General features: G+C 37.3%; 3 protein-coding genes across 5 annotated transcripts; 1 reads left to right on the top strand and 2 right to left on the bottom strand.

Annotated features, from left to right (window-relative positions):
• Positions 1 to 10,552: 10,552 nt before the first annotated feature.
• On the bottom strand, positions 10,553 to 11,395 carry LOC128264901 (proteasome inhibitor PI31 subunit). The gene has a single exon (XM_053000614.1). It carries the CDS (start codon positions 11,316 to 11,318, stop codon positions 10,608 to 10,610), a length of 711 nt encoding a protein of 236 aa, XP_052856574.1. The 5' UTR covers positions 11,319 to 11,395; the 3' UTR covers positions 10,553 to 10,607.
• Positions 11,396 to 17,248: 5,853 nt separating this feature from the next.
• Positions 17,249 to 45,356, bottom strand: LOC128264885 (mucin-5AC). Of its 3 annotated transcripts, none has more exons than XM_053000590.1 (7): positions 45,224 to 45,356; positions 44,674 to 44,829; positions 25,025 to 25,154; positions 23,028 to 23,142; positions 21,917 to 22,077; positions 21,703 to 21,842; positions 17,249 to 21,152 (listed from the first exon to the last, which is right to left on the bottom strand). In XM_053000590.1, the coding sequence occupies exons 2-7, from the start codon at positions 44,752 to 44,754 to the stop codon at positions 19,155 to 19,157; spliced, it is 2,625 nt and encodes an 874-aa protein (XP_052856550.1). In that variant the 5' UTR covers positions 44,755 to 44,829; positions 45,224 to 45,356; the 3' UTR covers positions 17,249 to 19,154. The 3 variants fall into 3 exon arrangements, with proteins under 3 accessions (XP_052856550.1, XP_052856551.1, XP_052856552.1); XM_053000591.1 differs by having other exon boundaries at positions 45,143 to 45,235; XM_053000592.1 differs by having other exon boundaries at positions 45,183 to 45,227.
• Positions 45,357 to 48,108: 2,752 nt separating this feature from the next.
• On the top strand, positions 48,109 to 49,165 carry LOC128264902 (arylalkylamine N-acetyltransferase-like 2). Its single transcript, XM_053000615.1, has one exon. It carries the CDS (start codon positions 48,191 to 48,193, stop codon positions 48,863 to 48,865), a length of 675 nt encoding a protein of 224 aa, XP_052856575.1. The 5' UTR covers positions 48,109 to 48,190; the 3' UTR covers positions 48,866 to 49,165.
• Positions 49,166 to 60,948: the final 11,783 nt, after the last annotated feature.

Below are 60,948 nucleotides of genomic sequence, written 5' to 3'. Positions count from 1 at the left end.
CTTTTTAACAATTTAATTCATAATTGTGATTATTAAAAATAATAAATACAAGGAAGTGCATTAAGCAAAAATCCAATAATGGTAAAACTTCGATATTTCCGAAAAAAAAAATTAAATTAAATTAATGTTATTTAAAATATGACTATTTTACCACAAATACTTTTAGAAATATTATAATACCTAATTAATATTTAGCCCAAAAACACCATTCCATTATAACATTTTCAGCCATAACCCTTTTTATTTATTTGCGAAACAAACGGCCGCAATGGTATATGGAGAATGTATAAATAAATATATTTCGATGGGTGCCAGAACCCTCGACTCTGGAGGCAATCTGCCGCAAATCGTGGGCGCATCCACGCCCCCCTGTGGCCTGGGAATTCTCCGTTCCATTCGCAGGCATTAGGCGGACAATAAATTGCGGCTTTGCCGGCGACATGAAGATGCTTTCTCGAGTGGCAAAAACAATCAGCGTGAGGGTGGGGCGAAGGTACTCACTTGAGTACAAGAAAACCGGTACAATCTGCCGCTGCTAGCTCACAATTTATTGTTCATTTATTCGCATTTAGAATGCATACTTACTTACAATATTGAACGACTCAGCAAGCACAAGGCCCCCATTTCCCCATTCCCCACATTTCCACTGATTGCTATAAATTTCAAATAGATTTTTGCATGGCGCTGATTGCATTGGCTTGTCCTGCTCCTGCTCCTGCTCCTGGTTCTGTTTTTTGTCCTGTTTCTGGTCCTTGTCCTCGCAGTCCTGGCCAGTCATTCGTAATTTCCCGAAACCGAATGGAAAATGAAATGGCGGCTCCCTCATTTCCCACTACTTGCCCTCCAACAATCATCATCCAAAACAATGTGTACTTAATTTCCTTTTCAAAGTTGCTCCCCGCACACTGTGAGAAAATTAGGCTAAAGATTTGTGAAGCCCTTGAAACTCTTTGAAACAAATGCATCTGATCTATACGATTTAAAAAACTGCAAATAAACTTAGCTTAAAATGCAAACTTATTTCTAACTTTAAATAATATTTGAAAATATTTATTTGAGTATTTATTATATTAAAACTCAAATTTAAATTGTAATAAAATGTAAAGATGAATATTACCAAAGCAATGTATAATATCCAAAAATATCAACACTGACTACCTACTTTAAACGGGAGGAAATTAAAAAGGTTGAGAAAGTAATTCCTAGCAGATTAAACTTCGTGCAGCCCATTTATATTAATATTGAAGCAATCTTTTTTGTAATGTATCCTTTATTATTCTCATTTCATTTTGTTTCGTTCCATTTCATTTGAACCTCTTAATGCTTCAGCAGAAACTCGGCGCGTGTTGAATATGAATCATGCTCTTCAAGTGCTTTCCATATTGATTGGACTACCCACACCCACACCCACTTTCACCCATTTTTCACCTGTCCATCGTGGCGCTTATTTTCCCCTTTTTGGCCATTGACTATTTTTGCCCTCCTATTGGAATGCAGCCGGGAGCAGCAGCCTGGAGCCACCGGGAGCATCAAATATTTTCCAATTTGGATTTCGCCCCATAATCCCCATTTCCATTTCCCATTCCCATTCCCATCCATCCATCCTCGTCCTTTTGCGAACGGAGTTGGGTTCTGAAGTACATTAATTTTCCGGCGAGGGGATGGCGGAATTTTTGAGAGGCATGCTCGTTTAATTAACATTTGCATGCAGCTGGGCCATTGGGGCATGCAACAAGTGGAGCCAATGGGGCCCAACCTTTGACCCCAGTCCCTGGGGGCTGCTTAGAACCGACTTTTTTAGCCCCCTCACTCAAAATCCTTTCTTGGCGCGACCAATTTTTGGGTTAGCCAAAAATATGGATACCATTGCAGTTCAGTTGTGTTGGATACACACTATTTCCAACTTATTATAATTTCAATTTTTTTAATGGCTTTCTGAACAAAAATTATTACTGAATTGTTTTTTTATTTCAAAAGGTATCAATATTCTAGCTTTCGTAACAAAAAAAATTACTGAAGTATAATATTTTCTTATTTTAAGTGGTATAAATTGTAAATGTTTGTTGAAATAATAATAACATATACAAAATACTCGCTTTCTTAACATAACAAATTACTAAATTCTTTCCTTATCTTAAGGGCCATTTTTTACGTGCTTTCTTAACAAAAAATGTTACTGAATTAGTTTTTTTTTTAAGGGGTATCATTTAGTTCTGTGTATTTCGCTTTAATTTCGGTATGTGCCAGGCATTCTAATTACATACAACATAAGGGCCAGATTTGCCATTTTTACGCGGCACGCACATTGGAGCTCGTCCTGCCCAAGACCCCTCCCCCAAACCTGCCTCTTTTTCCACCAACCCCCTTTTCCATATCTTCGCATTCATTAAATTTGTGATTTTTCCATATTTCCCCGTCGTTTCTTAGCTATGCTAAGCCTGAGTAGATTTGAATTTGAAAAAAAAATAAATATGGAGTGTAGCCATTTCATGGGGCACAGTTCATGGTGTGAGGGGCGGGGTCTGGAAATGTGGGCGTGGCAACGCGCAAGCATCTTTTTTTTTTGCGCTTCGCTTTGCCTGTGTTTATGCAAATATTTGTATTCCATTTGCATTTCAATAATTGAAATTTTTATTTCTTCAGCATTCTCGCTCTCGCTGTTCCGCATTTATTATGCGATTTTCTGGGCAAAAAAATAAATGTAATTTTTGTGAACTTGATTAAACATTGCGCCGGGGCACATAATCCACCATTTGTTTGCCAAACTCTTGACACAGATGCGAGGCCATCGAAATTGCCGGATAATCCCCGCCCCGCCCCCTCCCGCACTCATTTTTCACCCACAATTCAATTGCGTTTTCATAACTCAAGGGGAAAACTTTTCGTTTTACAAACGATTTTGCTGTGATCGATAGGTCAAGAGTATTGGGCTGAATAAATAATAATTAAACTGTACTAAAGTGAATTAAAAGTAATGATGTAATAAAAGCATTTTTTTTTGGAATGCCTAAAATGATTATTTTTTAATACATTTTAATATAAATGTTTAATTTACATCAGTTATTATATTTCTGTCAGTTAATATTCCCTAATTTTCTTTATAGCAGAGTTAGGTAGTAAAAGTTTATTTTAATTATTATAATTATCCTTTATAATATGCAATAGATATTTTTGTAATACATTATATACTAAAACCAAATATAATTTTTCTCACCAATTTGTAATAAAGGAAAATAGTTTTATTTACTAAAGTGAATTAAAAGTAATAATGTAACAAAAACATCTTACTTTTTGAATGCCAAAAAAAATTATTTGTTATAATTTTTAACATCACATATGTTAATTTTGTCAGTATTTCCTAATATAGCAACATCAGGTATTAAAAGTTTATTTTAAATATTTGTATTATCCTTGCCAGCCACTTCTTGCTTTTTCATTATTAATAGATATTTTTGTAAAAATCCAATCCAATTTGTAATAATTAAAACAAAAACAAAATAAAATATCCCAAAGTGTGCTTGTCTAAACAGAAAACCCTAGGTAAATTCCACATAAATCAGCAATACTCCTGGCGAACATGATGTGCATAGAAAAACCAAAATCGAGGTCTATGCTTATGTCAATCCAACCAGGAAATCCCATTGATGGGGTGGTAATGTGATCCCTCCGATTCGGGAGGCACTACCCATCCATCCATCCATCCATGCATCCATCCACCCAGGCAACCATCGACCCGACCATCCATTTATCAATCTATCCATCATTATCAGGCCACGCACCTCCAGCGGGAAGCACCTGTCTGTTCGTCCTTGTCTCCGCGGACCTCGTAATTGACAGGCAACGCCGCTTGATTAGTGACAGCCGAAGTGCGGAAAATGTGGGCGGGCGGTAAAATGTGGGTGGGGAAAACGCTATGATGCAGTGGCCATGTCTCGCTGAAAGTTCGCTGCGCTATTCGCTGCCATTTTTGGGCAACCACATGCAAAATGCAACGCTTAATTAAGCCACCATTAAAATGCGTCCCAAAATTCACACAGCTGTAAAAATGAGTAAGTGAGCATAGGGACACTGAAACATTTATCGCAAGATATTTAATTCTAATTTGTAATTTCTATTATATTTGAAGTAAATCTATGTGTGTTTTCAAAAAATATAATATAATTTTAATAACATTATACAAAAAATTTTGTTATCTAACTTTAAAAATAATAAAAAAAATAAATTACGTTTTAAGAATATCACAATATTTTGTTATAGTCGAATATAGCACAGATCTTAAATTTACAATTAAACAATATAACATTTTTTTCGGGTTAAAATTGTTGTTGATTTTATTATAGTTATTTATTTATAGTTTTGATTTTATTTGCGTTTAACCTAGGTTGGTATGTCACAAATCTCCGTGTATCTGTGTGTTGGCTAGATAGTGACAATATTGTTTGACGTCGCATCGGGGGAGTTGGCTTATATTTATATATATATATATATCCATATAGCATATCGGTGGTCGCCCGCGGCACACACAAGCAGTGCATGGTGCAGCCATATATTGATGTGATGCCTCTTGCATAATTCATTTTTAGCCAGCTTATCAAGTGTGGTGCATCATCATTTTGCTAGATGACAGACGTGAAAAAAAGAATGTTAGACACACAAGTAAAAATCCATCTTCCACACAGGGATCAACTGTCAAAATCAAAATCGAAGGCGAAAAAATGTCTTAAATTTTTTTTTGTATGCCCGCTTTAAATCAAAAGTCGGTAAATGCCTGCAGGATATATACTTTTGAGGGCGGGACGCTGTTATTTGAGGAGCTTTTAACGAGATTACATTCAGCTCACAAGAAGAATGATGGGCTAGTGACGTTGCATATTTTTAGAAGTAAATAGAGACTCAAAGGCATTTCGAATCGATGGGGAAGCAAAAAGGTATAGGGTTCCAGTGGGCTTTTGCTTTATAATTTTTCACCTACGCCCCTCGTTTTTTGTGTGGGTGTCAGTCATACAGAAAGACTTTTAAGGGAGTATCTCCACTTTAAAGGGTCAAAGGTGTGTGAAATGCAAATTAAAAGCCAGCAGTGTTATTGTAGATTCATTTTAAAGCTTATAAACCAATCGTTGGATTTTATTTATCATTACATTTATATTTTACTTAGCTTATAGATTTTCCACAAACCTTTGATGTTAAAATTTATTTAATTTGGAGCTCAGGACATCACATATCTATTTACCTACAGCTATTAAATTATGCAAAAACATATCTGGCGCTTATCCGTTCCTATACCGTTTTTTATTAAAAACATAAGCTTTGGGGTACAAAGCGATATGAATTGGTTTCCATGACATCTCATATTTGTATACTATTTTTATTGAATTCTTTGGAAAAATATTCGGCCAATATCCGTACATATATTTTAAAGCTCTATGGTTTAATATCGTTTGCTCTCGCGCATCAAACTAAAAGAAAAATAGAAAATTGAAAATGGTGCATATTTTTGTTTTAATTTTTCCATTTTGCAGCTTTTTGCAAGCGGTCATCCTTTGTTGCTGTTACCGTTGCTTTTGGTAGTTCCCAGTTACCAAAATGGGCAACAACCACCGCCGGCATTTCATAATGCTGCCTGCCGCTTATGTTCCAGCAAATAAATGAGCGCAAAATAGAGGAGCGGTACACAGGGGGAAATTTCGAAGCATGTTTTATTGCTAATTCAATTGACATAAATCCATAATATATATATATATATATATACAAACAGTTGAATGCCAAATTTAAACGGTTTAACTCCCAATTTGAATAATTAATCAAAGCACTTTTAATGAAGAATTTAGAAAACATAAATTGTTCCACAATATAAGAAAATATCTATCTGATAAGATAAATTTGAAATTAGCATCTTTTTTGAAAATATATTTTAGGGTTAAATTTCTCCCTGTGTAGAAGCGAGAGGAATGGGGCGCAGAAGGTGCTTTTCTGCGCGGCGGCTTGTGGTCGGCGCTTTTGAAATTAAGGAGCTGGGGAAAAAGTGGAGGTCCTTCGCCGCCATGGCGAGTTACACAATAAAAAGACCAATTTCTGTGGCGGCGGTGCAGCTGGGCCGTTTTGTCTAAGCCAACATGAAAATTTGCTTGAGCTTTGCCATTAACAAACAGCCGGCGGGAAAAAGCCAAAGTCGAAGCCAAATGCTTGGGACAACATCCTTCCCCAGTTTCTCCCTCTTGTTCAGCAGCCGATAATACAATGTATAATTTTTGCCTTTCTTCAGTTTTCTTTACATATTTTGCCCTTTACTTGGGCAGTATATTGCGTTCCATTGCCGTGTGATAAAAAAAATAAATAAAAAACGAAATTTGAAACCAAAACTAAAGTGAAAAAATATTTATATACTTATTATGAAGAAATATTAAATAAACATTTAAAATATGATATGTATTAAACCATTTTTAATTAAATATTTTATTTAAATATTGGGACTTGAAATTAATTTAGCTAAAATTCTCATTTAGTAAGTAGGAAGGATGAAAAAGTAAACCAATATTTTATAGCAAACTTTTAACTTCTTACTTTTATTTTAAGAAAGCATTATACAAAATTTGGTAACCTTTTAGAATGATTTTTAACATTTATATTAACATGTTTATTTAAAGCACCATGTTCTATTGTTCTATTGTAGCACATTTTTAAGTAAAGGTAATTTATGATTCGATTTTGCATACTTGAAAATGCCCACTGGTTTTTCAGTCTGTTTTTCGTGGTTTTTTTCACGTTTCGCCGTGGGCATTCAATTAAGCGGCTCGTTGGGTCCGTGCCCCATTACCCATTACCCATTACCCGATGCCCTTAACCCTCCACCGCCCCCCGTTGCTGGCCAAATATCGCCCCGAGCGGTCGGCTATTAGTTTGGTACGTTGTACAATGGACTATGGCAAATGCGGATGCGGATGCCTGATGGCCGATTGCTGCCGTACCAAATTAAATGCAGCGCCCAAAACTTTGTAATTGCCTGCACGCAAGATGGCGCCATTGGGGCTTTCATGGGTTAAGAGGCGAGTGGGTAAGAGGTAATGATGTTACATAAAGTAGAAACCCGTGTCATCGCCGCTATCACCTCGGTTTTGCCATCCAGACAATGGACACTGGATTGTGGTCAACCATTTTCCCGGCTGATTGGCGGTGATGGATGGATTGCATTCGGCGGCCAACTTATTGATTAAACGCATGGAACACTTTGCCAGAATGGAAATTGATTGCTGGCCACATGACATTTAAATCCTACTTCATTGATGACCATCATGGATTCAATTAAAAATTAAAATTGCAGCTGTATTTAAAACAATATTTGATTTGTGCGAGCGCTCACAAAAATTCAAACAAAATAGTTTCCAGAAAATGGTTGAGTAATTACAAAGATAAAAAAAACATTTTTGCATTACTATTTATATTTATTTGATTTGATTGCTTACAAAAATAGTTTCAAGCAAATTGTCAATTAAAAACGGATCTCTACTATCTATCATATACTCATTTATTATTCATTTTTCGTTAGACAACACATTACCAAGGTATAAAAACACATTTCTTTATATAAATAATAATTTGTGTACATTTTACTTTGGAAAAGTCTTTTCCTTTTGATTTTTATTAAAGTCCTTGTTTGGTTTGCTTAAATGTGAACTACAGAAGAAAATGCTAATTTTTCTGAGCCTGCGGGTTTTGGTTTGGGTTTTCCGGTCTGCCGCAAATGTCCACTGTGACATGTGGATTTTAGTGTTGCTATATCGCTTTTGTGGCTGGCTTGGTTTATTATCAGCCATGCCACCCATTTCCCTGCCTTGGCCCTTTTTTTTTGTTTGCTGGCAGTCTCGTTCCTGGCATTTGTTAATATCGCTGGCTTAACTAAGTCGGAATGACTTTTATATGATTTTCGGTGCACTCCCCTTTCGCCCATTTAGTCGTGTGTGTGGTTGTACAAGCTTTTCGATTGCCATTACGAAACTGAAATGGTCGTAAAAATACCGCAGCAACTTGTCCTTGTCCTTGTCCTTGTTCTCGTTCTCGTTCGTGTCCTTCCACGTCTATGTGGCCACCACCTCCTTTGATGTTCCTTTGGCAGCCATTCAGCCTCAGCTTCAGCCTCAGCCTCCTTCATCCCCGCCAAGTAATGAAAAGCGCGTTAAACCGCAATGCGTGCTGTTGTCTATTCCACACGCATACATATATTTATATATGGGTACACAGAAGGAACATAATTCATTTTAAATTCAAAACAATAACATGTACAAAATTAATAACCTATACTAAATAATTCGTGTTATATGTAGTAAAATGGAATATCTGACTATTGAATTCAAAATGTTGTGTTTAATATTTATTTATTTATTTATTATCAAATAAGCAATAAAATAATATTTAAAATAAATATTAAAAAAGCATATTAGAATATTTATTTAATATTTTAATTAATGGAAAATAGTCAAATGAAAAATTAAAAAAAATTTTAAATATTTTATTTTAAATTAACTAAAACCGAATGAAAACCAAAGCAATAAACATTTAAATTGAGTCCAAAATATTTGGACTATGCTTTTTTTACCTGTGTACTTAACCACAAATAATTTACAATTTATATTTTCAAGCAAGAACTTTACTAAGCATCTTACCTCAAATCATTGCATTTTCTCTGTGTATAAACACCCATGGAAACCCAGCCACACACATGTGCTTTTCTGTGGGTTAGCTGCCACGCCCTCTTACATCAGCGAAGTAAATTGCTAGCCCAGCTCGGCATTTAATTTGATCTTTTGTTTGATTGTGCGCGTTTCGCTTTAATTGAATTTTATGATGATGCTGCAACACTCACACAGACACACAATAGGATGAACCCATAGAAAGCTATAAATTTTAAAGATAAAATAATTGCAAATGTATTTATTTTTATTAGTGTTTTGTTATAATTAAAGGCTTTATATAATTTGAACAAGGCAAACATGGTAGATTTATTCTAACATAATTCGAAAAAATCAAAATCATTCTAAAGTAAATTTTTATATTAAACATTTAGCGCAGGTTCACCCCAATCAACTAGCTTACATCTGGATTACATTATTGTATTATTGTACAATATAAAAAGCAAAAGTTGAGCTAGCTTATCTTTTAGGTATTCACCACACACTCATTTGCAGCCACTGAAATGTAATATGATATTCATATTCCATTACGCAGTGGTTTTAATTTCACTGGATAATACGGAGGTGGTTTTGTTTTGTTTTCTGCGGTGCCGCTGGTTCCATTCAGCCAAACCAAACCGAATCCAACCAAACCAAACCCAACCAGCCATCAGCATCCACATCAACATCAACTTTGCGGCGACCGCAGCTGCATCAACAACAAAAGTGTCAACATCCAATAATACATCCGCAGATATGCGACAAAAATTGAAACACAGCCAAAAAAAAAGGGAGATCCGAAGCGATTGCTGCACAACTGGACTGCCACAATGACATTGCTGGACATTATGAAATTTTCAACGCGACTGCATTATTAATACAATAAATAATAAATGCAGGACAAAGCGCGCGAGAGGCAACAATAATGACAGCAATCTGTGACTGAACAAGAACGGCGACAAAAACAAAAAACCCAACCGAAAACGACCATCCGCATTTATAAAATGGACCAGAAGATATCGACTGACTAATGTCCTGTCCCACATCGCGTATGAGTTATAAATGTCTTTTACAGTTTGCAATTATTTTCTTAATTAAGCTCTGATTTTAAAGTTTCAACATTTTAAAAACTACATTTTCACTGGCATACAAGTATTAGATCTGCTTCAGATAACAGATAAAATAATGTCTTATATGTTAATAAGTTTTACAAATTAATTTATTTTGTTAAGGTTCTTAGGAAAGATTTGCTCTTTAACTTGTTATGATAAAACTACTTTAAAAGATTGTTTATACGGTTGGTAAAAAATGCAATTAGTGCGAATGTTTAAATTGTTAAAATTATCATTTAATATTCATTTGCCATTTATTTATTAATTTATTATTTTCGGATGAATCTTTAGGCAAAGATGGATGATTCTTGGAATCCTCTAGTCTGTTCGAGTTCTTACAAAATATAAATTGTTATTTTTGGCTAACATTTATTATTTACTATCGATCAGTCTAACATTTTGCTTATTTCTATTTGGTGTATGCTTCTCCGTGCTTCCTTCTGAACTTGGGATGATGTGTTGGGGGTATTCGGATAGATGGATTGTCTCTTGAGTTCCCCTTTCCTAGCTTGTTTGCGTACCATGCTTCTTAGATGTGACAGGAATCTGGGGTCCCACTTGAACCTGTAGCCTACTTTGTGTTGGAAAAAATTAAATTAATTAATTTATAAATAAATTAAATTTAATTTAAATATACATTTTTTCCGGTTCAACATTTGTTTATTTGTATTTTAATGAACTGAGCTTGCTTCTTGGAACACTATAACAAATAAGTCAAAAAAATATATTTCTTAAAATCAATATTATATAATATTTATTAATTTAGAAAATTAATTTTCTCCAATGCGAGATCTATATTCGAATAGGAAAGGACCACTTTTGAGTGGAATTGTCACTGCCCGCGGGTGCATGGGTGTTTTTCGCTGAGGTTGAAGGTCACTCTGGAGGGCTGTGAATTCTGGAGGAGAAGCTTCTTCCTTTTGATCATTTCCTGAGCGAAAAACGGTCCATCGGCCGTTCTTTTCGTGCCCCGAACTACCGGATCCACAAGATCGAATCGCAGACGATTTATCATCTTCTCCGCCTTCGGTATGCACTTCGCCAAATAGGATTTACTTGTGGATTTCACGAGATTCTCGGGCTGCAAACAGGCGATGGACATTCGTTTGCTGGTCGAGTTTTGCAGGCTGATCACCAGATCCTTGCGGCTCAGTTTGGCCAAGAGAACATATTGATTGCCCAGCTCATCGATGTAGTGCATGGCGTATCTGTGGGCATCCCGATTCCAGTTTTTGGGCAGCAATTCACTGGTATTGGTACTGGTACTGGTAATGGTACTCCCCCCGGCACCAAAATCAGAAGCATTCTTGATGCTCCGCAGCCGGTACTCCTTGGTGATTAGAAAGTGGGCTAGGGCCATCAACAGATCGGACCTCTTGCGAATGTTTGGCTGGATCGAGTGGAAAAGCGACTGCCAGTCACATGGCTCGATTTCGGCATCGCTTTCCGTTTTGGTTTCAGTTTTCCCAGCGCCTTCGACCTCCAGAGATTGCAGCGAAATCTGGCTGAGATCTGATGATGAAGTGGTTTCTGGCGTTTCCATAACGATTAAATGGGGCACATCTTTTTCGGGTTTGGCCCTTTTTTCCGACAATTTTGAACTTACTGACAGGCCAAACAAATAACAGATGACTACAGAATAATAGAATGCAAATATTATTAAAACCAATAAGTGTATTCAAAAACTCAAAAAAATGTTATATAATTTATTTATTTAATTAATTGGATAATATTGTGCAATGCCTGAATTAACCACTTGTTGGTTATCTAGTTGCACTCCAAAATATGAACGGTGAAAAGTAAAATGCTCTTTTTTTTATTTCACCTAATGTAAATGATTAAAATTCATAGTTTTAATCCGACGGGTGTGAGTGCACAAAATGTATGCTATTACACATTTGCCATCAACATCATTTAATTGTCGGTGCTCTAAAGCTATACCCCTACCCCATTCATTTTTAAATAAATTTTAGCTATTTAGATTGCTTAACAGTTGATTTGTTATTTTTCGGTTGGTCATTGTGCATAATCGAAAGAGCCGCTTTCGTTTTTAAACGTAAAAAACCTATACATATTGAGCATCAAAAAAGCGATAAGAATACTAGCTAGTTTTCATTTATATAGCGGTCTATATATATAACGTGATTGGGTTTCTACGATTCTGACAACAAATGGATGATTTTAAAATTGTCGTACCATAATTTTGTGTGTGGAGCTGCTCCTGAGGAACTTTAAATCCTATCAGCAAAGCTCACTAAAGGTATTCGTTTCATTGCATTGATTTACATACATATCCGATTTTTGTTTCGACGAATAGCTAAATTTCGGTACATTTTTATACCCGTACCTATTTAATAATATTTAATAACTTAGTTCTAAATTTTATTAACACCTACTTTATGATACATTTGTTATTAAAATGTTGCATTTTTTGTTGCTTGTTTATTTAAATACGAATGACTATCGTTTCACACTATTTTTGTGCGCTTCTCAGTTTTGGCAGTGCATGTTTTAAAAATGTTTTATTTACACGGCCTGGCAAATTGCAATTGGCAGTTGATTTTTGTGGCACAAAAGTCCGTGCCCATGTCCGTGTCGATTTCCTTGCCAGTTGTGTGCTCCCTCTATACTTTTTTTTGTACGCTGCTTGCAGTTTCTTGTTCCCTTGTCACTTTTTTGTTTGTTTTTATTCAAATTTGCATGCTTAACATAATTCATTTCATTTCTGCTTTTCCGCCTTTCCTCTTTTCCAGTTTTCCGTCGCCCCTTTTGTTTGGGATGTCATCGCCGGGCCGTCTGAATTGATGCTGGATTCAATTGGATGCCAGCAGCTTGGCAAGGTCCTTTGTTATGGCACCTCCCCCTCGCTCCAAATTTATATAGATATATATATATAAATATATTTCGATATATATATATAAATGTGTGTGCGGCTTGTGGCATGTGGTAGTTACTGGTAATGTTCTTTGGCGGCAATTTGGGGGATTGCTCTCGGTTTGCTTGCGGCTGGCTCAAACGGCTTAAACGATTGCGGCCAAGTCAAGTCGGTCGCTGATATCGGGCGAAAGCGAGTAATAAATGCGCATCGCATCCACAAGCGGAAATAGACAGTGCTGCGGTTGGCGCCCAGGAAATGGGCACCCTGATGGGGTCTCAAATTTAGTTCAGTACAACCCGCAAATGCGTAAAGTAAGTTATTTATTATTGTCGAAGAAACCATTTTAATTGGACGGGAGCGTTAAGTAAAAATATATTTTTCGGAATTTATTTTGGAAATTGTATACTTTGTTAAATAAAAACAGAAACTTTAAGTGTAAAGAAGAAAAATTTAATTAGCACGTCCAGCAAGTCCGCAGAGTAAGATATTAATTTGTGAATAAAAACAATTGGAAAACCTGCTAAAAGAAAAGCAATGAAAACGTCACAAATTTTATTTCATAAAACAAAAGAGACGTGTTTAATATGCACACATAATAACTAAAAGTTGCCAACGCCAAATTCCACAAAAATGAATTTGTCTTTGAGCTTTATAAAATTTATTGCCTGCGTTTTCTATTAATTAATTAAATTGTTTAAGCCTAACATAAAATTCGATATTAAAAATGTCACAAAACAGAAAATAAATGGCTTAAAGCAGGATATTCAGAAAACTGATTTTGTTGGGCACAATTAAATTTTATTTTATCAATTGGGGTTTCTTTTGGCCAAGCTATTATTATATTATTATCTTTCCAGAAGAATAGTTCTTTGGGCGCGATTTAATTTGAAGTATTGTATTTATAAGCTTTTGAAATATACATTTGAGAAAGAAATCAAATTGTGATGTTTCTTCGTTATTATGCGTAATACAAACAACTCCTCAATTTAAAATTTCAATTTAATAAAGTGCTGTATTTTTCATTTATCGAATAATTCTATTAAAAATATTTTCGAAACCAAAGTGCAGAAAAATTGCTATTTGAGCGTAATTAAATTTGCTATACTTTTAATGACCCGTTTGTGCTATTAAAATTGTGCGGACATGGCATGGCGTGGAACTTATTTTGGAAATCAATAATGGCAACCAAAAATAGCAGCGCCGTGTAGCCGCGGGGCATGGCAACATCGGAGCTGGTGAGATGGGTATCCTGGGTGGCAGGCAGGAAGAGGAAGGAGGTCCTGCCACATCCATGATGCCAATGGTCGCCGCAGAGATTCTGCAGTTGCCTGGCTGACGTTTGGTCGGTCGCCTGTGCGCGGAAATGGCGTCGTTAAATTGGTTCCGCATCCGGTTGCCATTGCCCTCGCCAAAATAACCCACAGACGAGGTCGGGTTGGATGCTAAAGGGGGGCAGGGGCGCAGGATGACAAGGACGAGAGGACAGTTGAAGTTTACTGCCATTTGACTGCAGCTCGATGACGCGATGCAACCCCCGAGGCTGCCGTCAAGGAATCCACTTTGCACTTACATTTCCTCCATTTTCAAACGGGTTTGGGTTTCGCAATGCGAATGAAAATGGAAATGGGATTGCCATTGCCAGTCAGCCAGCCATCCAGCCATCCAACCATCCAACCATCCAACCAACCATCCAGCAGGATTGCAGCCGAAGGACGTCAACTCGAAACGACGGGATTAGGATAATTGTGTCCCGCGAGTGTTGCCTCTGGCTGACGATTGAGAAGTGATTAACCAAAACGGTAAGCGATTCGTGGCTTATCCATGCAAAAGATGCAGACATACAGCACGGTTCACCATTTTAGTATTTTATTTATTAAATTTATAAAATTGTATTTATTATGACTTGTGCTAATTTACAGCCTTTAAACTGAAGTTAATAAAAAATACCTAAACGTTTCTTGGCATGTATAGTTTTTAATTTTTTAGTGTATAGTTCTACATACTTCTTTTTTTTTAATTACAGAGTTTTGAACAGATTTATTTTTTTAATTTATTATTATTTAATGAGTTTTTGCGTTCGTAGATTTGCAATTAATTTTCAGACATTAAATCTTTTAAATAAAGAAAATTACAATTCTACATTCTTTTGGTTTTGTGATATTCTCCTAGTTTTTTGTGTCAGGTTCACCGGAGCGAATTAATTGAGTTCGATGGCCGGATCAAGTGCGCCTGCAGCTCATGTGGCAGCTGCATAATTAAAGCCACCTCCGCCTCCGCCTCCACCTCACCTGTGGAAATTCAATTAACTTTGACTCGTTTGCCCCGAAAGGAGGAGAATATATAGTACGACGTACAGCCGCTGAGGCGTCAATGAGCAACCGCAATTGATATAAATTTCAAATTTTGCAGCCTCTTCGCAGGCACACAGATCCTTTTATGGTCGGGCTGTGCCCTTTTCCCCAATAAAAAATTTAATTTCCAGCCTAATGGTTGTCATGTGTGTGTGTGTGTGTGTGTGTGTGGGCTTGCCTGCTTTGGAAAAAGAAGGCCCTGTCTGCGCCGCCTGCACTAAATTCGCTACTCGCGTTGGCCATAAAGGGCGTCCATCGACTGAAATGAAATAAAAGTGCGCTTGCAGTGTGTGTAATAAATTTTCTGAGTGCTGTCTGCCCTTAGCGCTTTTTAGCCGGCTAACCGGTTAGACGCTGCACCAGAAAAATCCAGATTATAAAGATTTGCAGCCCCAAGGCATAAACTAAGACAATATTAAACAGAAGTAAATATTTTTTAAAAGAGCGTTTCCTTCTTAAACATATAACCAATTATTATAAAAACAGATTTAAAAATATGTGTATAATATTTAAAAATAATAGCTTTCAACTTTAAGTTAAAGCAATTCAATAATTTACTTTTGTAACATCATAACAAATAAGTTGGGATGTCTTTTTTACGTTTAAAGTGGTATCCAAAGTAATACAAAGGATGAAAAACATTTTTTCCGATTAAAAAAACATAATCTAAACCAATATAAATATTTTTGAAAGGAGCTTTTCTTTCCAATTACCTTTTTGAAATCTATTGCAATTCTTGAAACGATGAACAACTAACCAGTTTTTCGAAAATTCCTTTTTTAAATATTAATTTCATAGTTTAAAACAAAACCTTTTAACTTTTATTTAAATCAATTCTTGTAGGTGGTCTTGTAAAACCATAAAAAATATTGTCGTATGCTCTAATTATATTGAAATTACACCAAAAATTAAATAATCGTTTCGATTAAAAAACAAAAATCTTTGCATACTTCTGAGCTCAAATTTCAGACTGGCGAATTCGTGGAGTGTCGTGTATTCAAGAAATTTTAGAAAGTTTTGTGGCGTGCGGGCGGCACGCCTCCTGCTGTTCAGCTATTTTCAGTTCAGTTGCCACAGTTTTCCGACTGCCCTTTTGCATGCCGCACGCAAAAATTGTAAGGGGGAAAAAGAAAAATGCAGAAGGGGAACAAAAAGCGGAGGGCCAAAAGGCGCTTCCAACACCCAAAGCTGAAAAGGACGCCTGGCTGGTCAGGACTCCAGTTGTGGCCAGGACGAAAACCAGTGACCAACGACCAGAACCAGGAGCTCCGGAATGCCCACACTCGGAATCCTACGGACTAAGGTCTACGGACTTTTGATTAGAGAAGTCCAGGGCATTTCCGACAAGCCGGCAGAACAATACACAAATTTATAGTAAAAGTTACAATACCATGTACTGCATTTATTTGCAAAAATGTATGATTTTTAAATGTATATATTTCAGTAGCATTGTTAAAGTAAAACTTATAAAATAATCAATTTATATTTTACTTATTTTATTTATTCTTACCATTACACATACCTTATCATTTTGTTTGAACTTGTATGTGACCTTAACCTATGAATAACGTATACGCCATTACGTATACGACGTGTGGGCAATATCTAATATACATTTTCATTCGCAAAGAACAATTGCCCTGGGTTAGGGTATTCCGCAGGCGGCGATAGAGTTAAGGGAACTCAATCGACCCTGCCCTCGTGCTTTTCAATTTACAAAATACGCCTACAGCCGCTTTTCACGCGTCGCGCACTCAAAAACAAGCAAAAAGTGAAGTTGGAAAATTAAAATAGAAGGAAAACACAAGGCGGGAAACAAAAAGCAAAATAAAAATCGACAGAAAAGGAAAGTAGATGGTAAAGGTATTGCATTCAGGATTCGGATTTCAATGGGCCAAGTTATAGACCCAAAAATAATGGCTTCAAGTCGCCAAAAACCATCTTCAGCACATCATAACTTGGCTTAAATAGCTGGATAATACAATGTTATGCCTTCTAATTGAGTTTTGTTATAAATAAATAAATAACAGGATAGTTTTTTAGTTTGTTTATATTTTGAAAGAGTTTACATATTAAAAAATAATTGTGCTAAATCTCAATACAACAATTTAGCGTCTTACCACTTTAAAATCAAATTAAATTGGATAACGTTATGGGTCCAAAAATTAAGCTTTGGGTATAATTTCTGCATTCCCCATTTTTCGATAAATTTCGCCACCCTTCCGAATAAAAAACGCATTGGACTTTGTAATTTCTTGAAGGGGTTTCTTTTTATTCATAATTCATTACTTGGTTTACATTTATACTATTTTACTGCATGTTTTGGTTTGTTTTAGAGCGACCCAACGGAACCGTATTAATCTGCCCGCTGCTCCCAAGTACCTACAAATAATTCTCTACATCAAGTGCTTTTTTTTTTCGGCCTTCTTCCGTTTCATTTGGGGACTCGTCTTCGCTTTTATTTTGGTTTTATTTTTCTCTTTTTGGGTTTCTCTTTCGATTCGTTAAATTTTAGCTTAATCTTAAGTTTGCTCGTTTCTTGCAACGCATTTTACTTTTTATTTTCTCCGCTCTGCCAATTTGCCGCAATCATTCGAAGTAATTTTCTTAAAATTTCCAAATGACAAACGCCCGCTTTTTACTTCTTTTTTTTATTTTCCTTCACTTACACAAATTGTATTTGACTATTTCCATACACCAAAAAAAAAAAAAACAACATCTATTTCATATGTTCATAATTTATAGGTAAATATGTAATTTGAACGGCGAGTCCTGTTTTGGATTTTCATAAATCTTTTCCTTCAATGCTTAGCCTTCAGAATTTTTAAATGTGGTAAAAAGCATTTGGTAAAACACAAGTTTTTTGGCAAGTGAAACCTTTTATTGCTAAAAAACAGCTAGTAGATTATTGAAGTAGGGGCTGAATATAATTCTAAACAAAACGAAGCAATCAAATATTTATCAACTCTTTTGAATAACAATAAAGTAGATATTGTTAAAACACTTGATAGAAAACTTTTGGAAGCTCGGTTGATCGATGGAAGCACAAAATAAATATTTGAATGAATATAAATTGTTGCAAAAATTTAAAAGAATTGCAAAAAGGCTTTAAAATTGGATTGTTTTCATAATTCAATTTGCTATCAGTTAGAGAAAAATGGAATTCAAAAAATCGAATAGTCGGAAGGTTTGAAAAATTGAAAAACAAACTTTTTGTCATATGAAAAGCCGAGCATTTTTGGGGGAAAAGCAAACGGAAAAGGCGTCAAGCGAAAAGAGGCGAATAATTGCTGTCGACTGTTTTCCACTTCGCCCTTTCTGATTTTCCCTGCACCTTTCACATTTGCTTTTGCAGTTTTTCCCCTTTTTAGAGCAGTGTGACCACATGTCGCTCGTAGGCAAAGCAAATGTAAATCCAAAACAGACGCCTTATGTATACGTTTGTAAACACTCTTCTTGTAGTATTTATCGTACTTTAGATTTGGCCTTTACACTCCCTGTTCGCCAACTTTCTCCTCCTTCCTTGCCTTCTAAATTTCCTCCAGCGTTTCGGGTTTCGGTTTTCTGTTTTCCTTTTTTTCTAACTCTTTTTTTTCTTCACCTGACAGACTTCGCACATTCCCCGTCTGTAACTGTAAATGTATCTGTTTTTGAGTGTGCGTGTTTGTTTGTTTGTTTGTTTGTTAGCATTTTCATTCCACTTCTTTTTTTCCGGTGAAAAATTGACATATTTCGGTACTTGCAACTGGAGTCGAGTCGAGTTGAGTTTAGTTGAGTTGAGTTGAGTTTTCTTTTGGGTTTCCGCTTGGATTTCCGGCACTTCTGCCGCAGACACAAGACTTTGGGAAGCGGTAGCTCCGCAAACTTTTGGCCAGAATGTGGATATGGAAGGGCTTGATTTTGAGTTTTCTATTTATTTAAGGAGAAACGGCCAGCGGTGCAAACCCCAAACAAGTGATTCAATTTGCTCAGATTTTGAGGACCAATTACGTGGCTGCAGGGAGTGCTTTCTTCTTACTTTCATCTGTTTTTTTTTTTTCTTCTTATTTATGGATTAACAGTTTGGTTACTGTTACGATTACGATTACGGTTACTAGTGCGGATTACGGCTGCAGCAACGCGGCTCCCGTTTCTGTTTCGGTTTTGGTTTTTAGCCCAAGATCTTCTTGAAATAGCTAACCGTTTCCGGCTTGGTTAGCGAGCGTCGTCGATTTGGCTTGAATGGCGCCTCGGTTTCCTCCAGGAAGTTGTGTCGCGTTGTGGCTGCCTCGACCTCCGAATGCCCCACCTCCTGGTCGTCGTCCTGCTCCTCCGGGCTGCCCATTCCGTTGTTATCCACCTTGAAGGATCCCTGGTTCAGTGGGGGATACCGGAAAACTGTCTCTTGCTTCGGAATGGGTGTTGTTGCTGGTTTAACTGCTGATGTTGCTGCTGTTGTTGCTGGTCTTCCTGCTGGTGTTGCTGCTGTGGCATTCGATTTGATTTCATTAGCTGCAGTTGGTCTTACAGCATTGGGTGTTGTTGCTGCTGCTGCTGGCGATTCACTGGCAATTACTGTTGCTGCTGTCGTTGCTGATGTTGCTGCAGTGTCTTCAGGTACTTTCACGCCTGTTGTCACCTCCACAGTTGCACCTGTTGTCGCTGTCACGGTTGTTGTTGCTGCTGTTGCTGTTGCTGCTGCTGTCAGCCCCTTCGATGACGTGACTGTTGATGACTGAATTTCCTCTTTGGCTGATATTGCTGCTGGAGTTGCTGGCTTGGCTGCTGCTGCTGCTGTTGTCGCCCTGGTTGTTGTTGTTGCTAGTGTTGTTGTTGTGGTTGCATGCTCGCTGGCATGTTTGGCCGGCGGCACATAGTGCGACTTCACCAGCAGCATTGGCGGTATAAAGCGCGTATTGTCGGCGGACTCGTTGACGTGCGTTGCATGTTGCTGCTGCAACGTTGAGCCTTCGTGCAATATCTGTTGCTGGTGGTGTTGCTGCTGTTGCGAGGGATGAATGGGATGGGCCATGTTGTTGCTGTTGCTGCTGTCGGTGGACGTAGCACGGCTGGCTGTTGTTGCTGTTGCTGGTGGTGGTGTGGCAGCGGATGTTGCTGTCGTCGTGGTGGCCATCGATGAAGTTGCTGCTGCCGTTGTTGATGTTTTCGTTGTTCGCGGCGCAACCATTGTTGTTGGCTCCGGCTTCTTGGTTGTTGTCGTCGTTAGTTCTGGCTGGGGCGTTGTTGTTGTTGTTGTGGTGGTTGTTGTTATGGTGGTGCTGCTAACGGTTGTTGTTGGTCTTATGGTTGTTGCTGGCGCCTGCGAACTTGTGGTGTCCACTGCTTTTGGCGTGGTCATCTGCACTTCAGTTGTTGCTGCTGCTGTTGTTGTTATAGCTAGTGTTGTTGTTGCTGGTGTTGTTGTTGTGGTTGCTGTTGCCGGTGCCGCCAACGTTGTTGTCTTCAGCGTTGTCGTTGTCACCATCAGCGATTCTCCTGCCTCCCCAATTGGCGACATGGTGCGCAGATCCTGTGGCAGGATCTTCTTTTTGTGCGGCAAATGCTCGAATATCTCATTGGATACATCGCTATTGCTGTTGTCATCCTCGTTGAGCGGTATACGCAAGCCCATTCCCATTCCCATTCCCGGAGGCAGTTGCTCCTCACTAAGTGCCGGCTGGTCGCCCAGCATCAGCTCCTCCTCCTCATGTTGCTGCTGGTGAACCAGCGATTTGCGCGACTTCTGTTGCTGCTGCTGCTGCTGCTGGCTGTGTTGCTGCTGCTGCTGCTGGTGGCTGCCCTGCAACTTCTTGGCAAAGTCCGGCGTGATCACCTTCTTGGCCGCCTTCTTCACCGGCTTGGGCACCAAATCCGGTATGCGATACAATCCGGATAGCGAAACGGCACCTGGGGCATCCGCCTGCATTAGTTCACCCAATCCGGGAACGGAAACGGCAGGTACCGGGGGTGCCACCTCGATGTTGATGGCCATTCCCGATCGACGGCCATAGTTGGGCAACAGATCAATGTCGTTGTTCTCCTTGTTGTCCGTGCGAATGTTGTTGATGATCTGCAGCGACTTGAAGTGCGAATTGGTGATGTCATTGATGCGCTGCGCCTCCAGACGCTCCTTGGGACAGATCAGCTGCCGGATGGCACGCTCACGATCCTGCAAAAGGAAAGAGGATCAAAAGATAGGTGAAATGATGTAATTTAGGAAAATTTGTCCCATATATTAGAATACATTTTTATACTACCAAATACCATCGAAACTAACTAATGTCACTTTAATTGGAAACAAACAAATTTTATACGGATTTGATGCCAGCGAAAACCTCTAAAAATACCACAAAGTAGTCCACATAAAATAATGGTCATTAAACCTTCTTTCATAAAATAAAATACAATACATTTTTCAAATTATCATTATAATAACTACAAACTAGAAAAAACATCAAAAAATAAATGAAAATAGTCCACAAATTATTATGGTCATTGATTTTAATTAATATATTATTTTTGTATTTTATATATCATGCTTGCCAAAATCTCAAAATATATCACAAAATAGTTCGCAGAATAATATGGTCATTTTGAAACCTTTAATGATTGAAACCGTCTTATTTTAATTTTTATATACGAATTTTTGAATTGTCTTTTATGTGAAAGTGTTGACATTATATTTTATAAATGATTACGGCTGTGTGCTCACAACTTACCTCCTTGCCCTTGCAGGTGTGTCGCAGGAGTCCCTCCTCCTGGCAATTGCGGATCAGCTCGATGCTGGCCGTGTCCGCCATGTACTGCATGGTCAGGTTGGGCATGTCCTTCAGAATGCAGGCATCCGCCCAGCTGGGCACTAAACGGTGGTGGAGCAGGGGCAGCAGATCAGTTAACTGGAACCTGCAATCCCGCCCAGAAATCGAGCCTTACCTGGCATTTCGCAGAGGAAGGAGGCGGTCTCGGGTCCGCCGCATCGCAGGGCGTGCCAGCGGTAGTCCCGGATGGGATCGATTACGGCGCAGAGCGGAGCGTCCATGAGGGGCAGCGATTCCGCCCAGTATCCAGTATCCGCCACCAAAGGACGAGAGTTCCTAAGCACCCCCAATACAAATATATGATGGATTCAAATTGCAAAAGGAATTGTTTGTGTTTGGTTTTTGTTTATGTTTTCATATGGACCTCTGCACCTAAATATATACAAAAATTCCCATATTTCTTTCACTTAAACTTCTTATTTAATCTTATTTAGAAAACAAATATTTAGTTTTTTTATGCACTTTTATACAAGCCCTAAAAATTACACAAAAATGTAAAAAAAAAAATTAAAAATAAAAAAAACTAATAAAGTAATGCCAACCTGGTTTCTAAGTAAAAAATTCTGGCAAAAGTAAAAACAAATGTACATAGAATAAAAAGAAATGCTTTCAAACAGGAGTCGAACTCGGGCCTTTCTCGCCCAGGTCGCAACCAACTAACGCGTTGCGCCACTAACCACTTGCATTCTATGTGCATAATGCGCCTGTTACATTTACGTTTAACCAAAAATTCAAGGCTAACTTCAAGGAATTCTAAATATAGAACTCAGTAAAGCGCTGCAGCCTTTTCATTGTTATTTTATTATCTACCCTTCTTGGTTTTAATTAGATTGTTTTGTATTTAGTTTTTTTGTAATTTCAACATTGAAAACCGATATCGTGCGGCCAGTCCAATATTATTTTATTAGTTAGTCTTCTTGGTTTCACTTAGTGTGTCATGTGTGTTTTTCGCATTTCTAGTTGGGGCTGCCCCCACTCCGGTCTATATCTATACACAAATGGAGGACCACTATACACATGTCGGCCCCAACAGGACAATTGTCATACAATCCCGTTTGGCTGCATCCCAGTGTCCTGTATTCTGTATCCTCTATTGCGTACATGTATCTGTATCTGTTTCTGTTTCTGTTTTTGTATCCCTGTATCCGTATCCCCGCCCGACTATATGGGCTGCTTTTGTTGCTGGTGTTGATGTTGATGTGCCCGTTTGCTATTGTTGTACTTACGACCACATAAAACGATCCGAGTTCTGCGGTCGCATGAGACCAATCCAAACGATGTCGTTCACATCCAATTCCCTCAGCAGGTCGCGCGTTGCATCGAATTGAAAACTGTTGTCAACTGTAAGGACATCGTCGACACTCACACACACACAGGATATTTGGGAAAAAAAGGGTGTAAAAAAACGAGCAAAAAGGAAGGAAGAGCAGAGAGAATAGTTCAAATGAAAACGAGACTACAAATGGTTTTTATTTGTTCTACACAGAGTATTTCTATTAAAATCGCCTCGTATATTGTTGTTTTCTTTTTCGTCCCCTATGTTTTTTTTTATTATTTTAACTTTTTGTTTCTATTGGGGTTTTTTTTTTTTTTTTTTTTTTGAGTTTCTGCAGTGGGAAGCCATCAGCTCGATGTAACCCTCTAGTGACAACACAAATTGTTAACAAAACGATGTTGAAAATTATTTTTGTTTCCATTTTTGCCGCTCTCGTTCTTGTTCTAGTGTCTGTTTTCCGTTTTCGTTCCTGTTTGCAATTGTTATTTAGCTTTTGTTTGTGTTACCCATTCTGTCACATTTGCATATGGTGCCAAGCCAAAAAAAAAATTCTTTTTCAATGTCAACAAATCAACCCTTGACCCTATAGGCATAGCTGCTAGCTTAATATTAACATACGAAAACGTTGTTTCATATTTAAGAAATGTACTAGAAATTTATGTTTTGCTAACTTAAATTTGATTTAAACTCATCTCGAAAAATAGTATTTTGAACTTTAATAATCAGCTGCTGATCTTGAAAATCTCGCTTTGTTAAAATGCTTTATTAATTAAATTTATAAATTTACACAAAAATCGAATTGAAAAATGTTGTGTTATAAATTTTTATAACCAACTATGACCTCGAGTTTTTCACTTTGATTTATGTATACAAAATACAAGATCGCTAAAACCAACAACAATTTATAAATTTACTTTGCTTGACTTTTACTTCCTCCTTAGTAAAGATCACAGTGTGAACTTTTGTTAAAAAAATCAACTCAATATTGACACACAAATCCAAAAAACTTTGTGTTGAATATGTTTTGTTTTATATACAAAATATATATTAGAATTTTAAGTGTTGCCAACATTAATTTGATTTTAAATCTCCTGCGGTTGATGGACAAAATCCCGCTTTGTTCTAAGCCTTTTGCCTGGATACAAATGCTTTATTATTCAAATGAATAAATTTACTCTGCCTGACTTTTATTTCCCCCCAGTAAAGATCACAGTGGAAACTTTTGTTGAAGGCAGATATATTGGCAACTTTCTGGCACACTATTGAGTCGGTTGTTTTGGGTCATTTGAGCGACCGGGTGATTGTGATTTAGATGCACCGAACCGAACCGTTGGCCATCTTTATCTGGCCACTGTGACCCCAATCTCAACCTGGTACCAGGGAGCCCCTTGGAACCCCTTTTTGCACTGCAGCGACAGCATTTGTCAGGAGGATTTATTGTATTATGAGGTTGGCTTAGAATTCCCCCCGGAATATAAATGGAAAGCAAAAGCAATGCGGTAAACTGTGGTGTAGGGGGGGGTGGGGTGTTTGGTGGTGCTTGGCTGGAAAATGCAGGGCAGAGGTTGATTCTACGGCAAAGCTTTTGCTTTTGGGGTCCGGCCACATAAAAGACTCGACTGTGGCTGCGTCACTTTGCTGTCATTTCATTCATTTGCGAACCACAATGGCAACGTCCCTTTGGCATCTGTCTTTTGCACCCAGTGCCCTGCCTTCTATTCCCTTTTTAAGAGTCCTAGATGCATTCGTTCGTTGCTAGGTGACAGTCTCGTTCGTTGGCCGGACATTTGTAATAATGTCCTATTCCCGGGTTGGTCCTTTTGGTCCTAGGCTCATTTGCATTTTTACTTCGTTCGCCTCGTCTTCTGTTTTTTTTTTTCTCTTTTTTGCGGCTTTCTACTTCTACTTCGACCTCGACTTTAAATTTTCAGGTGGATGTTGGCTTACCCGTAACCAGATTGGCGTGATGAAATTGGCAAACGGCATCGGCCTCAAACCAGGATATGCGATCGCGGAAGAAGCGATAGAAGACGTTCAGACCCTCCTGCGGCATCGTCCAGGTATTGCTCACGTTTACCTGTGAAAACAGAAAACAGAAAACAAAAAACAACAAAACGTGAAAAAGAGTTCATTTGGGTTTATTTGTATGCGAGCGGCGCACAGTGCGTATACGTTATGCATTAAGCATACACCGCGTGGCCCGTAAAGCGTTTACATTTTAATGCCCAAAGCGGGCTGTGGGTGGGTGGTGTGGATGGAGATGGAGATGGAGATTTTTGCTGGGCTGGTAGGTAAAACTCTACGACATTAAAAATACATACAACACACACAACACAGTGGTAGTGGGGTAGGGGAATAGGTGGGGGGTTTTTTTCTCGGATGTAAAATCTGCTTTGAAGCCTGTCCCCATATATTTCATTAGGGCAAAACTGTGCCAAGGGGACCAAAGCGGGGTTGGTCGCAACAGCTGCCACAAAGCAGGATGCTACGCCTCCTCACTCCTCGAGAGATTCCAAAAATGTTCTTTGTAGCATGCCGCGTGCTGAGACCGAGGTACCAACGCCAGGGGAACCAACTTGGGTACTCAGCTCGCCATCTTCATGCCCATTCTCCATTTCCATTTCCATCGTGGAGTGACAGGCAGGCCTCGCTCTGCCACATTAACTAATTAGGAGCAGAGGCCCGGGGACGGCGTTGCATAAATACCCGGCGCAAAATATATATACTTATGCCATAGTATTCGCATAAAGACGGGCAGCGCTAGGGAAGGTGGTTTTAACACACAAAAACACTCTTGTCAAACGGAAATTTAAATAGGTGATTTCCGGGTTGTGTCTTGTATAGAAGGTGCACGGCAACCCTGTCGCCTGAACAACTCTAAACGTATATCGATAACAGACAGGGGAAAAATCAAAAAAGAAATTGGGAATTGTACATAGCAGTCTTCCTTGCGAAAAACAAAGTAGGTGAGGCTCAAGTAGATCCTTTAAAAGCTGTCAACTCGCCGCCGGCGGTAGCGGAGTGAGTAAGGTGTCTGCTCCCCGTTTTCTAACATCTCAGTACCGCCGGTCCGGGTTCGAGTCCCGGTATTAAAGAAGCATGGTTTTACAAAAGACACGCGGGTTATTATCATGTGTAAATACAATATCACACAGATTTAGGTTAAGCATAAAGTTGACCAACTTAGTTTTAAGGCAAAAACAATTTTTTGTTTTTGTTTTTTTTTTAATGAAATCAAAGTTTTATTCCAAGGAAAAAACAAAATGTATCTTCAATAATAAAAACGCTGTATTTAAGCTTGTGAAACAAGAAACTCTTTGAAATGTGAAATCTGCGAAATTCGAAGCTTTAAAAGGGATAAATCAACATTTGCATAATTAGAACACTTCCCGTATCCCTTTTCAGTCGTATAAAAATGCCAGTTGATTGGGATTCTTGGTAGCCTCTTCAATTAAAAGCTTTTCTGACAACTGAATTTTGCTCCTACCTTTTCTTAATTTTTCTACCCAACTTAACTTTGTGTTCATCGTAAACGTACCTAAATATACGTATTTTTTTTGTAAACTAATTAAATTTGTTTTGTGAATATTGCTTAGCAACTTTTTGATGGGAAAATTTTTGCGGCAGAGCTTTTAGTGAAAATCCAGTGAAATTAAGACGAGCCAAAAGGAATGCTGGTCATAAATTAAGAAATTGTATTTCAACTTTCTCAGCTCCCTGGGTTTCCCTGTTTCCGATCTGGGGCGGAAAAAAAAATCGCATCGTATATATGCGGGGTGCGGCAGGCATTTCATTAACTTAATTAACCTTTAATTGAAAAATTCAAAAAGGCAAAAAGCAACTTCTTTGCCATTGTGATGCGGCTAGAACCAAGGGGAGAACTTTCATCTCCTCAGCGCAAAAAAATACCTTCAACAAAGAAATGGAATAAAAGCGGCGATGGCTATACATATCTATATTTTTATGTACCCACGGAAGAGAAGGCAACACTTAGCGCTGAATAAGCCACTTATCAGTCGATTAACTTTGTTTTAATATCCACAAGAGTAATTCCTTCTTTTTATCGTCCAAAGACTTTGCTCGCGAACAAAATACCAATTTAATTTACCCACCGCAATTGCAGTTATAATTATGCATACACAAATACATTTATGGCCGTGTTTTTATGGCTGTTAATATCTTGATGGGCAGTTGCTACAGATTTTCGAGGGTGGCCACGAATTATTCAATTTCAACTCACAGTGGCAACTAGCGCATTTCCACATATGTCCGTGTGAGCGTGTTTGCGCTGGAATCATTAATTATGCAATGAAAATGGCTGTGGATGTAATTATTCAGTTATTAACTTGCAAATCATTTGAATCGACTGCTTGATAAAAAAAGAAATAATTGATAATGTGTATGGTACATTGGAATAATTGATCAATAATTGTGCATCATCAAATTTACTTTGGAGAGTTGCTACATCAGCGATATAAGGACTGTACTACCGGCATTATTATGTTACTAAATCCCTAACATAACTGGAAAATCAGATGCCCCATTAGTCAATGCAACACTCAAACAAAAATTACCCCTGGATGTTTAAAATCGCACGTGAGTTTTAAAGACAATTTCTTGAATTTACGAAAATTCCCCATTAAAGTCAACTTCGAATGGAAAAAGGGAAGATGATTAATTAGAGCCAAGTCGCCATATAAGAAAAAGAAATACTGAGCTATAATGCAGTAGGCTTACAAAAAAAAATAAAATATTATTTTCCCAAGTAAGAATCGAACCTGGATCTAATTTCTACTGGGTGGACTTTCTAATCCCTGGGCCACAACCTGATTAAATATTTTATCTCCTTAAATTTTAGCTATAGGCAGTGGCTATGGGAAATGTTAGCCTTTGTTTTAACAAAGTAAAACCTTTGAAATAAGAAATAATACCGCCTTTGTTATAAAAACAAATTTTAAAATTCAAGAAATATGTTATTTAAGTGTCAGTGGCCATACATTTGGTAAAATGATGTAATGTTTTCTAGAGAGATATTTAAGAAGACCATTTGTGAATCAGTTTTGTCAGTGCATAATATTTGCATCACAAAATGGAGCTGCAACATAAGCTGCTTTCACACTAATAAGAACCGCAATTTAGCAACAATATCGGTTATTTTTGCAGAAGTAATAGGGAAAAAAGTGCAGCATAATCATCTTAAAGCATTATAAAACCAATGTCGTTAGAATCGAACATACTTATCAGATGGAAATGCTGAAGCTACAGAAAGTGCAGCATGCGGCAATTATTTATATTGGGGGCAGTTGACACTTGAGAATGGTTCAAAATTAAAGAAAACAATTTATGAGTTTTAGCAAGGACTAAAGCTGTAGAACTGTAAACTGGAACTGCAGCAGATGTTCTGTTGCCACCGTTTGTTGACTTTTATATTTTTTTCCTTATTTTTTTGTTGCTTTTTTAAGCTTTTCTTGTTCTTTTTGGAGACTCCGCAGCAACTTGCTGTGCAAACAATTCCGCGTTTGCTACTTCTTTTGCAACGCCTCCTGCTGATGTTGCTGTTGTTCATGGCAATGTTGCTGCTGTTGCTGCTGCTGTTGTTTGTCTGCTGTTGCTGCTGCTGTTGTTTGTCTGCTGTTTTTCCCCTAGTTATGCTTTGTTTGTAATTATGATGAAGACATCCCGTGGAAGCGCGGGCGGAGCCGAGTACAAATTAAACAAAAGAATAAGTGAAATCACAAAGCGCTGCAAAAGACTTCTTTGTGTTTGTATAATTTTTGTATTTGCATTTGCATTTTATGAAAGTGAAGCATATAGTAGAGCGGGTAACTAGCTAGGACATTGCATCCCCTGCCTTTTTCCCCAGACACAGCGCAATTTGCCGTGTGGATTTCTCTGAAAAAGTGCTCGGTTTGCACCTTTTAATCATGGTGAACAGCGGGGTTTTTATTTTATGGTACTTTTGAGCAGAGAAGAAATTAAGTGCTAAGCGCTTGAAACCAAACATTTAGCAAAAGGATTTAATGAGATCACAAACTTTTAAAGTACTTTAAAAGGATGTTTTAAGAACTTGCAGTTAGGCATGCATATTTTGAGAACGCATATTAGCATGGCAAAAGTACTTAAACTTTTAAAAGCGTCGCATATAAAGCTTTTTCTTTGGAGAGAAGGTAGTGAGTAAGTTGAACAATTATTAAAATACCCTTCTTTATAATCTCCCTATCATTTCTGATGGTAATTAACATGCATATATACATATATATATAGATATTTTACAGCTCTTGATTAAAAGCACTACATTTTAAAAGTAGATATATAATATATACTCCAAATGCAATGCATTTAATTCATTTAATTGATTACATTTTGAAGTAGATATTCAAGAGCTGTAAAATATCAATTTGTTAAATCACCATCGGAAATTATAAGCTTTCACTTAGACAACATTTGAACAACTCAGAAATGCTGCACAATCCCAATTTTTTTTAGAGCTTTAAGGTCTTTAACACGTTTATTATCCTAAGAATTGGTATTCAAGCTTCATTTTCTTCCTTTTCCCCTTCAGAGTCGGACATTTTTCCGTAGTTACCATGCGCTCTTAGCCATCAGTTAAAACTGTATTATTTGCATACTACCTCAGCTCAGATCCGAAACAAATTGTGAATGCATAATGTGAGTTGATTTATCTCTTTTGATAACGTTAACATGCCCCATTCTCCATTCTATGTTCGCCAAACTTAGTTCACCTTCGCCGTCAGTCAGCTCAAAGGGAAATATTTTCATTTTGCTCTCCTTTATTGGCTTTTTACCAAGTACTCGAGCGATTATAATGGAGCCAAGGATGATGAGGATGGGTATGAGGATGACGATGCGGATTGGGGGCGGCACTTTGGCCCGGGGTGTCAACACAATCAGCGCCTGCGGCACCTTCAAGTGGCTCCAATCTTGGCCCGAGTCGTGCGTGAATCATAAGTATCTTGTCCCAGCACAGCGACTATATCCATTTACATACATACCTATGTATATATACACATATATGCAGATGTATGCTAATGTGGCAGCCGCAAAATGGGGCGCGTTTAAAAATCAAATACGCCCGATGGCGCTTGATGGGTGTGTGTCTGTGTGTTTGAGTGTGCATTAGCAATCCTTTTGATATATTGGCATATACTTTATACCACCTGACTTCATGTTTTTTTTTATTTAGCTGAAATTGTGCCACAAAAGCTGGCAAGTCGAGCGGCTTATTTATGAATTAGCAATGTGATTTTTGAGTTTTGTATTTCCTCTGCGTTCGGAGCTGTTGCTGCTCCTGCTGCCATTTTTCGCTCACCTCTGCTTGGGAGCTTATGTTTCTGATGATTTACACCCCATAAGGTTGGCCATTATGCTAATGAAGCGTCTGGAGCCACGGAGTGGGGCGACCAGGCATTATGTACTTTTATGGCAATAATTTCTGCCCACGGTGCGTATGAGCGATGGCAGGCAAGGTGGAATGTTCAGACCTGCCTCGATTGGCAATCAAAAATAAGCAGTATAGCAGAGGTTATGGTACACAGGAAAAAATTATGGAAAGATAACGAAGAAATTGCAAATGCTTTGTTTTGGGTAATATTTTGAAAAATGCATTGCACGGAACCATTTTCTTTTCTAGACTTTGAATTTCAATAAAGTTTTTAAAGATTATGATCATTATACTGCTTAGGGACTAAGAACCTTTTTTATACTGCAATTTAATTTAATGAAATCCAATTGCCGAAAGTCTAGCTCATTATATTTGTCGCATGTTTTTCTGTGCAATTGAAAATGAAAACGGATGACGGGACCATCGAAAAGCTGCAGCTCGTGTTGGAGTGGCTCCTCCGTTAGCTGCTCAATTTGTCGATGCTGCGTTCGAGCATCCTCGATGTGCGTCAAGTGGCAATTGTGCAGCCAGCTAGGCACCCACAGCCACCCACTCCACCCCACGCCACCTGGAATTTCACCCCACCGACGACAGGTGGTTTAGAAAAGTGGGGCCATAGGTTGTATAAATAACGATGACGCTGGGTGGAAAAGAAAGAAAAATATGCACAGAAATAAATGAAACGAGAGCGTGACCCGTCGCCTTGTATAAAATATATCGTGATGTCACATTGCCGCTGCAATGTCCTTGGCAGGTCACCACCCATCCTGCCATTCCTGCCATTTTGCACCCATCCGCCACCCATTTTCCGCCATTTCCACCCATTTCCACCCCCTAAGACAGACAGTGGGACATGTAATTGTAACAGACTGTGCCAAAAACAGCGGCAACAAAGCCTTTTTTACCCACCCACAAACCTACACCCCCTGGAAAGTTAACAATGGACAAGGACGAAGGATAACACACCACCCACTACTATACAAAGGAAAATGGGGAAGGGGGAAAGAAGAAAGAAGAACGGGAAACGAAGCTGCAGCTGTCAACTGTCGCGCTTGCTTACATGCACGGAAAATTTATTAAAATTGAAGACAACCTGCACTGCACTGCTGGCAAGTCGTTTTGTCAGTTTGTCACAGTGTCAGCCATTCAGCCAGTCAATCCATCAGTCAGACAGTCTTTCAGTCATTCAGTCAGCCAGTCATTCAGTCATTCTGCAGATGAGTGCGTGACACGAGGGCTTAAGGGGATTAAGCGGGGGCGAGATATGGAGGGAAATTGCAATCTGGCCAGTCAATCAGCGAGGTGAGACAAGTGGAGAAAATGGGGAAAATGCTGCAATGGGGACATCTCGATAAAAGATGCAGAATTCTCGAGAGCTTAAATCTTGATAGAAGACAAGTTAGGATGCAGCAAATGCAAGTATTTAAAGGTTATATGTATATGAAGATTTAAAAAACAACCAGCTGTTATATAAAATTTAAAACCTACATTTATATTATATAATATTTTTTTTTATTAATTTGCTACCATAATTTAGAAAAGAAAACAAATTAATCTGGATTAATTATATAGAAAATTTAAAATAAAGTATTTCCTTGCAAATTTTTCAAGAAATGCACAAAATGTATATTTCTTAATAATACTAAATCAAGATGCCTCAATAAACCTTTAAGAAAATTCATTACCTTTAAAATGCGATGATTTTTCAACGAAATTTTATTCGACACTATTTTGCAATGCCAAAAAGCACTTAAGAAAATGTTTGCAGCTTCAAAATAAGATGATTTTGTGCGCTTCATGGGTTAATGGGGCAAATGGGGCCGCCAATTAGATGGCGAGAAGGACATGGACAACGGCATGTGTTCTGGGTGCAGCCCCAAGGATAACATCGTAATTTGTTGTGCATCGCCTAATCCTTGCGCTACTTTCGAGCCAATGTGAATTATGCGCACTTAAGTCAACTCATTGCCGCACCCCAGGACCCGAACACATCCAAGCTCATCCTGCCACACGGATTCACAGTCACTTGCTTCTCTATGTATTTGTGTGTGTCTGTGTGTGTGAGTGTGTGAATTTTCCACCGCTTGTATTTTTGCAACCAGCTTAAGAGATTTTATGCAGCTAAAAAAGGGGGAAGAGGGGTGATGGTGTTGCAATTCTCATTGCCAAGACGTTCCGAATGGCAGCTGAAAAGAAATTAAATTTCTCAGCGAAAAAAGGCAAGGAAATGGCAGCGAATTCCAACGAAATTCGTTGACAGGTGCCCCTTACTGTTATTCCTGCAATCAAGCCAAAGAAGATTATATGGAAAAACCCAAATCAAATAAAACCAATTTCAGTTTACATTAATTCCTGCACAATTATTCGCATAATAAAAAAATGTGCACTTAACTGCTGTGGGAAGTAAATCAATTTAAGTCCTATACAATTACTCAGTTAACCAAAAAAACTCTGCTCTTAAGTGCTTTAAAATAAGCTATTAAAATAAATAAAATAAATTGAACAAATAAATTGAATTTAGGTTATCCTCAAATTTCCAGCAGTGTATTTAGTTTCCCATCAAATAAATTCACACATAATTAAGAGTTCCTATATAGGTAAAACCCAAATTTAATTATTAGTATTTTGACTTAATTATCTTAATTGCTTCATAAAAACCATTTCATACTTACCTAAATCAATTAAAATTGACAATTTCTTGCAGTGCAGCCAACTTGACTGCAGTGAACTAAACTAAGCTGAAGAGAATCCGCTGGGGAAGCCCAGCTGAAGCAGTTAAAGTTTCTAATTGAAATTGAAACAGAGCGGCGGACAACGGACAACGGACAACGGAGTACGAACAACGGACAACGGACAACGCTTAACGGACAAGAAAGGCTGCCAGTTGCTGGGTTCCTGTGAAGAAAGTACAAGAAAGTACAAGAAAGTACTAACCAGGGGATGGCTAAAGATGATTGCCAGGCGGGAGGACCAGGACTCACACTCCTCCTGCTGCTGCAGCTATGCAAATTGATTAGCGAAAATGAAATCCCAGGCAGTCGGAGGCAGGGTGGCTAAATGCGAAATGGAGGTGCAAGTGCAAGGCAAGTTTGCAAGGAGTTTCTGGGAAGCTTTACGCAGCATTATCCTTTTTCATCGCCTCCATCCTATTTTGCCCAGGGAGCAGCAGATTGTCATTGGATGACGGGGCACAGACCCTGGCTTTTTGTACTATACTCCCGGATTGGCATCTGTTCAATTTAGAAAATGTGCTGGCACAGCAAGCAGCTTAAATTTAAGGCGGCATAAATAAATATCAAACATCAGCACTGAATAATGCAAAGCGTTTAATTATTGAAACAGCTAACGGACAACATTTAAATAAAGCGTTTGCTATCTTATTGCTTTTTTCTTTGCCTTTGGTAATCCCATGAATTTTATAAAAATCATTTTTGCACTGCAAAATATTGCAGAAGAGATTTACAAAATATCAGCAAAAAATACTGGTAGTTTTTTTTTCTAAATATTTTACAGATATAGATCTAGGAATTATAAATAGTAGACACTTTCTCGCGCAGTGTATGAAAACCTGTCCAGAAGCGGGTGAAAAGTAATCTCTGGTTAAGTTAGTGCTGTTGGCGACTCCAGTCCATCGATATCATAAAGTTTTCGATGAAAAGTTGATTGCGGGAGATTTAGCAGCCTGCCTCCCGAAAAAAAAGTGCTGATAATCCCGAGTCCCGTGCCCCCTTTTCGACCACCACCTTCAAAGTTGGCAAATCGTTGCATAAACTTTTGCCTGCTCCAAGGAAACTAAGTCCTTCCGCACCAAATCCCAAATCCCTGCAGGGAATAGGTGATGCAACCGTGCCACGCCCCCTTTCAGCCCCTCAGCGCCAGCTTCTTTGGTGGAATCCAATATCATGGCCTAGATAAAACTTGGACAGCTTGCGGATTCGCTTCGATTTCTAATTAAAAGCGCAGAAACTTTTGGTCCGCAACATTTTGGCCAGATGATCGCAATCGAAAATGTCGCACATTATGCAGGATAAGTTGGGATACAGGGTACAGGGTGGCCTGGCCATAAAGCAACCGCAACACGGCCGAAATGAAAATGTGCAGCGGAGGACAAAAGCGAAGGCCGAAAGGCAGAAAGTCGCCTGGGAAAAGTTTCCAAACTTTTGTCACATTTAATTAACATGAATCAATGGTTCATCCTGTTGGGAAGGGGATTTATTTTAAGGCTGGTGAGGCAGAGGCATACACAGATTTTCGTTCTGGGAGCTTAAAGCAATGGGAACGAAAATGTCTTGGGGAAAATTAAAATAATCGATTGGAAATTATTCAAAAGCACACACTTTTTTATTGTTTTAAATTCGCAGTCAATTTATTTAATATGCTCTTATTACTTTTTGTTATATTGAAAACAAGCTTTTTTGTTTAGTTGGTTAAAATGTGAGAAAAAATTTACTTTGTAAAAAAAACTATCAAAAAATGTTGGTAAGATTTTAATTTTATCAGTTGCTCAGTATATATTTTAAGTAAGGTTTATTTACTAAGATGTAACAATTATTATTTAGTTTGTGAAACTAGAAAGACAAAAAAAATTATTATAAAAAAATGTTGTTAAGCAATGCTAAATATAATGTTCAGGTATGTTTTGCAATTTAAATGGCTTAATAATTTGTATAGATGAGAATAAATATTTGTTGAAAAGGCGGCTTAATTTGTGTACCCCCTTGCCTGCGCTCCTGTTTTGTGGGTGGCGAAAGCGGACTACCCGATTTCAATGCTCAGGCACGCAAGCCAAAATTTATTGGGCACACCAGCTCGGCTGCAATAAACTTGAAATTTTCATGCCAACGACTCATTTAACTTGAGCACTGAATTAACAATTTATGCGTGCATGAGTGTGTGTATCGGCTTTATGTGCATATATGCATGGCAATGTGTGTGTGTGTGTGTGTGTGTGTGTGTGTGTGTGTTAGTGTGAGTGTGAGTGTGCGGATGTGGATGTGTGAGTTTTATGACTTAACCGACACAAATTACTTAATGCCGTTCGTTCTTTATTGTTCAATTATTAAACAAGGCCTGAAGGCATAAAAAAGTTTAACACACATTAGATGCCCATGTGGTGTGCGGCCCATGTGTTGTTGGGCTTAATCAGGCAGCTCGCCGGCAAAATGTGAAAGTGCCCCGATTAATGGGCCAGCATTTGTTATCAATGATGCCCAAGTGAACGATAATGTTTCAACAACAAGGACCCCAGATGGGCCGATGAAAGGGGGTGGCATTCTATCTCCTGCCCATTATACACAAACAACTGCAGACTCATCATCATTATCGTCCTCATTATCGTCCTTGTCAATTGCGATTATGTTGATGCGAACATCGGGGATAAGGCCCAAAATGTTCCCATAGATTGCGTTCAAGGTTTTGCGATACTTATAAAATAATGGCCTTGTATAATTAAAAATTCATTTACTATTATTTCATATCATTATTAAGCTTCCTTAAATTTTTGAAGGCTTAAGTTTATTTTACTGTGAACTAAGGTAGGGCTTCTTTTTTTTTTAGAGTTTTATAATAATTAAAACTATGATAATTAATAACTGTTTAAATTGATAATCAATCTCTATCAATTTGCTGTACATTGTTTAAATATTAATATTATTTAATTTTTATTATTATGCTTTCTTAAAAAGCTTAAGCTAAGTTTATTTTACTTTTAACTACAAAACTGTAAATAGATTAAGAATAATTTGGTTTTTAAAATTGAAAATTAATGAAAATTACGATAATTAACGACTGTTAAAATATAGAAAGATCACTTTTGTATATCTCTGTATTTAGATAGTTTTTCATAATCAATTCGCTGTTCCTATTTTTCCTGACTTTTCCCAGTGTCACTATCATAATGCCCAACACATTAATATATGCTTGGGTCAAATTTTTGGCCAAGACCAAATTTCCCCAAATTAATCCTACTCTTGATGTAAATATATGCATATACATATATCCTGCTGCCCTTTGGGGGCTTTCTGTCTGCGTTTTGGTGATTAAAAACACACACTCGCTCACTCAGCACTTTTATTTACTGTTAATTAATTCGTAATGTAATCTTGTTGGCAGTTTTTCAGCTCTGCTCGGTTTTTTGCAAGGCTTTTTGCAAATGTACGTGTGACAAAAGCCCACCTGTCTCAGCTGCTTTGCCCACGTTTAAGTCCTCGGTAATTTTTTTTTTTCCAGACGTGGCAGGACCTCAAAGCGCCAGCTTCTAATTTGCTGCTAAATGGAAGCGAAAACGCTTTGTTTGTGCATAACGAGGCGTGCAGTGGCCCAAACAAAAGGGGCATAAGCCAGTCAGAGTGGAAAAGGGGCAAAAGCGGGGGGGCTTTTGTCCCCTCGTCAGCGAGGATGAAGATTGCACTTTGCCCGCATCCAGCGAAGGACAAAACCCCCCCACACACCCACACTCCCACACCCACTAAACGGGGTCAAAGGGCGTTTGGGGAAAAGGGAGGGCGGGAACGGGGGCGTGGTGGCAATCGAGTTGATTACCACGCGAATGCCGAACAAAAGACAATGGACCGTGCAACGAATAAATGGAGGGGGTGGCTATGAACTATGAAGGGGTTGTGCAAAAGTGGAGGGGCTTAGAAAAAAACGCGGGGAGCTGGTAGAGATCCACGTGCCAATTGCTTCATTACTTGCACATTTTCAACTCAATAACATTCGCCCGCCCTTTGAAAAAAAATGCAAGAATAAAGCAGGGAATCCCTCGAAAGAATGCCAAAAACATAGCTTAAAGTTAAGGCAAAAATTGTGTAACTAAGCTACAGGTATTTCACAGCAATGAAAGATAGAACTAATGTCCAGATTCCTGAGGAGCTTTATTAACTTTCACACTCTATTTAAAATCGCTGTACTACAAATAGCTATATTAGTAGTAAAATGGTATTAATTTATTGTTAATGTTATATATTTTAAAAGGCAATAAAATGAAATTTCAAAATTCTTTTACAAAAAGAAAACACTTTATTTGACAAGCTGTGAAATGAATTATGGGGAATCAAATATAGATAAACCTTTAGAGATTATGGTGATTGCTAAATTTTATTAATATCTGTATTAGGTATTTTTTTTTTTTTTATTTTATGCTTTCTTAATTTAACAAAAAAAAAAAAAAAAAAACAAATAGAAAAATCAAATAATATATTTTTTAGAATCTTAAAGGACTATATACCTCCAAATGGTTATGTGTTTTACCTTACGTTTAACATCTTAATCTTTAAAGTTTTTATTTTTAAAGTGGTCCCGATCTAATTTTCTAAAATAAGACTTATTCGTAAGTCTATGCAATAAATTCTCAGTATATTTTTGTCTACCAATTCCCAGATACAATTTATGTTCGAAGCAATCTCACGAATTTCACGCTCATGTCGTTGGAACCGCAGTGCAAATATGTATATTGTTTATCCTCGTTAACCTGTGTCCTGGCCAAACACATCGACACACAGTCACACGGTCGAGAAGAGCAAGCATCTAATATCTATGGGGAATCCATTGCGGCAGGCAAACATTTGCGTAACCTCCACAAACCCACCCTCCCCCCGCCCACCTTTGCCTGGCCTAACAATTTCTTAATTACGTTTGTCAACATTCGAGGATTGCACAACTGACCACAGAGCAGCACAAACATTGCCGCTCCACACCGATGCCAATGCATTCCGCATTGCGAATGGCTAATGGCGAATGGCGTATGACGAATTCCCAACTCCGAGCTTCAAATTCCGAACTTCGATGCCCGATGGTCGGTATTTCTAATCGGGTTAATCACTCGGTGGCCAAGGGACCAACAAAAGGCCAGCGGCCAAGAAATACTTAATTTATACAAATTCGACTGACGTTTGATTGGAAATGCAATTTACATATGTTATGTGCCTTTTTTCAGTTATTTAGAGGCCATACATTTGAGAGCATTAGCATTCTAAGCTGTATACCCTTTAATGATTAATGTTTTTTGATGTTTTAATTTCGAAACTTGGTTTCATTTTTGTTTGAACCCTTTTAAATTTTTTCCAGAAAATGGTTCAAAAATTATGGTAAATAATCAACCTTTGACGTCAGATTAAAATACTTTTTAATCTGCGGCGTGGTAGATATGATCCCACAATTTAAAAAAACATAATCTGTTAGATTTGCAGAAAGGTAACTCCTATTGTCTCGTAAAGTTTGTAGCTTTGTCTCCTCTGCATCCGCATGAATATATATGTTAGTATACTAATATATTTACAAGTATTTTAAAAATTTAAGACTTTTTTGAGATTTACAACACAACTCGCAAATTGGCCTAAACGATTTGTCAACATATCTCAACTATCTGAAGCATTTTCCCATTTTGCATTGCGTCGAAAAGTTTGTCTTGGCTTTGAAGCTGACGGCAATCAGCTGATGAAGCTGAAGGCAAACACTTTTCAACTTTTCAATAGTCGTGGTGAGCCGAAGATAAAGTAATTATTCTAAAGATTCCCTTGCCAAAGAACCAAAGGAAAATCCCATACATTCCGGCCCTCGCACATTGAGTTGTCGTGTGTGTTGAAAACTCTGTCCCAGAACGCTGATAATTTCATAAATTAAGCAAAATTAACACGTCATCGTGGGGCATTTTGTTGTTTTTTTCCCCCCTCCGCCACACATATTCGTTGAATATTAAAATTCAACGAGGCCAGAGTGCTCACTCATGTTCTCACTCACCCTGGGATTTCCATGGCAATCAAGTTTAACCAGAATTTCCCACTTAAGCCATCAGCTTCAGTGGAGTTTTTTGGGCTGCCAGCTGCCTTCGCTCCTTTACCTTTTGTGCCCCAGTTGACCTGGTTGCCCATTGTCCCCATTGTCCTTGCCCGGGGAATATATATACGTATATGTCAGCTATTTGATGGTCCATCTGTTTATCCGACTGTCTATCTGTCACTCTGTTTGTCCCTTTGTCCATTTGTCCTTTTTTTGCATTTGTCCGTTTGTTCGTTTGTTCGTTTGCCAGTTGGTTCGTTGGGCGCCAACTTTGTTAATGTGCTGCTGTATTACATTTCTCTGGTTTGTGACACTAAAGTACAATAAGTCAGAGGAAGCCCAACTTTAAATAATGTTTTTATTCAATAACGTCCAGTATTTATATAGAGAATAGAGCCATGCGCAACTCATTAAATAATGACTTTCTCCGCATTATTTGATTGACTTGAAGGCTATGTTTTTTTTTTGAGGGAATATTACCCATGATTTGTATGGGGAAAGTGGCCAAGGTTGGACCCGCTGTGCGGTCACTCAGCGGTTCATTTTTACCGCATTCCAATGTGATATCCGCTTCCGTTTCCGCTCTCGCATTTTCTGCTTTCCCATTTCCTTTGCTACCACCCACTCCCTCCCATTTTTTTTTTCAGCGGGTGCGAAGTAATTGGCTGCGAAAATGCTGCCATAAATCAAACCGATAATTATGTGGGCGACTGCGCAACTTTTTCGCACCAAACCAAAAACCATCATCGCAAATAACCGAAAAGTAAAAATACAAAAAAATTCAAGAAGAAAAGAAAAGGGAGCCAGGCTCATTTTGATTGCCATCCATAAATTATGATTTGATGTGCGAAATAGTTGGGCGCCAGCAAGGCCGGATTGGGCCGGTGGGTGGTAGGTAAATGCAGCACAAGGTCGTGAGTTTTTTGTATTTCCCAATTCTTTTTTGCTTCTCGTCTCGCTTTGGCGCTTCCTTCTGTGTCTACTGGCGGCCTTCGCCGCTCGCCAGTCGCGTCCTTGAGTGGGTGGTGCTCTGGGTGGCTGGTGCTCTTGGTGGCGGAGAAAGTGAAACCGGGGCGGGGGCAACTCCAGGCTCCACTTTGTGGCCGTGGCATGATTAATTGCTCATTGTTGCGGCGGCCACATCGTAAATTGCTTTCACGTCTCGTGAATCTCGTGTCAGGCGCACGTGAATGCCATGAATAAGAGCGGAATGAAACGGAATGGAATCGGCCTAGAACTTTGTCAAAAGGATAAGGCTGCACTGCAAAAAAACTTGCCAAATAGCCCTAGTTTAAACTTTACCCCAACCTGTTGTGTTTTGTAGAGCCCTGTAAGACATTTTTTTTAAGAACGCTTTTTTTTTATTTTTATTTCACAAATTTTAAAAGCTATTTTTTATTTTTTTCGAATAATAAACTACTTAAATACAATTGGTAAAACCTTTTTTATTTGCAAATCAGTTTTTAATTACTATAATTCAACTTTTAATTGTTTGTTTCATTCAAAATACTATTGCTTTTATTACTATTATTTAACCAATATGGAAGGTTAAATAATAGTAATAATATTATTAATACACTGAATTTCGGTGTGATATGTTTCTTTAATAAAATAGGTAAAGCTTTTATACCTAACTTTAAGCCCTAAGACCTTTTTATATGCAAATAAATATAAAATTACTCAAATTTAGTTTTAATTGATTGTTTAACTTACCATACTATTCATTATTGGTTAAATAATAGTAAAAGTACTATTTTTAATAGAGTCTTCATTAGTTCACCCGAACAAGTCTCTTTTAACAAATTGGTTGACAAGGTTCAAGTTAACACACACTATAATATATCTTTAAAATTGTTCTTCCATATTTAAAGTTATTTTCTCAGTGTTCTGGGACTGAATTTGGGATCATCTCGTGTCATCCAGGCAAACGTTTAAGGCGTTCCGCATTGTTTGTCTTCCTTCCCTGAGCTTTTTCCCCCGCCCGGCTAATGTTACATTATTAATGCATCTGCATGAAGCTTCCTCAAGCCTTCGTATGTAAATTAAGGCCCAGGCCAAGGGATTTTCCCACTTTCCCACCTAAAACCCACCCCCCTGAATTTCCTCACCGAAAAAGGGCCAACAAGATGGGGAAACCAAAGCAAGAGCAATTCGTGTCTGTTACTCTAGAAGTGATAAATGATTGAGAAAATATTCGGATATATCGCAAATCCAGGCTGCCAAACTGGATTTGCCGCAGCCCAAAATTTGCGTATAAGATTGCTGCCATTTAATACGATGTACAAAGTGTATTGTATGCCCAATCAAATCATCACCCCACTGACCCCATTTCGAGTAATTATTTTTTTCATTTCCACATAACATACTATAAATTAGTCTCATGGCAGACTCGTTAAAATTCCGCTTTCCCTTTGAGCAGCTTAACGCAATAAGCGGGGATAATCCCAGAATGTGTTCATCTGCCATCGTAATTAGTTCGTCGCAACGAATGTGAAATGTAAATTCAAGTGTTGCCATTGCCATTGCCGTTTCACTTGTTCTCGCTTTGCTCACCTGTTTTTTTTCCCAACAAATTACTGTGGCTGGCCCCCATAAAAAACTAAATTGAGCCAAGTATCCTTTGTTGCATATAAATGACCTTATAGAGTGCAATAGCTTTTTTTTTTTTAAATGCGCTCTAGTGGCTTTGATTAATACATTTATCATAAACACCCTTTTGAGGAATGTCTAATTACTAGAATTATGTATTGTTCATGTTTTGCATATGTTCATTTGGGTGGTCCAGATTTGAATGGATATTTTAAGGTCTTCCTTTCTTAAGGTGTACCCAAAAAAAAAAATGTTTTAAAAATTGGTTTCAGGGTCTGCGCAATGACTTTAAAGTTCATCACTCATACGTACTGTTGCCTTTGATCAAAAAATGTATTTTTATCAAGGTTAAATTCACCTTTTCAACCAATAAATGTGTTATTTAAGCAAGATCAATAGGTTTAGGCATGATGGGCCTGGCTCAATTGTTATTAAAGCAAGATCAATAGGTTTAGATTGTTAGAAATGGGAGAAAGATTGATTTTCACAAAAATCGAGCTGGCTTACGAGTCGAATGAGTAATTTTTACGGAAACTTTGAGACCAATGCGCAACTAGACCTTAAAATAATTTTTTTTTGGTTTTCGAATGCATTTTTTGAGCATCAAAAACTACAATATTCACTGGTGAGAGTTCGGTTGTTTTTTGGACCACCTTAATGTTCATATACAAATCATATATATTTACCATGAGTACTTGTTCTAAACCCATCAAATGTTATTGAAAATCAAATCGAGTACTATCAATGCTAGTCTCTCCAAAGTTGCTTTCAAATCAGATCACTCTTTTATATGGAAACCGTATGACTGGTCGCACTGCAAGGGAATTCGAGGCTAAACTTTCTTTCCTATAGAGCTTGGCGCCGTTGTAGCTGCGGTTGCTTTTGCTTTTGCTCTGGGTATTTCAGTTGGTGTTTTTCCGACCTAGCAATAGCAATCACGATAATAAGCATAAATAAAAAGGCCAACAAAAAAATTACACAGCCATAAAAAAGGGCAAATGGCATAAAAGCGAGTGAGCGAGCGAGCGGGGGCTGCCAGCCATGGCCCAGACCCCAAGCTTCAGCCCAAACCCCTCCATCACCATCCGTCTTTGCTGGCCAAGTGGAAGGGGCCAAATAGCCCAGACCAACCCATACCAAACCAAACCCAAACCCAAACCAGACCCAACAAACAAACAAACAAACGTCGAGAATGAGAACACAAACAAGTTCTGTAGTGGGCTGCAACCGCTGAACAACCTCGTAAAAACTTATTTAATTTGTGATTTATATGAATAAAATTGTGTAGTAAATTCCCTGAAATTATTCATTTCGCAGCGCTTACGGGCGGGTGGACAGTTCGAAACAGGACAACTTGCTCGAAAAGAAAAAAGAAAATTACACAGCTCAAAAAAAAAATAATCAATTACAGATTTTTACTTCAAGATAGAGGCTTATTATAACAAATTAGCAAAATGAATCTATTTGTATTTATTTTTAAAGGGAAAAAGGATTTTTTAGGCTATTGGCCTTCATTTATTTTTAAAATTGTGGGGTAAAGTACTTAAGCGTATTTAAAATTCTTTGATAAAATACAACTTTGAGCTACAATTGAACTAAATTATCATAGTGTACTATTTAATTTTTAGAAGTCCTATTAAAATTAAAAATCTTAAAATAATATAACACATTTATAGATCATTCTTTTATTTTAACCAATAAAATACTACCCATATTTTATTTCTATGTACAAGATGAGATGGAGGGGAAAGGGGAAAAGATGGGGTCGAATGGATAAACTGGGCACAAGACCAAAACAAGAACGCTGCCAAAATCAACTGCTGAGGAGACGGCGACAACAGCAACAGCATCAAGTGTACCAGCAGCAGCAACAGCAACAACAGCAGCAACATCAACGACAACAGCAACACACAGAAATAAAAGAAAAGTTTTTGCTGGCTAACCAAAGAGTTTCACATTTTTGATTTACTCTCGAGCAGCAGAATCGTAACTTTTGCGCATATAAATTTTGGGCCAAGCGATGGTCAGACAACTCTCAACTATATTTTCCTCCGAAATTCCCTTCTCCTTAAAACAGAGACCCTAAATTATTTTAGCCGCCCCCAACCCCTTTTCGGCTTTCCCACGTCGAGACTTTTCCGGGGGATTTCATTTCGTTCAAATGATTTTCGATATCCAACTAACCGCAATTTGGTCTGGAAATTTCTGAGCTGACCCCAATGGGAGCGGTAAAATGCGGGGGTTTCGTCTCATGAATTTAGCAGTTTGAGATCTGGATGAGAAGTTTCTAAAGAGACATTAAAAATAGCTTCTGACATTTATGCCATCGATTGGCCTGTAATTATTCAGCAATTTATTACCATTTATTCTTTCTAGGGGTGCCTAGGTATCACTTACAAAAGTTATGGAATAATTAAACAAACATTAAGTTGTTGTATGGCTGCGGGCATTTTTAAATGTACTTGTGTGGCTAATGGTTGTTTTTGCATTGTAAAGTTATATAGATTTAAATGGCATGGCCCCGAGACATTTATGCTTATAGGAATTGTTGTTTTAATGAGCCTGAAGTAAATTGTAGAAAATTATAAAGGACTTGTTGGAGACGAAATACAATTAACAGAATAAATACATATTGAAGTCAATTTTAGAATATTATAATTATGTTGTGATTAAAAGTGTCTCACTTAAGCAATAAAGTTAAACATTTATTTTATAAGAGAGTTTTAAAAATACAAATAATAAATTATTTACTTTGGTTTCGATATTGAGGGGTCATATATTAAGTTCGGGAGTTTTGGGTAGTTTGGATGAGTAAAAATCCTTTACTTACCGCTCTAGCATCGCATCGCATTCCGAGGCCGATTAGCAGGCAAAGTCCCAAAAAGGGCAGCAGGCAGCGGGGTCGCAGCATTTCTTAATAATTTTTAATTGATTTTTGTCTTGGTCTTTTTATACTTGTGTGGATGTTCTCAATTTTTGGCGCTCACTATAAAAAAAAAGGAACAATTATCTTGACGGTTGTTCATTAACGCATCGGCACGAAAGGATTTTATTGTTGAGGTCCTTTGAACACACACACACACCCCCATCTCCCCCTGTCAGCCTTCCCTTATTTCTACCTGCCCCCCTCTACCCCACTTAAAAAATATTTTTGGTCTGTCCACGCGACAATAACAAGGAATAAAACATTTTGCCGGCTACGCGGCGACTTGTTTACTTCCACTAGCACAAGGACTCTCACACGCACACACACACACACATACACACACACAGAAACACACACACACGCAGACACCTACGCTCGCAGGATATGAAATACAGAGAGAGAGAAAACCAGACAGAGGGAGAGCCTTTTCAGGAGCCCCAAAATCACAACGAACCGAACGCGCGCGTAGCACGAATTGTTCTGACTGCTCGACGGCGAAACAGTTCCTTTTTAATGTCCTGCCACGGCGAATAGCGAATGGCTAAAGACGAAAGGCGAGGGCGAAAGCTCTGCGGCGAATTTGGCTCCCTGCCGAGCGAACACGAGTTGGGGCGAAGCGAATGAAGTTTATAAAATGTACGTGACTGTGGCTCGCTTGGAGCATGAAGTGTGTGCTAAGCTTTGCTTCTAGTATGCCCCCTCCCCCACTGCCCTTTTTTTTTGCCACCTACGACCATGCCCCCATGCCCCCAACCCCCCTCTTTTGCCTGTGCATTTGGCACAAAATGCTCAAGGACACTTGCCCAAAACTCGCACCAGGCCCAAAACCAACTGCTGCACCTGCAAAAACCCTGCGGCGTTCCAAAGTAAGGCAATTTAAATTCAGGAAGTTTCTTGAGTCGTTATTGATTTAAAACCAAAGCCAGCAGTTTTAACAATAAATTTCATACCCAATGTAAAATTGATCATTATAATAATTCACAATTATTTAATTTAAACGAAGTAAATACGATAACTAAAAAAGGAGATACATTTGACATTTTATCACATATATCTCAAGAAAATCGTTCATATTTTCAGACAAATCTATTTGTGATCTAAAAACATAAAAACCAGATAAGATTGAAGTCAACAAAGTAGTGAACAAAATAATCTTTAAATATGCTTAGATTTTAACAGTCTTGTATTTATAATTAAATATTTTTTGTTTAAATAATCACTCCCGATTTTTATAAATACTTATTTTTTAATTCAATAATCACTCCAGATTTTCTCCATGTGTACGACCCACCCGCAAGCCCATGTCGCCAACTAAAAATGGCGATGGGGGGCTGGGCAAGGACTCTTCTGCTTAATGCTTTCATTGTGCAGCATTTCTTTATTTTTAGTTGATTTGTTTGGACATTTTCGGTTAGTTCTCCGTTTGTGTCTGACCTTGCCACCCACGCCGTTCTTTCACCCACTACCCAGCACTCCAATTAGAATTGTGTGTGTTTCTCGAGGTGGACAATGGCTGCCACTTGAACTTCACGCGCTCGATTTCACTTCCATAAGTTTCAGTGGCATAATCCCTGGCCAAGCCCATATCCGCCCCACTTCCACTTCCACATCCACTTCCACATCCACTTCCACTTCCATTTCCACTTGCAGCTCCATGTGATGTCCCTGTCGATGTCGTTTGTGTAGTTTCCGTAGTTTAAGGATTACACTTGTCCGGTTACTACCCTTTCCCAGTAGGGATATCCATGGTTGGGCAATCGAAACACCCATGCAAATCGGGGCAGGGCATTCCATGTTCGTGGTGTCACTACCACGGACTATACACATTTATTTGCCCAGCCAGGAGTCCGCTGTTGTGGTGCCGCCATAGTTGTTGTGTCGCATTCGGATCCAGGGATCCAAGTATCCAATCTTAAGCCGCCCTAATACCTTTCCTAATGGCTCCGATGCTCTCCATTAGCGCTACTGGACGCCACTTAATGCCACACGTAGTCCAAATGGAAATGCGACCTACTCGACGGCATTAGAGTGGGGTAGTCCTTGGATAGGTTGGATAGGGTAGGTGGGTGGTCGGACTCGGACTCGGATTTGGAGTCGGAGACCCATTCCCATGGGGCATCGGCTGTTCTGTTCTGCTCTGTTCTGTTCTGTTCTGCTCCCCGGGTTGATTGGTTAATCAATGCAAAACATCGCAGTCTCCGGACCTCATCAACACAATGGACCCGCTAATGCCTTACACAATACGCCCATTATGTGTTGGCACAAAGAAATATTGCGACTCAAATTTATGAAACTAAGCGCCGATACGCCTGAAAAAAGTAAGGTGTACTTTAAAGCTGTATGTCTTTGATTACAATTATTTTTAAATAAATAAATTGGTTGCCTAAACGTTTTCAAAAAGTAACACAATTATTTGATTTGTTTATTTTTACTTGCCACCTAAACAATAAATTTATTTTTTCTGAAATTTACTTATGAATAAAATATTATAAAAATAGGTAAATACGGCCTAGTTTTATTTGATGATTAAATAAACTATAAAAAAAAAAAACAATTAAGATTCTTTTAATGGTACAAAAAAATATTAAATTCCTTTCTTTAGCTTAGTGTCAAAATAAAAAAATGTTTATTAATGATGTAACTTACCAAATAATATAATATTATAAGAAAATTGTTTAACCACCTAGCTTAACTTGATGATTACATTTTTAAAGTTTATTTATAAATTGATTATTCTGGTTGATAAAATAAAACTGAAACAGTAACAACAATCTAAATTGTTTTTCCTTGTAGTTTACTTGCCCTAAAAAACGGAAAACTGAAATAGTAACAACAATCTAAACGGGTTTTCCCTAAAGTTTATTTAATCATCAAGTTAAACTGATTAAATGATTAAATAAACTAAATTGAAAAACAATTTAGATTGTTGATGATGTTTCAGTTTGCAGTTTAAGTTTTTTTGGGACAAAAAACTATAAGGAAAATCAACTTGGGTTTTTTCTAAATATCTTTGTGAAAATAAAAAAAATTGTTTATTAATGAAGAGACTTACCAAATGTATTACCACCTAGTTTATCAACCAGAATAATCAATTTATAAATAAACTTTAAAAATGTAAGACAAGACTTGATTAGATTTCAAACCCTTACACTTAATTTACCCAACCAGTAAAACAACAATAGATAGCCATTTGAAAATGGTTCAGCTGGTGCTGCCGTTCCACAGTGTGCTTTACCATCCACATAATTCCGACCTATCTCAACAATAAAGCGATCCAGCCGCCAGAGCTTGGCATCCAACATGCCATCCACACACCATCTGATTGAAAAAGCCCCCCGATCTTGGCCAGCTGATCATCGGTTTCAGTTGCGTGTGAAGTCTCCACGTGTTTGGCATCGCGGAACCATAAACAATTTGTAAAATGAAAAACTGGAAACCGGAACAGGAACAGGAACAGGAACCGTGTGACATAGAGGTGCGGCAGGTGGGCGAAGGGGAAACGGAGGAGCTAATGGCCTTCCTGCTGGTCCACTACTACCGCGAGGAGCCACTCACGGCGGGCACCAGTCCACCGGAACCGGAGGCGGCGGACAAGGAGTTCCTGCTGTCCAACGTGCCCTCTGGCACCTGCTTCATGGCGCTACAGGGCGGCAGGATAGTGGCTGCCGTGGTGGCCGGACCCAAGGACGCCCATGAACCGGAGCATGTGGCCGAGGAGGCCAGGAAGCATGCCGGCGGCAAGTGGGGACGAATCCTCCACCTTCTCTCCGCCGTGGAGAGTGCCACCGATGTGTGCCGGCGCTTCAATGTTCCCAGCTCCGTGCATGTCCATGCCCTGGGTGTGGATCCCCAGATGCGGGGTCGCAACCTCGGTGCCCGTCTCATGGAGGCCGTTGCCCAGCGCGCCCGGGATCTGGGCCACCTGCTCGTCTCCGTCGACTGCACCAGTGTCTACTCCGCCCGGTTGGTGCAGCGCCTGGGCTACCAGCTCGTCAACACCCTGCGGTATGTGGATCACCTGGACGCCAGTGGAGAGCAGGTCATCCGTCCACCGCCGCCACACGAAAGTGTCCAGACCTTCGTGCTGCACCTCTAGGAACTTGTTGCTGGGGGAACCTTATCACCACGCCACCATAAACCATATCAATTCCTTATCGGTGGTATATCAACCTTACCAACTCTGTACAAAAAAATGACAACCGATGGGCCTGTAAAAGGTTATTACCATGGGCATAATTCGGAAAAAAACGTGTATGTTTCTAAACGAAAATTATATTTATATTGTACAAATGTATTATTTATAAGTTAACTTATATCACTGCGCACAGCATTTATGAAATTTAAATGTATAACTCGTAGATGAACACTTTGAATTTCTCTACTTGTTAAATGTGAGTTAAAGCTATGTGTCTTATATACAAATATTATATATATTATAGTTTCTAAAAACAACAAATTATTTTGTTAATATAAATAAACTAGGTAACAACCTTCAAAGAAACTGTAAAAATAATAAAGCTACAACAAACATGAAGAGAGTTTTTTATAATTGTTTTATCAAAATAATTTATTAAGCATCCATTTAATTACAAGAAACTTAAAGCATATGCGGCAAGTTAAAAAGTTAAAATTATATTACTTACCATTATAATTAATTGTTTTTTGTTTCCAACAAATTAATTAACAAGGAAGAGCAATTTTGTATTGTATGTTAAGCTTATAAGTAGGCATTTTAACAATTTCATAAATGGTATTGTAACACTTAACTAAGATGCTCTTAAATGTTTACATTTATGAAACACGAAATAAAGTTTCTTTAAGTGTAATTATCCACATATTGCCAGAGTCATAAGTGTCTTGAGACTAATTAGTGATGTTAACTGAAAATTCAATTGCTGTTATGCGCCACTTGTGCGGTGCTTACGGTGGAATTAGGTGTGTGAGCATGTGGACTGTTGCCATGACAAATCCCGAGCTCCGAGGACGCCCAGATCTCAGATGTGGACTACGGTGAATAAATCTCTAATTAATAATCCCTAATGAATCCTGAAGTACCTGCTCAAATTAAGCTGCATAGTTGGTTTTGCTTTGATATATTTTTTGTTAAAGTATTAAGTTAATGGCTTCTGGATATGCAAACCTATTTATTGTAATATCCCCACGGTTGACATCAAAAAATTAAATGTTTGGCCAATTTTCTCATATTTAGCTGGAAACGAAAATCGAATGGAAGTTTTATAAAGAATTTAACGAGATTTGACATTCCAACCTATGACCATTGTTTTCCGGGGTTTTGATACAAAAACCTCAGTTTTAGGTGCTGTTTTTGGGTTTTTGGAGATATGTAAAAAGACAAAATTCCTTAAGAGTCCTTGTGTTGTAACTTGTCCAAAATAAGACGCATAGTCATTTTATAGCAAACAAAATTATTTCTGAGGAGTCTTTTTGTTGTAACTTTGCCAAAATAAGACCCAAAGTCAAATGAGTTGCTATTTTGAACAGCTGGCAACCTTTGCCATCCATCCCTGATTGACTGAAAACAATTAATTTAGATTTGACAAAAAAACCGAATTTTGAAAAACGTTTTTTGAAAAATTTATTTATGTCCAAATTTCTGACTTTTTTGTAAGGGGGTACATCATCATTTTTTGCAGAAATTTGACAATCTGAAAAATTTTTAACTGTGAATGCCATTCGATTGAAAATTTTATTACGAATTCAACGGTGTATGACATTCCAACATTTGAGCATTATTTCCCATGGTTTTGACACAAAAACCAAGTTTTTAATGTGTGATTTGTTTTTTTTTTAGATTTTTCAAACAAAATTTTTTCTGAGGAGTCTTTTTGTTGTACTTTGCCAAAATAAGACCCAAAGTCAAAAGAGTTGCTATTTTGAACAGCTGGCAACCTATGCCATCCATCCCTGATTGACTGAAAACAATTAATTTAGATTTGACAAAAAAACCGAATTTTGAAAAACGTTTTTTTGAAAAATTTATTTATGTCCAAATTTCTGACTTTTTTGTAAGGGGGTACATCATCATTTTTTGCAGAAATTTGACAATCTGAAAATTATTAACTGTGAATGCCATTCGATTGAAAATTTTATTACGAATTCAACGGTGTATGACATTCCAACATTTGACCATTATTTCCCATGGTTTTGACACAAAAACCAAGTTTTTAATGTGTGATTTGTTTTTTTTTTAGATTTTTCAAACAAAATTATTTCTGAAGAGTCTTTTTGTTGTAACTTTGCCAAGATAAGACCCAAAGTCAAAAGAGTTGCTATTTTGAACAGCTGGCAACCTATGCCATCCATGCCCGAACGATTGAAAACAATTAATTTAGTGCTGAAAAAAAAACCGAATTTTAAAAACCGTTTTTTGAAAAATTTATTTTTGTCCAAATTTCTTACTTTTTTGTGAGGGGGTACATCATCATTTTTTGCAGAAATTTGACAATCTGAACAATTTTTAACTGTGAATGCCATTCGATTGGAAATTTTATTACGAATTCAACGGTGTATGACATTCCAACATTTGACCATTATTTCCCATGGTTTTGACACAAAAACCAAGTTTTTAATGTGTTATTTGGGATTTTTTGAGATTTTTCAAACAAAATTATTTCTGAGGAGTCTTTTTGTTGTAACTTTGCCAAAATAAGACCCAAAGTCAAAAGAGTTGCTATTTTGAACAGCTGGCAACCTATGCTATCCATCCCTGATTGACTGAAAACAATTAATTTAGATTTGACAAAAAAACCGAATTTTGAAAAACGTTTTTTGAAAAATTTATTTATGTCCAAATTTCTGACTTTTTTGTAAGGGGGTACATCATCATTTTTTGCAGAAATTTGACAATCTGAAAAATTTTTAACTGTGAATGCCATTCGATTGAAAATTTTATTACGAATTCAACGGTGTATGACATTCCAACATTTGACCATTATTTCCCATGGTTTTGACACAAAAACCAAGTTTTTAATGTGTGATTTGTTTTGTTTTTAGATTTTTCAAACAAAATTATTTCTGAAGAGTCTTTTTGTTGTAACTTTGCCAAGATAAGACCCAAAGTCAAAAGAGTTGCTATTTTGAACAGCTGGCAACCTATGCCATCCATCCCTGATTGACTGAAAACAATTAATTTAGATTTGACAAAAAAACCGAATTTTGAAAAACGTTTTTTGAAAAATTTATTTATGTCCAAATTTCTGAATTTTTTGTAAGGGGGTACATCATAATTTTTTGCAGAAATTTGACAATCTGAAAAATTTTTAACTGTGAATGCCATTCGATTGAAAATTTTATTACGAATTCAACGGTGTATGACATTCCAACATTTGACCATTATTTCCCATGGTTTTGACACAAAAACCAAGTTTTTAATGTGTGATTTGTTTTGTTTTTAGATTTTTCAAACAAAATTATTTCTGAGGAGTCTTTTTGTTGTACTTTGCCAAAATAAGACCCAAAGTCAAAAGAGTTGCTATTTTGAACAGCTGGCAACCTATGCCATCCATCCCTGATTGACTGAAAACAATTAATTTAGATTTGACAAAAAAACCGAATTTTGAAAAACGTTTTTTGAAAAATTTATTTATGTCCAAATTTCTGACTTTTTTGTAAGGGGGTACATCATCATTTTTTGCAGAAATTTGACAATCTGAAAAATTTTTAACTGTGAGTGCCATTCGATTGGAAATTTTATTACGAATTCAACGGTGTATGACATTCCAACATTTGACCATTATTTCCCATGGTTTTGACACAAAAACCAAGTTTTTAATGTGTTATTTGGGATTTTTTGAGATTTTTCAAACAAAATTATTTCTGAGGAGTCTTTTTGTTGTAACTTTGCCAAAATAAGACCCAAAGTCAAAAGAGTTGCTATTTTGAACAGCTGGCAACCTATGCCATCCATCCCTGATTGACTGAAAACAATTAATTTAGATTTGACAAAAAAACCGAATTTTGAAAAACGTTTTTTGAAAAATTTATTTATGTCCAAATTTCTGACTTTTTTGCAGAAATTTGACAATCTGAAAAATTTTTAACTGTGAATGCCATTCGATTGAAAATTTTATTACGAATTCAACGGTGTATGACATTCCAACATTTGAGCATTATTTCCCATGGTTTTGACACAAAAACCAAGTTTTTAATGTGTGATTTGTTTTTTTTTTAGATTTTTCAAACAAAATTATTTCTGAGGAGTCTTTTTGTTGTACTTTGCCAAAATAAGACCCAAAGTCAAAAGAGTTGCTATTTTGAACAGCTGGCAACCTATGCCATCCATCCCTGATTGACTGAAAACAATTAATTTAGATTTGACAAAAAAACCGAATTTTGAAAAACGTTTTTTGAAAAATTTATTTATGTCCAAATTTCTGACTTTTTTGTAAGGGGGTACATCATCATTTTTTGCAGAAATTTGACAATCTGAACAATTTTTAACTGTGAATGACATTCGATTGGAAATTTTATTACGAATTCAACGGTGTATGACATTCCAACATTTGACCATTATTTCCCATGGTTTTGACACAAAAACCAAGTTTTTAATGTGTTATTTGGGATTCTTTGAGATTTTTCAAACAAAATTATTTCTGAGGAGTCTTTTTATTGTAACTTTGCCAAAATAAGACCCAAAGTCAAAAGAGTTGCTATTTTGAACAGCTGGCAACCTATGCCATCCATCCCTGATTGACTGAAAATAATTAATTTAGATTTAACAAAAAAACCGAATTTTGAAAAACGTTTTTTGAAAAATTTATTTATGTCCAAATTTCTGACTTTTTTGTAAGGGGGTACATCATCATTTTTTGCAGAAATTTGACAATCTGAAAAATTATTAACTGTGAATGCCATTCGATTGGAAATTTTATTACGAATTCAACGGTGTATGACATTCCAACATTTGACCATTATTTCCGATGGTTTTGACACAAAAACCAAGTTTTTAATGTGTGAACTGTTTTTGTTTTTAGATTTTTCAAACAAAATTATTTCTGAGGAGTCTTTTTGTTGTAACTTTGCCAAAATAAGACCCAAAGTCAAAAGAGTTGCTATTTTGAACAGCTGGCAACCTATGCCATCCATCCCTGATTGACTGAAAACAATTAATTTAGATTTAACAAAAAAACCGAATTTTGAAAAACGTTTTTTGAAAAATTTATTTATGTCCAAATTTCTGACTTTTTTGTAAGGGGGTACATCATCATTTTTTGCAGAAATTTGACAATCTGAAAAATTATTAACTGTGAATGCCATTCGATTGGAAATTTTATTACGAATTCAACGGTGTATGACATTCCAACATTTGACCATTATTTCCGATGGTTTTGACACAAAAACCAAGTTTTTAATGTGTGAACTGTTTTTGTTTTTAGATTTTTCAAACAAAATTATTTCTGAGGAGTCTTTTTGTTGTAACTTTGCCAATATAAGACCCAAAGTCAAAAGAGTTGCTATTTTGAACAGCTGGCAACCTATGCCATCCATCCCCGAACGATTGAAAACAATTAATTTAGTGCTGACAAAAAAACCGAATTTTAAAAACCGTTTTTTGAAAAATTTATTTTTGTCCAAATTTCTTACTTTTTTGTAAGGGGGTACATAATCATTTTTTGCAGAAATTTGACAATCTGAAAAATTTTTAACTGTGAATGCCATTCGATTGGAAATTTTATAACGAATTCAACGGTGTATGACCTTCCAACATTTGACCATTATTTCCCATGGTTTTGACACAAAAACCAAGTTTTTAATGTGTGATTTGTTTTTTTTTTAGATTTTTCAAACAAAATTATTTCTGAGGAGTCTTTTTATTGTACTTTGCCAAAATAAGACCCAAAGTCAAAAGAGTTGCTATTTTGAACAGCTGGCAACCTATGCCATCCATCCCTGATTGACTGAAAATAATTAATTTAGATTTAACAAAAAAACCGAATTTTGAAAAACGTTTTTTGAAAAATTTATTTATGTCCAAATTTCTGACTTTTTTGTAAGGGGGTACATCATCATTTTTTGCAGAAATTTGACAATCTGAAAAATTATTAACTGTGAATGCCATTCGATTGGAAATTTTATTACGAATTCAACGGTGTATGACATTCCAACATTTGACCATTATTTCCGATGGTTTTGACACAAAAACCAAGTTTTTAATGTGTGATTTGTTTTTTTTTTAGATTTTTCAAACAAAATTATTTCTGAGGAGTCTTTTTGTTGTAACTTTGCCAAAATAAGACCCAAAGTCAAAAGAGTTGCTATTTTGAACAGCTGGCAACCTATGCCATCCATCCCTGATTGACTGAAAACAATTAATTTAGATTTAACAAAAAAACCGAATTTTGAAAAACGTTTTTTGAAAAATTTATTTATGTCCAAATTTCTGACTTTTTTGTAAGGGGGTACATCATCATTTTTTGCAGAAATTATTAACTGTGAATGCCATTCGATTGGAAATTTTATTACGAATTCAACGGTGTATGACATTCCAACATTTGACCATTATTTCCGATGGTTTTGACACAAAAACCAAGTTTTTAATGTGTGAATTGTTTTTTTTTTAGATTTTTCAAACAAAATTATTTCTGAGGAGTCTTTTTGTTGTAACTTTGCCAATATAAGACCCAAAGTCAAAAGAGTTGCTATTTTGAACAGCTGGCAACCTATGCCATCCATCCCTGATTGACTGAAAACAATTAATTTAGATTTAACAAAAAAACCGAATTTTGAAAAACGTTTTTTGAAAAATTTATTTATGTCCAAATTTCTGACTTTTTTGTAAGGGGGTACATCATCATTTTTTGCAGAAATTTGACAATCTGAAAAATTTTTAACTGTGAATGCCATTCGATTGGAAATTTTATAACGAATTCAACGGTGTATGACATTCCAACATTTGACCATTATTTCCCATGGTTTTGACACAAAAACCAAGTTTTTAATGTGTGATTTGTTTTTTTTTTAGATTTTTCAAACAAAATTATTTCTGAGGAGTCTTTTTATTGTAACTTTGCCAAAATAAGACCCAAAGTCAAAAGAGTTAATATTTTGAACAGCTGGCAACCTATGCCATCCATCCCTGATTGACTGAAAATAATTAATTTAGATTTAACAAAAAAACCGAATTTTGAAAAACGTTTTTTGAAAAATTTATTTATGTCCAAATTTCTGACTTTTTGTAAGGGGGTACATCATCATTTTTTGCAGAAATTTGACAATCTGAAAAATTATTAACTGTGAATGCCATTCGATTGGAAATTTTATTACGAATTCAACGGTGTATGACATTCCAACATTTGACCATTATTTCCGATGGTTTTGACACAAAAACCAAGTTTTTAATGTGTGATTTGTTTTTTTTTTAGATTTTTCAAACAAAATTATTTCTGAGGAGTCTTTTTGTTGTAACTTTGCCAAAATAAGACCCAAAGGCAAAAGAGTTGCTATTTTGAACAGCTGGCAACCTATGCCATCCATCCCTGATTGACTGAAAATAATTAATTTAGATTTGACAAAAAAACCGAATTTTGAAAAACGTTTTTTGAAAAATTTATTTATGTCCAAATTTCTGACCTTTTTGTAAGGGGGTACATCATCATTTTTTGCAGAAATTTGACAATCTGAAAAATTATTAACTGTGAATGCCATTCGATTGGAAATTTTATTACGAATTCAACGGTGTATGACATTCCAACATTTGACCATTATTTCCGATGGTTTTGACACAAAAACCAAGTTTTTAATGTGTGATTTGTTTTTTTTTTAGATTTTTCAAACAAAATTATTTCTGAGGAGTCTTTTTGTTGTAACTTTGCCAAAATAAGACCCAAAGTCAAAAGAGTTGCTATTTTGAACAGCTGGCAACCTATGCCATCCATCCCTGATTGACTGAAAACAATTAATTTAGATTTAACAAAAAAACCGAATTTTGAAAAACGTTTTTTGAAAAATTTATTTATGTCCAAATTTCTGACTTTTTTGTAAGGGGGTACATCATCATTTTTTGCAGAAATTTGACAATCTGAAAAATTTTTAACTGTGAATGCCATTCGATTGGAAATTTTATAACGAATTCAACGGTGTATGACATTCCAACATTTGACCATTATTTCCCATGGTTTTGACACAAAAACCAAGTTTTTAATGTGTGATTTGTTTTTTTTTTAGATTTTTCAAACAAAATTATTTCTGAGGAGTCTTTTTATTGTAACTTTGCCAAAATAAGACCCAAAGTCAAAAGAGTTGCTATTTTGAACAGCTGGCAACCTATGCCATCCATCCCTGATTGACTGAAAATAATTAATTTAGATTTAACAAAAAAACCGAATTTTGAAAAACGTTTTTTGAAAAATTTATTTATGTCCAAATTTCTGACTTTTTTGTAAGGGGGTACATCATCATTTTTTGCAGAAATTTGACAATCTGAAAAATTATTAACTGTGAATGCCATTCGATTGGAAATTTTATTACGAATTCAACGGTGTATGACATTCCAACATTTGACCATTATTTCCGATGGTTTTGACACAAAAACCAAGTTTTTAATGTGTGATTTGTTTTTTTTTTAGATTTTTCAAACAAAATTATTTCTGAGGAGTCTTTTTGTTGTAACTTTGCCAAAATAAGACCCAAAGTCAAAAGAGTTGCTATTTTGAACAGCTGGCAACCTATGCCATCCATCCCTGATTGACTGAAAACAATTAATTTAGATTTAACAAAAAAACCGAATTTTGAAAAACGTTTTTTGAAAAATTTATTTATGTCCAAATTTCTGACTTTTTTGTAAGGGGGTACATCATCATTTTTTGCAGAAATTTGACAATCTGAAAAATTATTAACTGTGAATGCCATTCGATTGGAAATTTTATAACGAATTCAACGGTGTATGACATTCCAACATTTGACCATTATTTCCCATGGTTTTGACACAAAAACCAAGTTTTTAATGTGTTATTTGGGATTTTTTCAGATTTTTCAAACAAAATTATTTCTGAAGAGTCTTTTTGTTGTAACTTTGCCAAAATAAGACCCAAAGTGGGGTAAATCATCATTTTTTGCAGAAATTTGAAAATCTGAATTCAACAATGAATGACATTCCAACTTATGACAATTACTTCTCATAGTTTTGAGATGAAAACCAATTATTTAGAGGTGTTTCTAGACATAAAAACCATTCATTTTTAGTTTAAGTAAAAAATTTTAAAATCGTTGTCTTTATTTAAAAAAAATGCGTTTACTCTAAACAGTGATTAAATTTTAAAAACATGTACACTTTTTATTAACCAGACACCGGTTTTATCTTTTTTATCGACCAACGAAAATAATCCAGAAAAGGACAAATGTTTTGGGAGCGCGACTAAAAAGAGTTTCGGTTTCGGGTTCAACTCCGGCTTTGGACAATTTGCTGGTGCGATGCTCTTGGATATTATGTAATAAGTGTCGGTCCTTGGCGCGTGACTGACTGGTCAGTTGGAATTTGGAATCGTTCGATTTCGATCCATGTCGAATCCGAATGGGGCACGTGCATGGCCAAAATCTCTATCTGTATCTGTAACTGTATCCGTAACTGTATCTGTTTCTGTTTCTGTTTCTGTTTCTGTATCTGTATCTGTATGTGTGTACGCCCTTTGAACTCCACACCCCTGGGCTTATTTTGCCGAACGCCGACCAGTTGCAACCGCAGTGATGTGGGTGGGTGGTAATGGGTGGTAATGGGTGGCCCAGCGTCTAGGTAACCGACAATTATTCATTGCGCATACGACGCGTTGGACGCGCTAATTAGACACTGCAGCTGCTGCAGCTGTCGATAATGAAGCCGCTTCTGCTTGCAGCTTTTGCAGTTGTAAGCTATATGATTATGCTGGCGCTTTGGCTGCCACGCCCACCCGTCCGTCCTGGGCACGATGGACGCCCACCCAAAGGGGAAAGGGGCAGCCTGCTTAAGCTGTGAAGCACGTCTTCTCTGAGCCGTGGCCATCTGACGTGGCATGCATTCCACACTCCCCCAACTGCGATGCTAAATGGCCGCGTGCAAACTTTGCTGCCGGCCAAAAGCAAACCGGCCAAGAACCCAGTAACAAGTAACAAAAGTGCGGCAGCACAAGTTTCTCCTTTCTGGCCAAAAAGCAAAAAAAAAAAACAAAAAAAATCATTAGAAAAGAAAAAAGAAGAGGCGAGCTAAAGGACACGAAGAAGTTTCTCTGGCAAAGAATCAGCAGCCTGATTGCGGCACCAGATCAAAGGCACGGGGTCTGTAATGGCATTCTGGATGAAATCAGCTAAAACTGGAGCACACTGGCGGCTCGCCATCGAATTCAACAACTTTTTGGGCTCAAGCAGTAACACTTGAGGAAAGAAAAATCCAAAATTGTTCAGGAAAAATAAAGACGTTTGCAAACGTTTATAAAATTCAATTTCATTGGAGTTTATTTATACGATGAACGATAAGTAAAAGGTATTTTCTTAGAAGGAAAACTTAAAAGTTTATATTTTTAAACAACAATTTAATATAATTTATTTTCTTTGTTCTTATTTGTTAATAGTTTAAAGTCGTCATCGAGTTTGAAAACTTTTTGGGACCATGCAGTACCACTTGAGCAAAGAAACAACAAAAAATGTTTAGAAAAAATAAAGATGTGGGCAGAAGCAAAACATGTTTATCAAATCCAAAAGGAATTATATTTAAAACTATACGAAATTAAAGATCTTAGCTAAATAGTCACTCCAAAATCGAGAAATAAAAAGTAGTTTCTTAGTAGGAAAACTTAAAAGTATATAATTTTTAAACGAAAAATGTAATACATTTTATCATTAGTTCAACAATGTATTTAAGAGTTTTTTATGTAGCATGTTCAAGTTGCGTTTGTCACCGGATTGTGAACTCACAAAGAGCTTTTTATATTCAATATTTTTACCATATATACCCGTGCATATGGCAGATGAGCAATCTGCATGGGTGTTGTATAAATAAGAAATGTTCCCGCATCCCTTTGCGTTGATTGTTGCTCCTGTTTATATTGTTGCTGCTGCTGTTGCTGCTGCTGCTGTTGCTGCTGCTGCTGTTGCTGCTGCTGCTGTTGATGTTGCCGGTGTACTTGTGTTGCTGTTGTCACCGTCGCTGTCGTTGTCGTTGTCGTTGTCGCTTTTATTGCCCGGCTGTCAATATCCGTGTCCGCATCCGTTGGCATATTCGTCTGCGTTTGGGCCTCCGATTCGCAGGCACTTTGCACACTGACCTTTGACTCCCACGTGGCCCATCAGCCAGGTCCTGTCGCTCCTTCTGCTCCTGCTGCTCCTGTGTTGCATGATCCGACCTTAAGGATGTGTGTGTGAGGCCATAAACAACAGGATATGAAATGACTGCCTCGAGTGGCCCCGAGCACAGGGATCTGTGCGCCACACCCGTACACCCAAAAAAAAAAATAAACCACAGGCAGTATTAAAGTATAAGTATTAATTCAATACTAAGTAACATAACTATAATTTTTAGTTTAGACTACAATTCTATACCGAAGAGTCTAAAACTGTAATTGGACTAAAGTTTTAGACTCTTCGATATGGAAATGTAGTCTAATTACAGTTTACGACTCTAATTACAGTTTCAGACTTTTCGGTATAGAAATTTAACTAAAAAGTATAGGGCTTATATTATTTAGTTTTGAAATAATACTTATTTTTTAACCACATAAGTTTAATTTTGATAATTTCGTGGTATTCATTAATTACTAATTAGTTTAAAATTGATGTAGCCATAGTTTCGTTTCTTTGACAATTTTTTTTGAGTGCAGCCACTCCTGACCCTCAACACCGATGTCCATGCTGCTCCCGCTTCTGATGCCCTTGGCTACGCACGATTTAAATTAAATTGCACTTGACGCATTTTCCGGCAGGAAGAAGAGCTGACGGAGCCACAGAGACACGACCCTCTGACATGGGACTCCCATGCACCACACCTCCCTATGTGATTCAATTAGTGCGCCTAGGTCGGGGCCAGATGCTCCTGTTGGTCCTCCGTGGCACTGCTTCCTGGCCATCTGGAGGCCAAGTGGCCGTAAATAAATAATAAATGTAATCCCACACCCATCGCAGGTGCAGGACCATGAACGATGGGTGGAGCAGGAAAGGATTGCGTCGGTCGGGGTCATTGAACCAGCAGAGATCACA

This window comes from Drosophila gunungcola, unplaced genomic scaffold (assembly GCF_025200985.1).
Source record: "Drosophila gunungcola strain Sukarami unplaced genomic scaffold, Dgunungcola_SK_2 000084F, whole genome shotgun sequence".
Taxonomy (NCBI): domain Eukaryota; kingdom Metazoa; phylum Arthropoda; class Insecta; order Diptera; family Drosophilidae; genus Drosophila; species Drosophila gunungcola.
The sequence above is the reverse complement of the archived record's forward strand: the minus strand, read 5'-3'. Positions and strand labels throughout refer to the sequence as shown.

Excerpts from the sequence above, each read along its gene's own strand:
- LOC128264901 (XM_053000614.1), bottom strand. The coding sequence starts at position 11,318 with ATGGAAACGCCAGAAACCACTTCATCATCAGATCTCAGCCAGATTTCG.
- LOC128264902 (XM_053000615.1), top strand. The coding sequence starts at position 48,191 with ATGAAAAACTGGAAACCGGAACAGGAACAGGAACAGGAACCGTGTGAC.
- LOC128264885 (XM_053000590.1), bottom strand. The coding sequence starts at position 44,754 with ATGCTGCGACCCCGCTGCCTGCTGCCCTTTTTGGGACTTTGCCTGCTA. Across the intron at positions 25,155-44,673 it reads TGCGATGCGATGCTAGAGCG|GTAAACGTGAGCAATACCTG; the intron begins GTAAGTAAAGGA and ends CTGTTTTCACAG. Across the intron at positions 21,843-21,916 it reads CTTCCTCTGCGAAATGCCAG|TGCCCAGCTGGGCGGATGCC; the intron begins GTAAGGCTCGAT and ends ACCACCGTTTAG.